At 40.1% G+C, this 66,099-nt stretch overlaps 1 protein-coding gene across 1 annotated transcript; it reads right to left on the minus strand.

Annotated features, from left to right (window-relative positions):
* Positions 1-5,247: 5,247 nt before the first annotated feature.
* Positions 5,248-52,722, minus strand: tll1 (tolloid-like 1). The gene is made up of 21 exons (XM_023409521.2): positions 52,092-52,722; positions 34,253-34,375; positions 33,956-34,036; positions 32,644-32,817; positions 32,427-32,544; positions 29,684-29,862; positions 29,043-29,148; positions 28,010-28,134; positions 26,269-26,384; positions 25,913-26,015; positions 24,673-24,789; positions 24,178-24,323; positions 22,677-22,872; positions 22,427-22,552; positions 20,830-20,990; positions 20,537-20,717; positions 16,117-16,242; positions 12,948-13,075; positions 9,216-9,429; positions 8,654-8,904; positions 5,248-7,278 (listed from the first exon to the last, which is right to left on the minus strand). Exons 1-21 carry the CDS (start codon positions 52,270-52,272, stop codon positions 7,144-7,146), a joined length of 3,087 nt encoding a protein of 1,028 aa, XP_023265289.1. The 5' UTR covers positions 52,273-52,722; the 3' UTR covers positions 5,248-7,143.
* Between the last annotated feature and the right edge of the window lie 13,377 nt (positions 52,723-66,099).

Here is a 66,099-nt window from a genome sequence, read left to right on the forward strand (position 1 = left end):
ACTATGTCGTTTATATGACTTTTTATGCCTTAGTATACTATGTCATTTTTATGACTTTTCATGCCTTATTATACTATGACTTTTTATGCCTTACTATACTATGACGATTTTATGACTTTTTATGCCTTACTATACAATGTCGTTTTTATGACTTTTTATGCCATACTATACTATGACTTTTTATGCCTTACTATACTCTGACTTTTTTGCCTTACTATAGTATGACTTCTTATGCCTTACTATACTATGACGATTTTATGACATTTTATGCCTTACTATACTATGATGTTTTTATGACTTTTTATGCCTTACAATACTATGACTTCTTATGCCTTACTATACTGTGTCGTTTTTATGAATTTTTATGCCTTATTATACTATGACTTTTTATGACTTTTTATGCCTTACTATACTATGACTTTTTTGCCTTAATATAGTATGACTTTTTATGCCTTACTATACTATGTCATCTATATGACTTTTTATGCCTTAGTATACTTTGTCATTTTTATGACTTTTCATGCCTTATTATACTATGACATTTTATGCCTTACTATACTATGACGATTTTATGACTTCTTATGCCTTAATATACTATGACGATTTTATGACATTTTATGCCTTACTATACTATGACGTTTTTATGACTTTTTATGCCTTACTATACTATGACTTCTTATGCCTTACTATACTATGACGTTTTTATGACTTTTCATGCCTTACTATACTATGACTTTATATGCCTTACTATACTATGTCATTTTTATGACTTTTTATGCCTTACTATACTATGACTTTTTCATGACTTTTTATGCTTTAATATACTTTGACTTTTTATGCTTTACTATACTATGTCATTTTCATGACTTTTTATGCCTCACTATTCTATGACGTTTTTGTAAATTTTTATGCCTTGCTATACTATGACCTTTTTATGACTTACTGTACTATGACTTTTTATGCCTTATTATACTATGACTTTTTATGACTTTTTATGCCTTACTATACTATGACTTCTTATGCCTTACTATACTATGACGTTTTTATGACATTTTATGCCTTACTATACTATGACTTTTTATGCCTTACTATAATATGATTTTTTATGCCTTACTATAGTATGACTTTTTATGCCTTACTGTACTATGACTTCTTATGCCTTACTAACTGTGAAGATTTTCTGACATTTTATGCCTTACTATACTATGACGTTTTTATGACCTTTTATGCCTTACTATACTATGACGTTTTTATGCCTTACTATACTATGTCCTTTTTATGACTTTTTATGCCTTACTCTACTATGTTGCTTTCATGACTTTTTATGCCTTACTATACTATGACTTTTTCATGACTTTTTATGCCTTACTATACTATGACTTTTTCATGACTTTTTATGCCTTACTATACTATGACTTCTTATGCCTTACTATACTATGACGATTTTATGACATTTTATGCCTTACTATAATATGACGTTTTATGATTTTTTATGCCTTACTATACTATGACGTTTTTATGCCTTACTATACTATGACTTTTTATGCCTTACTTTAATATGTCGTTTTACGACTTTTTGTGCCTTACTATACTATGACTTCTTATGCCTTAATATACTATGACGATTTTATGACATTTTATGCCTTACTATACTATGTCGTTTTTATGACTTTTTATGCCTTACTATACTATGACTTTTCATGACTTTTTATGCCTTAATATACTATGACTTTTTATGCCATACTATACTATTACTTTTTATGCTTTACTATACTATGTTGTATTTATGACTTTTTATGCCTTACTATACTATGTCGTTTTTATGACTTTTTATGCCTTACTATACTATGACTTTTTATGCCTTACTTTACTATGTTGTTTTCATGACTTTTTATGCCTCACTTTGCTATGAATTTTTATGCTTTAATATACTATGATTTTCTCATGACTTTTAATGCCTTACTATGCTATGACTTTTTATGCCTTGCTATACTATGTCGTTTTTATGCCTTACTATACTTTGACTTTTTATGCTTTACTATACTATGACTTTTTTATGACTTTTCTATACCTTACTATACTATGACTTTTTCATGACTTTTTTGCCTTAATATATTATGACTTTTTCATGACTTTTCATGCCTTAATATACTATGACTTTTCATGCCTTAATATACTATGACTTTTTTATGACTTTTTATGCCTTAATATACTATGACTTTTTTTATGACTTTTTATACCTTACTATACTATGACGTTTTTATGACTTTTAATGCCTTACTATACTATGTTGCTTTCATGACTTTTTATGCCTTACTATACTATGTCGTTTATACAACTTCTTATGCCTTATGACTGTTTATGCCTTACTATACTATGACTTTTTACTCTTTACTATACTATGTCGTTTTTATGACTTTTTATGCCTTACTATACTATGACTTTTTTATGACTTTTTATGCCTTACTTTACTGTCACTTTTATGCCTTATTATTCTATGACTTTTTATGCCTTACTACATTGACTTTTGCCTTACTATACCATGACTTTTTTATACCTTGCTATAATATGACATTTTTATGCCTCAATGAACTTGTACTTTTTATAAATTGCTATACAATTACTTTTTGTGCCTTTCTATACCATGAATAGCAGCAAGGCATAAAAGGTCTTAGTTCAGAGAGGCATAAAAGTCATAGTATAGTAAGGCACAAAAATGTCACAGTATAATAAGGCATAAATAGTCATAGCACAGTAAGTCATAAAGTCATAGTATAGTAAGCCATTAAATGTTACATTGTAGCAAGACCTAAAAAAGTAATATTATAGTACGTCATTAAGTCATATTATAATACGGGATAAAATGTCATCATATAGTATGGCATAAAAACTCATTGTATAGTAAGTCATAAAGTCATAGTATAGTAAGGCGTAAAAAGTTATATTATAGGAAGGCATAAAAACATCACAGTATAATAAGGCATAAAACATCTTAGTACAGTAAGTCATAAAGTCCTAGTATAGTAAGCCATTAAATGTTACATTGTAGTAAGACCTAAAAAAGTAATATTATAGTACGTCATTAAGTCATAGAATAATCCGGGATAAAATGTCATCATATAGTACGGCATAAAAACTCATGGTATAGTAAGTCATAAAGTTATTGTATAGTAAGGCATAAAAAGTTTTATTATAGTAAGGCATAAATACATCACAGTATTATAAGGCATAAAAAGTCATCATACAGTAAGTCATAAAGTCATAGTATAGTAAGCCGTTAAATGTTACATTGTAGTAAGACCTAAAAAAGTAATATTATAGTACGTCATTAAGTCATATCATAATACGGGATAAAATGTCATCGTACAGTACGGCATAAAAACTCATGGTATAGTAAGTCATAAAGTTATTGTATAGTAAGGCATAAAAAGTCATACTATAGTAAGTAATAAAGTCATATTATAGTAAGGCATAAAAATGTCATATTATAGTAAGGCATAAAATAGTCAGATATACTGTTGAGGGTAAATTGTTCCATTTCAGAGTACTGAACATCGAAAAGCTTAGACCCCCTCTGCTGGATAACTGGTAGTATGACCGTATCTTCTGACAGCTGGGTGTGTTAGTTGCACCAAATGTGTGACAACTGAAGCTCATCAAACTGATCCTATAAAGGTAAGTGGCTTATCCTTATGTACTAACAAGCTGTGGTGTTTAAAATGGGTCAAAATATGTTCACAGAAAAGATGAAGGCCAACAACGCAAGAAAAAAGTATTTAAATTATACATTAAAAGTAACATTATTGTTGTTACTTGCCCAAAAAAGTAATTTCATGCATTTCAATATTTTTAAATTAAGATTAATCTACCTGAACTGAACACTTTATTGAACACTTTCAGTGTTCCAATCCAGGTCATAACAGTGTTATAACAGTCTTATTGAATTTATCATAAGAAACTCAGTCAAGACCCACGGTACAATAGTGTGACAGTAGTGTCTGGTGTATGGACATTGTAATGAACTAACAGAATTATACTTTAAATTATCTTGTAAATTGAATAATTAAATTTGCATATTAAATGATGACATGGCAGCAACAGCCGTTCGTATGGTGGTCAGACCTGTGGTGTTGGCAGGAGTCGTATGTGGAGTCAGAACTGGTCAGTCAGAGCTCTTGTTGCAGCCCTATGGGTTGGTTAACATTATGGTGGCACACTGCTTGGATGCCCTCAAATTACAAAGAGCTGTATTCACATTAAATTCAAGTTGTTGCATTATGTTTAATTAGCAAACTTGAAAATCTAAATCTCATTATCTTTGGTGACACCTATGGCGATACATGGCAATTGCAGGTTTGCTTGTGAACCACACATGAGTGTTCCATCCAATTGTGAGTTCTGGCAGAACTCCTGGGTGATGAAACACACGTGTGTTGGTGACTCATGTTCCTCGTGATTTTGCGTGTGAGCAACAACAAGTTACAAATCTATTCTAATCTAATAAAATTACGTTTGAATTAAGAATACTTTGTGGGACATACTCTTTCCAAAGGTGAAGAGTTAATTCACATGCTCAAATAAATAAATAGTAAATACATATAAATATAACATATATGGTAAAAAATCTTAAAACAAAAAAATTTAAAACATTGAAATGTATTTTTCAATTCCATTTTTCAATTATATTATGAATTCATCATTTAAACATGAACTATGAAAACAGAATTATCATTTGGAACAATTCATCTTTTTATTATTTCTTTTGAGTTTTTAATGCATCATTTAAATGTTAAATTTATAACAGCTATTAGTTTATTAATTAATTATAATTTAACAATGCCTAAATTTATTCAGATGGCACTCTCAAGACTCCATAGACTCAAAGAACACACAATAATTGTAGAAATAAAGTAATCAAGTCATAGAAACAACTGTAGACAGCAAAATAAAAGTCTAACAAAACACTCAGACGAGCTTTACACTTTTTTAGAGTAGCTTCTTTTACTTTGCTAAACAACTGGGAAAATGAGTGACTTTCATTTAATTTGAGCCATCGTTGTCCAGGTTTCATCATCAGGTAGACAACAATTTGCTTTCACATGATAATTATCACAAAAGGAAATGCCAGGATTTGATTTATGGATCAATAGTTGGCACTTGTAGTACTTGTTGTCTCATCTAAACAGGCTGAAAAAACGGGACCTATACACAACACAAAATATAACAATAATATATGAAACACGCGTGTCATTTTTACCTGTGTGTATTTTAATGACTGATGCAGAGGATGTCTTGTCAGTGTCTCTGAACTACAGACACAATGATGAAACAAAAGGTGGAATGATGAAACAAAAACTAAGGTGGATCAGGGTCACCTAGAGCTTGGCACGTACAGCAGTGAATGATTCAACTTAAAAACATGCAGCTTACAGTCACACACACATTATTTCTCTATAATTTCCTATAACACACACTTACACATAATGCATTTAACACAGAAACGATGCAGCCTGTATGCACCTGGTACAACACTTTGCTCTCCACACTCCAAATTTACAGAGGGGAAGTGTGTGTTCAGATATTGGTTGGAAAAAGCACAAAAATGAGGTGTGGTTTTTTTTGTGTGTATTTGTGGATGTGTAAGCATGTGTGTATGTATCTCTGAGAGCAGCTACAAAAATGACACAAACACACATGCACCGTAGACACTATCTCACACACAGACTACATTTCCCATGTTTTTTTTCACAATAAAACCATTCAAGATCTTCAAACAAATGAAATACGCTGCCAAAAAACCTTTAAAACTCTCCGCTGACACAAGACACCTGTGCAAGAGCATAGGAGCGACCTCCAATAGCATACATTTGGTTCTAAGGCAAAATTGTAGTTCCACAGGACTAGTGCTGTTGATGCAGTGTGCTGTTTGCACGCTGACTGTGTCTCCATTTGAAAACCTTCACTCAGTCATTCAGTGTATTTTTATTTTAGCACCATGGGAATCTCTCCTTCAATCAGAATCGTGTCACTCCGAGAGACAGCTGTGAAAAATATTCCCTTCCGATATCCACTGAAAAAAAAATCTCATGATTATTGTGGTTGAAGAGGAAACTGGAAATATCCATGAAAGTTGCTTGGTTTGTTACAAGATGGTGAAAATCAAAAACAGCATGGACACACACAACATAATGCAAGGCTTAACATTAACATCACAGATCATTTGGAAATTCACCATTTGCATTTTTTCTTTTCTTTTTTTTTGTTTTCCATTCCTCAATGGTCGTATGCATAAGCTTTAAGCAAAAAGGGCAAAGGACGGACTTCAGCCTTTTGTTTGTTCTTTTCTCTGTACACACACATACACACACACACACACACACACACACACACACACACACACACACACAAACACACACATACAGTAAACACAATGGGTTTTACAATAAGACATGAAATAAAACCATCTGCAGCCATTCTGAGCTGGGTTGAAGTGACCAGTTCCCAGGCATCAAAGGCAATAAAAATGTCTGTTTAGTGTTTCCTTTCAGTTACTGTGGGTTATGAGCAGCCGTCTGATCACAGTAAGTCGCACAGGTCAAGGATTAAGGAGCCAGAAAAGACTCCTGGATGCATTTTCTTGTAGCTCTTTAGTTCCTTTAGCATCCATAGTTTATAATTCTGAATATGAATCTAGTGTGTGTGTGTGTGTGTGTGTGTGTGTGTTGGTCGTCTTTTGTTTGCACTTGTGCAACCGTTAGTATCTCAGTAAACTAATTTGGATCTTCTGCGACCCTCTGTCCACACTGAACAAGGGAATCTTGATGTGCAGTAATGAAAACCATGCCCTCCACAAAAACGGCTCACTCAGTCGTCAGCACATTTCCCCACGTTTGTTGAAACTCGTATTGATATCTCGTTGTTTTTCCTGTCTCATCTCAGGGTGCGATGACCTGTGTGGAGCCACAGAGGGAGACGAATGTTCACCAAAGTGTTGTCTTCCTCCCGTGGCTGGCCAACGTCCACAAACGTCCACATCTGTCCAAGAAGAGGGGACAGGCTGTACTTTTCTCGTTGCCATGGCGAAGGTCAGGGTAACAGTGGCGGGGCTGCACAGAGGTCAGAGGTCACGGGCTACGTGTGAGGTCATTTCCTGGTGTGAAGGCTCTCCTGGAACTTGGTGCTCGTATAGCGGATGTGGAAGCCCTTCTTGCTGATTGTGTCATCGCTATGGAAACGAATCAGCATGGCGTCTCCGGGCGAGTAAATCCCCTCCCGAGGCTGAGCAAGGAGGAGACATGAGAAGGAGTTTCTCAGACATTTAAAGGTTCATATCTGAGCTTTTGCTTACAAATTAAATAGAAGCAGGTCTTTGCAAACCATGCTGTTGTGTTCTAGATTTCTGAATATATTTTTCTACCTTCCTTATTTCTGTTCATTCATGCATAATATGAAAATTAATTTGCAAACTTTTAAAAGTTGCTTGAGTTGTGTAACTCGTCACAATCCATCACACTTTTCTGCCAATAGCTTCACACCATTCCACTGATCTACAAGGGGCAGTAATGTGTCAAGGAAATTAGCATTGTGCCAAAGGGAAGAAGAAGACTGCTTGCAAGTAAACATGGATGTAAACAATCCAAGTTTAAAAATCACAAAAAGAGAACTTAATTTTGCAAATGCTTTATGAAAAGGAAAATTAATTCAATGTTTGTCAGGCTTCAGTGATACACAATGTGTAACTCAGTGTCAAGACAAACTTGTTGAAAAGAAAGCTCCACATGCCACTTTTGAACTGCATTACCACACTACCCATAATGCAACTTTGAAAAAGTTGAGTAATTAATCAAACTTGATGTTAAATGACACTCAGAAAATTATCAACCACACAAACTCGAGCAACTTTCGGGACTTTTGGGATTTTTCATCCCAAATAGAAATGAATTGAAACCAACAGCTTCCTGGAATGGTAGGAAAATACAAAATCTAAAACTACACCATGCATTCAAAAGAAAAATATACATGATTTGTAGTTGAAGGATATGTCTGGTGTTATTCAACATTTTCCTTATCGTGGACAAAACTCACGAAAAGACCAGAATCAACAATACATTAGTAGATGTCTCGATACCTTCCCGACCATGTGTGTGGCCCTCAGCAACGGAGCCATTGGTCATAAACACATTGTATCATTTAAAGAAATTATTTTCTAAAACAGCACATGGGATTGAGTCAAAATGATCTACAGTTGCCACGTTCATGGTAATGAAGGAACATATGAACCAGTGTGGCTTATGCATTTTCTTTCAATAGTGTTTGGATGACAAAGGAGATCTATCGCACAGAGAAATAAGAGATATCAGGTCTTTTCAGGAAATGTGTTGTTAATAAAAAATATATCGAATAATACTAGCCTAATCAGAAAAGTAAGAAACTGATATTTAGGATCAAATGGAAATGAATGGAAGGTGAAAGCTGCCTGGAACAGCTGAAGAAATACATCAAAAAAGCTAAAAGTAAACCTTTGGCATGGATTTGACAATAGTCGTAAAAAAAAAAAGTATATATCATTTGTAGTTAAAGAGCTCAAACATGTAACAAACTCTGTCATGGTTCTTTAATAACTAATAACCTTTGAGAAATCATGAAGCCTTACCCCTGAACCGCAGAAGCGGCCGAGTCGATGTGAGTTAGCGTCGTACCCGTTGTACAGCTCGATGTAGTCATAACCACAGTCAGCTTCCTCCTCTACCTCAAATGTGATGAAGCTCAGCTCGATGCCGTAACCCTGTTCAGCTGTCAGCAGCCACTCACAGTCAGTGTGACCTGGGTAATTGTTGTCTCCAAACTGGGAGTGAGAGTAGAGGTTCTTCTGACGAGCTTCTGCTTTCAGACGCCCTCCACACTCTGAGGAGAGACAGATGGAGGGAAAGGTATTGTCATACAAAGTTTTGACCTGAAAAATGTGGCATTTGTTAGATTTTGTGTTGATCCAGACATTCTTAAAACTTAAGTCAGGTTTCATGAATAATTTCCATCATGTATGTGCTCTTAAGAACCACTAGAGGGGGATATTGCCCTTAAAAAATGAGTAAAACTTGAGAAATTGGGGACCGTGAGTGATGCTCTTTCTGCAAACACAAAAACTCACAAACAAAAAGCCATTTTAACGTCAGTAACAGACATGAACTCAAACACATTTCCACACAGACACACACCTGTGGAGTGTGTAGCTTGGAAGCCCTTCCTTTGTACTGAAGCGTCAGAGATGAAACGGAGGTACATCTTGTTTCCGGTGGAGACCAGAGGCTCTGGGATTTTACTGCCACACAGTCGACCCAAGATGGCTGCTGTGTCACTGTCCCCATCGAAGGCCTCCAGATGGTCATACGCACACTCCTGATGCTGCTCGATCTCAAACTCGTTGAAGGTCTGGAGAGGTGGAGGCAGAAAGATCGACAGAGAGAAATGGATGAGTGAGATATGCGTGAGTGTTGAAACAAGACCTGTTGACCTCGCTGTTAACCGTCTTCATAGGAACAGTTTCTTTGGTAGAAAGTAGTTCCAATGAAAACTGAAATCTAATTTAAATACTGTGAGCACCAAAAATTAAACTGTATTCATTTCCATTACTGGGATGATTTTATTTTGTAATTTGGGTGAAATTACCCTTTAAAACTACAATGGTACACACGTGTTGCATTTATGTGATTATAAATTTGTACCTGGTAAGGAACTACAAAATATTTAACTTTCTATTTTGCAGAAGTAGTATAGTCTGTTTTTAAAAATAAATAAAGATGACATCCTCATCCCTGGTCTCTCTAAATACAATCAGTTAGAAAATGACAAAGAATGAAATCCAAAAGTTGTTTAAGGCACTTTTCCGCACAAACTGTCTTTGACGTCTTCAAAAAAATGCTCCTGAGGGAAACTGACACGTTAGCTTTACCTGCTCTTCCTGTTTCGTGCAGTTTAAATTTGTACATGTAGTAATAACAGAGAGATACAGAAAATATAATATTCAGTGGTGTTTAGAGGCCTGTAGAGTCTGTTTATGGAAAGAAAATCAGAGACTCCATGACAGGACTCAAAGCACAGCAGCCTGACGGAAAGGCAGCGTGAGAAAGAGAAGAAAACTAATGAGAGCGTAGCCTTTGTAAAAGCTGTCACTATATTGTCTTCATTAAAAGCCATTTTCTTCATAGTGTCTCTCTGACTTGGCAACTAATTATTTGATAGAAAAAGTATTACTGCACAAACAAGCTTGGCTGTAAATTAACCAAAAGAAACTTAAAGCTCTCACACCACTAACTCAGCGGACTGTGAAAAGAAAAGACTAGTTTTTGAAAGAGATCCTCAGAATACTGCACATATTTTTTTTTGTCTTTGACTGATGCAGACAGTCATCTGTCTCTCCAAACATCACTAGCAGAGGGTCATTTTCAATAAGATATAGGTGTCCTAAAATTTCAATCTGTGCTAATGTGGTTAAAATGATTTAATCTGTGTTTTATGTTTGTTTTTTTTGGATGCGATATATTTCTTTACGGTGTGATTTAGTTAGATGCGATGAGAAGAACTTTTTTGTCTTATATTCTTTGTTAGAGAGCTGTTTTCATAAAAAATGAATGTGTTTGCTTATTTAATACATTACAGAAGAAACCCCCTGCCTCCCTCCGTCTTTGCCTACACATTGCTTACACGCTGACATGCATGTACACAGAGTCACGATTCATAATCTAATCAAGTCACTGTGAGCTGACTCATAACACCTTGCAGGCCTCTCTCCCACGCACAGTCACACACCCCTCTGATTGTCTCCTGAGCCGTGCTCCATCACGCCACCACAAACCACCACACTGCGCTGGTTTTTACAAACCAGACGGGAGGAGAAGGGAGAGCGAAGGTGGGCTGATGTGAGGATGTTGTTACTGAGAGGGCAAGTGTTTGTTTCGGAGGATGGTGATGGCTTCCAGATGTTTCTAACTGTAGCTCGGATGAGACACTGGTTTCTGGATCTGTTTACTGTTCCCATGTGAATTGTGTGTGTGTTGTGTGTGTGTGTGTGTGTGTGTGAGAGAGAGAGAGAGACAGACAGAGGAAAGAAGCAATAACAGAGTGACCTTCATGGCTATGTGCAGATTTCTGGTATTAAATTTATCCCGCTGTGATGTCATTACTGTGGATATAGAGAGCACCCCTGCTAATCTCAACACACACACACACACACACACACACACACACACACATGCGCACGCGCACACACACATGCATGCATTACTGAGTATGGGTAACAGAAAGCGACCCTCAAAGTACACGTGTCAAATCTGTGTATAGATCACATGTAGTCACACACTCCAAAGGTGTGATTACACGGTGCAAAGAACCGTCAATGTGTCATCGTAGCTGATGATGTAATATGTTTTTGGTTGCGTAAGCGATCATAAGAGATTATCAAAACTAAATGACAGCTGATGGCAATTTTGATAACATGTGAGGAGCAAAGTCCTTATATTCTGCAGGACTACAGACTGCGGACTGTGTGTGTGTGTGTGTGTGTGTGTGTGTGTGTGTGTGTGTGTGTGTGTGTTTGTGTTTGTGTTTGAGTGTCTAGACCAGTGTGTACATTTAATAAAGACTGCACTGTGTTTGTGTGTGTGACACTACTTGCATTTGGGAACATGAGTAGATTTTAGGAGGATTATCTGAAGCACGCTTTGTGAATGTGAGCATGTGTGTGACTGTCCGCTCCTGCATTTGCTTCTTTGTGAGGACCAAGTTGAGTTTTACGTTTGTGATATACACGCTTTTTAGCGCTGAAATGAGTAGTTGATTAATCTATTGTCAACTTACAGAAAATGGATTGGCAGCTACAGCGTTTTGACAACCAATAAATCATGTAAGTTATTTCTCAACCTTAAGTTTAGCTGCTTTCTTTGCCTTCAACCATAGTGAACTGGATATCTTTAAGTTTTAGACTGTTGGTCGGATGAAACAAGCAAGTCAGTTGTCAACTTTCTGTTTTATTAATGGATTCTGTTCTTTTCTCATTTCTGTTTTACTGAACTGTTAACAATGTGTTGCCATAAGTAAGCATGTATGCAAAGCCTACGTACATAACCTGTATAAAAAGGTTAAATGTGGTTGCGATGGTTAGCGATTGTATAATGCCACTTAGGGTCCTCACAGGTACAGAAGTGTGTGTGTGTATGTGTGTGTATGTATGTGTATGTGTCTAGACCACTCCATCACCTCGGCAAATTGAGTGTGCAAACGGCGCTAAGCATCTTCTGTGAATGTACCTGAGACGGGAGATTCTCCATTCACACTAACACTGTTAGTCAAACACCATCTGTCTGAGCTAATGTGCTGTCACAGAAGTTTAGATTATCTCCTCTCTCTCTGTCTCTCTCTCTTCTTATGACAAATGACCATGCAAATCTGAGTTAGAACTTTTCAACCTCAATTATCCATAATACGCATGGACCTCAATCAGAACTGTGTTTCTGATTCAGTTTATTAATAAATTACTACTTACTTAGAAAACTATCTGTGTCGACACATAAATTCTTACACACTCAAACGTATGCATGTGTGCACACATGCAGCTTGCACACACACACAAACACACACACACACAGAAAGACACAAAGACACAGATGGCCACTGCCCAAGGCCTCTTTCTAACGCATGAGCACACGCTTGCAGTTTGCCCGATTATAAAAACATGCGCTTTCTCCCCCGTTCACATTTGGGTTTCATATGTGGAACATACAAAAGAGAGACCATCGTGTAAGAAGGAGGAGCGGGGGGGAGCCTGAGGCTTTTACATAACCTACAGACAGAATAATGTATTGTTATGAGGGAAAGAGGCATCCCAGTAATGCTCAAGAACATGGTCTATGTGGAGTGAGAGAGAGAAGCTGCTTCATTTGATGCACACTTACAATCTTGACTCGGTGCCCTGGTGTGGCTGTGATGTCCCAGGTGCACTCCTTACGGCTGGGATACTTGTCTGGCCAGTTAGGGCTGCTCAGGGTCCCACTGGGGCTGTGGATCTTATGCTCACACTCAGCTGGACACACACACACACACACACAGAAACACGCAAGCACACACATGGAGAGGAAGTTAAAATCGTGGCTGCACAGGAAAAGGTCAGAGGAAATGGAAAGAGAACAGGAAGGAGAGAAACGAGAGAACCAAACTAGAGAGAAAAGATCTCAAAGAAACACATCCTGGTGACAAGTTCAGTGTGAATTCCATATGCACGCACGCTTCTCACAAAGACTGTGCTGCATTAGGGCTTTACGTAGTTCCTGCACTGTGGCAACCTTGTGCACAGACAAAGAACTAAAAGAATAAAAAGAATTTCTTGGATTAACAACACCTTAACCTATAAACAATGATAAAATGTAACAATTAGCAGTAGCACCAGAATGAATGTTAAATTTTATATTCATGTATAAGTCAGCCATAACCTACATACAGTATTTAAAGGGAAGTTTGTTTCATTTTTTAGTATCTTACGTGAACCTTGAATACTACTATTTATAGAAGCAACAATCCAATATATTCATCTATTATAGACTAACAAAATATGTTTGTTTGTTTTTTAACTGTTCCTACATTTATTGCAAACACTGCAATCTGAGGGGCTAAGCCTTAGTGAGTGAATGTTTGGGAGTGTTGTGGATTCATTCTGGATATGTTCAGTGACTCTGTTGCAGGGTTTTGTTCCTGACTGCAAGGACAAAGAGTCTGAGCTCTGATTTGCACCTTCGGCTCTTCCCTGATGAAAACTTTCTTCATTTCTATATCACATTATGGAAACAATTACTCTGTTATTGCCACTGGTTGCTTTTAAGGATTTATCTCAGAAAACAGTTTTCGGGCTTCTCAATATCATGGTGCCATGGTGCACAACTGTAGCCTCCTCAGCGCAGACCGATGGCAACAGATTCCCATGATAAAGCCAAAAAAGACAAGTACTGTGAAATTTACTGTAACATAGCAGCTTGGTTTCAGTCGTCACTATTGGGTAAGTGACTAACTGTAGCTGTAATACTCTACTTCATGATAAAACATCAGCTGCGGGCCAATATTTTAGCATGCTAACCACTGTGATGCAACTGTTTCTGGTTAAAAGCTGCTTTCATCCTGGAGAGTTTGCACAAACAACTGCACCAAAAAGCTATCCAGAGCAGCTTTCAGAGACAGACATGAAAAAGGAATACAGTATGTGTGTGTGTGTGTTTGTGTTTGTGTGTATGGCGTAGGTTAGATGAGCGGAGTGGCACAATGAAGGTGATGGGAGGCAGGAGGCATTTACGAGACAACGAGATGTATTCCAGACAGTTTTTATTTAGAGTCAGATAAACTGAACCCATGTACAGAATGAGACGGACGGATTTACAAGAACAATGTAAAAATGTAAAGGAGAGTTTTCCAACATGCGATGTAATGAATACAGATGTCATATCCCACACAAACTATTGCCACACTTTATAGACCTTCATACTGTCAGCAGTTAAAAAAACAAACTACTTTCATGATGTAGATTTTAGCTCCGACATTGAATTGTGCCATAATTATCTTGTCTGACACAGCATCAAAAGTAAATCTTTTCACATTATCAGGTTGGTGCATCACAATATTAACAGTAATTAGGTAAAAAATTGATCATTTTCCAGTTTAACAGATGTTTTCATTTCATGAAAAGGAAGAAACTAAATCTCTGAGACTATAAAGAATACTGATTTTAAGTTTTCTTGTCTTTGTTTCTTTTCTGCTGCAGGTGTCTCATAGTCTTACACACCTCTGGCAGGTGAGCAACATCACTTACATCACTCCAACATGTTAACAGCACATGTCAGGCTATCCAAATGTCTCTCCACACGTTGGAACTATCACACACACATACAGTATGTATGTATATATGTGTGTATGTATGTATGTACATAACCAAACGAATACAAGCTGTGTGATAGGAATATGTCTGTGTGTGTGTGTGTGTGTACATGACTCTGCAAGCTTACTGGGTCAAGCTGGTCTAATGCATACATAACACACACACACACACACACACACACACACACACACACACACACCAATACACACACATTCACACTCACACAGGAAGGCAGCGCTACATGCAAAGCTTTCAAGCTCCCAGATGTTTGAAACATGAGTCTTTTTATGAGCAGTGCAGGGAGCCTTTGGTGAGGTGTGTATGTGAGTATTGATGTGGTGTGTACGTGCACACGTTCAAAAGTTCAACTTCAAAGAGCTGAGTATAATATGTCAATTCAACAGTTGTGTATATGCATGTGAGTGCACATGGGAAAGTGCCGGGGACGTTTAATAAATAATGTTTTCTGTCAAACTGAAACCTTGCCCGCCCCTGTGTGTCTGTTTCTCACACATAAACACACATCACAGTAAACACAGCTTTGGTGACTTGCAGGCAGAGCTGTTTGTAGTTCAAGTCAAATCCCAAGTCATGTCAGACAAGTTCAGGTTAAGTTTAAAGTCTAAAGAAGAGTAGTGGTTCACAACCCTACAGCTGCAGACCAGTACTGACCAGCATGGACCAGCCACAAATCATTTTCTAAAGGGCTGTGAGGAACAATATGATTGAGGAAGAAATCTGTATAATAATATATCTTCATAAGCTATTTTTGCAGCGGTAACCATGAACTTGTGCAGTCATTTTGTGCTGCATACATTTTACGTTGCAAAGCCTGTCTGACCCCTTCACTTTCTGGATTTAAATAAGTCAAACCTTGAGACTTGAATGTTTTTCAGGTATCAGCAATCAAGTCTGACTTGAGACTGACTCCTGCCTGAGTCCAAAGCCTCAAGTCTGCAGCTCTGCTTGCAGTGTGGAAACGTGTGTGTGTAAAAAAAAAAAAAAACAAACTTTCCCTCAAATAGAGAGGGTCAGTCTGTTGTCATGCGGACTCTGATGTGGGTAGACAGAGTAGGGATTGTATGATGGACGATGACTGTTTTTATGAATGAGCACATGCTTGTGTGGATGTGTAAGGGCGTGCATGTGCGCACCAATGTTTTTATGCCAGTGTGTGTGTGGATGTGAATGTACGTGAAACCCACCTTCCTTACAGTCATGTTTGTTCTCATGCAGTACAAAGCCATGGCGACACTGACAAACGTAAGAGCCCACTGTGTTGATGCACTCGTGCTGGCAGCCGCCGTTGTCCTTGCTGCACTCATCTTTGTCTGTGAGAGATACACATGCAACACATCACTCATGTGGAAACAGCAAAGAGACGGGGTGGAGAGAAGCAAGAGGTCAAGCGGGGGAGAGGAGTGGAAGGATGAGACCTTAAGGACAGGGTGGGGGGGGTGGGGAGTGTTGAGAAAGAAAAGATTATAAGTAAAGGACAGCAGGGGAAAGGCAGAAAGAGAAAGAGAAGGAAGTCAAATCAAACTTGGAAGGTGAGGTCGGTGAAGAAAAAAGGTGCAGTACAAATTAGTGAAAGTGACCGAAATGGATGAACAAAAACTAAGAGTAGTAGCTGACATGTTCGCCCAGAATGTCGTTCAACTGCCAAGTTTAACTTTTTTAAGAAAAGGCTGACAGTTTAAACCCAACAGGACGGCCAAAAAAGCAGGACCATCACAGCTTTAAACACCGTCTTCAGCCCAAATTGTTCCAATGCTAACATCTAAAGATTTGTTAAAGAAAGGTTAGAGGAAACAGAGGTCTAATAATAGAAAGTAGTGACAAACATTAGCATTAATAGGAAGTGAGAAAAACCACCTCAAAAGACAAAAGACACCTACAATGAGTTAAGTTCATTAGTGTGTGTCGGGTTCAGTTGGCCTGTAAAACTGTCTTTGTGCTACTCTTCAGAGTAATGGCTACAGCTGTTCTGCGGTCAAACGTCTCTTGACCTTAAAAAAGCTGTTTTCAGATCAGCTGTGCTCTCTTCGGGGCCAGACCACCACTGCTATATCAGTCTGATGTGTTCACCCCGCCAACTGAGGAGAAGCTGACGGGAGCTTCAGCCCGTCTTCACATCTGAATCCCAGAAGCCTTAAAATATGAATCTGGAAAGATACTCGAGACCTACTTCTGTGTCATTTCTATGTCCCAACATCACAGTACATGGTAGGATATGTGGGACATTAAGTTGCCATGGTGACTCCTAAATGTAGACCACATATTCTCCCTATAAATAAACTAATTAGATTTTGAAGAACTTTGCTCCATAAATTTGCATACTAACAAGGAGAACTGATTTTACAATAACGCCTTACTACTCTATATAAAATGATTGCAATTCTTTTTTTTCTTTTTGGTAATTAATAGCTGCTTATAATGTATTTTATGATGTTGGTACAGCAAGGCAGGTAAAGTGCTTAAGGATTTAAATTATGTATGTATGTATATAAATTAAATATGTTATGTGTATAATATACATTCTGTGAGGAGATGGTCTTGAGATCTAAGCTAGAGAGAGACCTTCAAAGAATAGTTTTGGGGAACGTTTTTTAAGTTAGCTAAGACTGTTGATACCACTCTCATGTCCGTCTGGTATGGTGTGAAGTTACAGTCAGCAGCGCTTAGCTTAGCTTAGCTTAGCATAAAGACTGGGACCAGGGGGAAACTGCTAGCCTGGCTTTCTGAAGGTGGCCTAGCAGCACCTCTATACTCAAACCCAAGACTCATGATTTTATACATATTTCCCCAAAAATTCAGACTGACATATTTATTACCTTTAAAAACATTGGGACCTCGACTTAAATTTTGTGGATTTGAACAATGTATGAATATAAAACAGATGACTTATTGATATATTAGGACTTCAAAAAAAGGGGCAAACACAACTAAGGTGTTATCTCGCTCCTCGTGTATTTTCTCTCCCTCATCTAATTTGTGTCCTTTTCTAACCACATGGCTCCTCCACCAGGGTGGCTGGGTGATTACAAAGCCCTATAGTGAGGCTGAACACTGGGGGAACGAAGTGGATCAATGAGTGGAGGTGGAAGGAGCTCAGTGTGGGGCTGCCACATTGACAACGGCAAGTGTCAGAGGCAGAAAGAGAGAGCTGGAGACGGACAGATGACCGCACAGGAAGACTGAAGAGCGTAGAAGACAGAGCAGTGTGTGTGTGGTGTGTTAGTGAGTGTGAGTAAGGGATAGATTCCTATAAAGAGATGTGAGATTAGACACAGACGCCGAGTCTCACCTCACCTCAAGAGCTTGTGAATCAAACTAGATCTGCTTTTAATGAAACCACTAAATCCTTTTCTCTCTCTCCCTCTCCTACTCCTTGTGTGTGTGTGTGTGTGTGTGTGTGTGTGTGTGTGTGTGTGTGTGTGTCTGTGTCTGATGTGGTATTACGGTGCTATTGTGGGCTCAGTCTCACCCTATCACAAGGTAAGAAGCTTTGCAGTTGATGCTACACAGTGTTCATTGTAGCTTTCTTCAGGTCAAGCACACAATGTCCACATGCACACACACATGCACGCACACACAAACGCACACACAAACACACACACACACAGACACACACTCACATGGATTAGTAGTGTGTGGGAGGTTGAAGGGACCTCCCTAAAGCTGCTGGCTTGTCGCCAACCAAAAGCTATCCCTGGAAGTTTCTGACAATAGTTGAGCCACTCACACAACAACTTTTAACACATACACACAAACACATCATCTGTGTCCGAGTAAGTCATTCCTCCACAACCACACTCCACTGAGCAGTTCAACTTTGTGTTCCAGGTGTTCTGCAGGTAGCTGAATGTACTTCCTCTGAAGCAGGAGGAAGTCACTACATGTTAAAATGAAGCTGCCCTTTGAAGCAGAGAGAAACCACCTTCCTAAAGCTGTTATTATCTGATGTCAGCATCCAACAAATTCAGCCCTGCTACAGCGAGTAGGGGACATTTGTTGTGTTTTTACTGCAACATCACAACTGTGTCCAAATTCCATACTATGTACTAATACTGGATGTATTTTCAGTATATAGTGTGTTCACGCTTGGAAAGTAAAAAAATTTAATTAAATAATATGCATACCATGTTCAGTTGATTTTTTTAAGGTGGTGCTAATTGATACTGTTGTCCCATAATGCAATGCACAAGAGAAGAGCTTCTCAAGGCAGCAAATCATTTAAACAAATTGTGGACAGTGGGGACATTCCTGAAACATCTCAGACAATAAAAAAGTAAGAAATCTTTCCATTTGGGGAATTTCCTACACCTGAAAATCCATTGGTGCACAGCATGTATGATTATACTCACTGCAAAATAACATACTATTACAGTAATACAGATATGTAAGTTTTTCTTATATAAATGTACTCTATAGTACGTTATGGAGAAGAATGCACATGAAATCATTAAGCTGATGTTCAAACTGTTCCACTCTTATATATTACATTAGACCATTAGAGAGGAGAAATTTGAAGATCAATAAAATAATACTGCAATAATCTATTCTCACAATAATACTCTGTTGCAAATCAATAAATATGAACATTATAATTTATTCCCGCCCAGCCCTTGTTGATGCAGAGTTTAATAGTAGCCAGTATGGAATTGAGACACAGCACATGTTTCCCTCTGGAGGAGAATGGATTAAACAATGATCCACACCATCAAAACAGGATCCATCCATTCCCTCAAATCACATAGTAGACCTGAGCCAATCAGAGATGCCGATTGTGAGGTCATGTTACCTCTGACCTTTGATGAGGCTGCCAGCTTGTTGTTGATACGGCCACGAGTGGGAGAGCGGCCGTGCTTTATGTCCTGGCATGACTCAAACACAAACATACGCTCCTGACACAGAGCCAGCTTGTCTGGAGGAGGGAGGGCAGAGCGCAGGGTGGGTGCAGGAGGCCAGAGAGCCGGTGGAGGCTCAGGAGGTACAGCATGACAGACAGACACAGCACATGAAGACAAGCAGACAAACTGATACTGTATGGACACAGGCGTATACACGTACATATATATATATGGACACTTCCACAAATGCAAGCAAACATACACAATCACAATGGCACAAAGCAGAAGTGGGCAGACATGAAATTTAATATAGGAATCCCTATGTTTGGCTGATGAATTCTCCCAGAGCCAGTTGAAGGCAAATGAAACTTAAATAATCAGCCTAGCATCCTAGAAGCTCTGCTCATGTTGTATAAGTCTGCACGACACAATTGAGTAACTACAAAAATAATTTTCCACCTGTTACAAACACCTCACATTAGTCATACTCCACCCAAAATGTTTTACACTCTCCTGGGTTTAAAAAGGGTTTGTAGTGCGGGTGGCAGCAGCTGCGATCAGCGTGTAATTATGTCACTTAAAATGGATTCCAGCTGTGAAATATCAGTCCACAGAAACTTCTCATACAGCTCCTTTTCAGGTGTCCGTACGCATGTTCACAATGCTCCAAACGTTCAACATTTTTGCACAGATATTGCACAGATTTCACCCACCCATGAGGAAGACATATACACCCACACACGTACTGGACACACTCACACACGTGTCCTACCTGAGAAGAAGTGAGCCTTGAAGCCTTTCTTGGAGACGGTGTTGTCAGACTTGAACTCAATTCTCATGTTGTTGTATTGAGAGGTGATGACCTCAGGGACCTCGGTGCCACAGTATTTCCCATGTAGCTTAGAGTCAGATGAAAGGCCACTCCGCACCTCCACGTAGTCGTATTTACAGACCTAAACACACAAATAAGGCTTCTGTAACACACACAAGGCTGTGGCTGCTATGGTCAGGATCTTCCTTTTACTCTGATTAACATAATACAGGCAAACACACAGACACACTCACCTCGTTCCCCTCCAGCTCAAAGGCCTCAAACTGCATGGAGATGCGATACTGAGTGGGAGCGACCACCTGCCACACACAGTTCTTGTTTGGTGGATACTCTTTAGGCCAACCCGGAGTGCTGATAGTCCCATTCAGCTTAGAGAGAAGACCACCACATGCCGCTGCAAACACACAGATACAAACCATTCAGAAACTGACCCAGTTAGGAAGAACGTGGAACGGAGACCTGAGTGCTGTTTAAGCTTTTATGGTCCTTAGGTTTTCCAGCTTTATTGGTTATATTCCTCTTTGTTTTTTGCATATTTTACAAATAGTAAACGTGGGGAGAGACGGGTGGTATGACATTAAACATACAGTAGGTCCCCATAGGTCACCTCTCTCCCCTCATTTCCTGTCGCCTCTACAGTATCAACTGTCTTATAAAAGGCAAATTGAAAATCCTATAATACAGGAAATATTATGTTTTATCAGCTAGAAGGACAGAATGTAGTTGTTGTATCATTGTAAAATACTCCTTCAAAAGTTGACTTCATATTAAGGAACAGGACTCCCCAACTGATGCTGCAGCCCACAGTGCAGTAGTAGGGAGCTGTTTTCGTTTTTATCCAGTTTTGGTTTCAGATTCACTAGTTTTCATAATTGCAAACTATTGCATTTGTGGTTGCACAAAATCCAGCCTGTCATGTCCATAATTTTTCTAACACAGCTGTGAGCCATCATGGTTGAGCAGTTGGCTTTGTGCACTGGGGTTGGGATTTTACTGCCACAGCTGTGTGTAGCGTTAATTTTGGTCAGGAGAGTGATATTTCTGATATAGTTAAGGCTGGAATGTGGAAAGCCTCTGCTTCTACCAATCCCAGTGGGAATATTTTTTCCCAGAGCCCCCAGAGTCAGCTAAAAGGAAATGTGCTTGGAAAGTCATCGCTGCTAATGTTTGTTAATTTCAAGGGAAGTGGGCAACGTTACTCACAAAGCACCTGTCTGCTTCACCACAGGTTCACCTCACACCACAACACATTTCCTGACTTGGCCCAGTTATTTCTCCTGACCCTGTTCTCACCACCAGGCTGAGCGTTAGACAGCTAAAGGGTATGAGAATATATTTTCAAACTCATAGGTTTTTCGTTTGTTTGTTTGTTTGTTTGTTTGTTTGTTTGTTTGTTTGTTTTTTGGAAAATCCACTTGCTATAACATTTTCCCACACTTTAATTTACTGGGGATGCCAATGTAACTACTGCTCCTCGAAGAAATGCAGCAAAAACCACAATTTGGATATTCCACTAGCAGAGCTTTTTCTCTCTGCCTCAGAAGTGGTTTGTTCAGTTGTTTCAGTATGTGGGTCATTACGGGTAGTTAATCTATTTCGTGGGATTAAAGGACGTTCACAGCATTTGTGGCACTGGAACAACGAGGCATGTGGCTTTGTGTCAGAAAGATGTTTTTTCCTGTTGATGAAGGCTGGTTGGATGTTTTTTTTTCTGATGAGTTAGACTCATATCCTACAGTAACACACAAAAGAATGCACATGCAATCATGAGTTTAGCATACCGCGCACACACGCGCGCGCACACACACACACACAGACACACACAGTTACCTTCACAGCTCTTCTTGTCAGGAGCTAGTTCATAGCCAGGGTCACAGGCACACTTGAAGCTGCCGAGAGTGTTTACACATCTCTGTTCACATCCACCATTGTCTGGTTTGGCACACTCATCCTCCTCTGAAAAACACACACGTCAGAGCACATTTTCACACACTTTAAGAATGCTTTGGTCCACAAACCATATGAGAAAACACAACCAACCGACACGCACACAACCATACAATTGTACACACACACACACCTTTGAAAAAGTTTGCAGCAAAGCCGGCCTTGTTCACCGTCCCGTCTGAGACAAACTTCATCCAGAGGGTGTGTGACGTGGAGCGCACATCCTCAGGTTTGTCGTAGCCACAGAAGCGACCAATCAGGGGACTTGTCTCCAGAGGGCCATCCCGAACCTCCAGATAGTCGTACGCACAGCTGTCGTGCCTCTCGATCTACGAAAGCATTCGTGTAGGTACGCACAAACACACAGATACAAAACACTGCTGTGAGTATCAGACACATCACTGTCAGTCTCAAGTATCTCTGCGACAGTAACATGTTCAGTGTTAAATGCAGCACAAAGTTTCTTCCTCCTTGAGACATTTAAAGATTGTTATTGTTAAATTATCAAGGCAACTGCAAAACCTTTTAAAGGATATTCTATCTTTTCCCAAGCTGGGTTTTGATTGTGTAGTTTTGTCCATCATTCATATTGGTTATAACATTTTAATCAGCAAGTTAATTGCTGATTATGGGATTTGGTAATGCAGCTTTTCTCAATTGAGTCTTAAAGCGTAAAGTATGAAGCATCTGATCACACAGGATGTAAATAAGAGCAGGATGTAATGAGGTTTAAATGTAGGCATCTACAGAAACTGGTCAATGGGAACTACATATGGTCACAGTTAAACAAAGAAGACAGCCCAGATCTAATCTAACACACATTTAAATGGATAGATTGGGTAAGTATGTATGTATGTGTATGCATATGTAGATCTCAGGAGTGAAATTGACGAGGAAAAGAAAATTGTTGCCAGAACAACAAGAATAAAACCGGGTAGCAAGACAAAATGGATCTTTCCTTCACCACATTAGTGAACCTGCAGCAGCTGACACCAACACTGACTGAGATATACTCAATCTGAGTTCATCAGTAAACCCAAAGGAAGCACTAAACTTTGTACAAAGTGACACTGTTTCAGTTTCAAGAGGGGAGAGTCGTCCCACAACACTTAAATATTATTATGAATGTACATTTTCAATTTATGTCCAAGAATGAGCACATATTGTTGGCACAGCTGCAACTGAATCATAAAAAACTTGCAATATATCATAGAATAGAACAGAACAGAATACAATCGAAGAGTAGAATAGAATAGAATAGAATAGAAAGTGTCTAAAACTGGTGCAGTTATTATGGTTGATCTTAGCTGCAGTAAGAAGGTGAACTTTGACTTTTCATGCGAGGGTACATATTGAGTCATTTAGCATGCTGACATTTTTACAGCGTAACAACTACAAAACTACTCCTCAACTGTCTCTGCATCTCTATACACACTCTCTGTCTCTCTCACACACACACACACACACACACACACACACACACACACACACCACCTATATTAACTTCCTAGCAGTTATACGAGCGTGAAATTTGACCCAGACATTCCTAAGCGCACACACACACACACACACACACACACACACACACACACACACACACACACACACACACACACACAAAAACAGTTAGTCACCTCAAAGGCCTGGAAGCTGAGCCCGACGTTGTAGCCTTCGGACACCGTGATCCTCCACACACACTCTTTGGAGGGTCTGTAGTCATCAGGGTAGTTTGGAGACTGAATCTGTCCTGAGTCCTTGGTGATCTCCCCACCACAGATTGCTGCATAGGAGAGACAGACAGACAGAGAGACAGAGACAGAAAGACACAGAGAGACAGACAGAAAGAGACAGACAGACAGAGAGAGAGAGACAAAGAGACAGAGAGATACAGAGAGAAATTGAGAGGATGTGTTACCCTTCTCTGCACTGACCCAAAACACCTGAAACACATTCTGTGCTCACTCTGAATAATGAAAGCCCCGAGAAAACGTCACACAAATGTCACAAAGTCACAAGTTGAGCCTTTGCTCGTTTCTTCATATGCAGTAGATTTGCAGCCTGTCACATACTAAATATTTATGTATTTACTTCTTCATTAATTTATTTGTTTAATTGATTAAAGGAGTTACCTTCATAAATGGCAGCAAAGCCCTTCCCCACCCAGTTGCTGCTGCTGCGGAACTCAATCCACATTCTGCTATCAGTGGAAATCAAGACGTCAGGAACTTTATCTCCACAAAACCTGCCTGTAACACACACACACACACACACACACACACACACACACACCACATTAACCGTGTGAGGACCATACTGTAGATTGCGTGTCCAATGAAAATTTGGGCAAAACATTATTAAGGATCAAAAGTAAATCTTCCTTTAGGCCACGTTCAGACTCACAAGACCGATGTGTCAAAAAACATGGCCATCTCATTTGCTTCAATTAGATTAATGCACAACTGAGGAGCTGGGCTTTGGTAAAAAGAGTTAAACCTGGCTCAACAACATGTAGCAACACATTGCAATGGCTAATAACACACAAATGCACTTGTGTCAGGTAGAATAACTTCTAGCATGTGCAATGTAGCATTCTGCTAACTCTGCCATTAACTTGATGAAATTGCATTAACTTTCAAGAATTGTAAAATCCTGCCTAAAAAGCACATAAACAGATGTGGAGCATCTGGGCATCTAATCAGCCAACAATTACAGTATTTAATTAAAGAAAGATTTTAATTAAGAAATGTAGAAATGTTCTTGTGTCTCCAGCAAAATATCTGATATAATATCTAAAAAATGCAACGTCACAATGCCAAAAACAGGTGACATTTGGGAGACAAGACATCAGTTTAATGGAGGTATAATCCAATAAGAAAAAGTGGAGGAGCAAGAACAGTTTGTTTTTTTTTAAATGATAGGTTCACAATTTCAAGTCTGTCTTAACAATTAGTCCGATATGTGCAATTAAACTTTTTCTTCCTGTGATCAGTGGTTCGGTTCTTACTGGCCTACATGTGTTGAAAAGTTCATCTGCAGTTAATATGAGGATTCAGCAGTCTGAGTTAGTCAGTTGAGAAGAGCTGATCAATGCACAATGAAAGAAATTCATACTAAGACTGCAGCATATTCATATCTTCACAAAACAAAAGCTGAACATTTCATCTCTAACCACTTGACACTGAAAGTGCATTAAAAAGGGACATTTGAATTAGAGCAAGAAAAAGCTGTTTCATTGTTAATATGAGCACTCAAATTTTTTTTTTTTTTTAAGACAGATTTGAAAAATTGTGAGCCTTTCCTTTAAGGGTGCTAGTGCCCATCTGGCCCCCTCGTTCAGCTCACCCTTGACTGACTGTCTCTTGATCTTACCGAGCAGCGGAGCTTTCCTCCAGTATCCATCCCGAACCTCAATGTAGTCATACCAGCACAGACTGCTCTTATACAGATCCATGGTGGTGAAGTTGAGAACAATCTGAAGGAGTAAAAGAAAAAAAAAAAAACATACACACATTTAATGCATTTAATCCAAGTTTATGCACATCAGAGACCGGATGAGGGGAATCAGACCAGAGGAAGAGGGTGGTACCTGTAGTGTTAGGACTTAATCAATATACAGTCATTCTGTCAGCAGTCTCTTATTGTTACTGGCTATGCATGCACATTCACTGCACTGCAGGGTGCTACTGTGTGTTTGTGTGTGTGTGTGTGTGTGTGTGTGTGTGTACCTTCTCTCCGGGTGTAACAGATATTCTCCAGACACAGTGTGTGTATGACGGGTATCCGTTGGGGTAACCAGGAGACGAAAAGTTGCCCGTTGACTCTTGGAGCGTCTCTCCACATGCTGCAACACACACACACACACACACACACACACACACACACACACACACACACACACACAAACACAAACACACACACAAACACACAGATGGAGTTACATTTTTGTGGTAAGTCCTGCTGTTGAGCATAATCCTTTCAACCGTGTACTGATGACTTAAGATTGATATGTTACTAGAGAACACATGGCTCCAACATTTATTATTATTGTCAATCTGCACAAAATTATTATTTTCTTAATGCCAATTTACCAAAATAAATACACTTCAGACTATTTTATCAAAACAACAGCCTCACGCACTCTTTTGTGCCAATGTTTATGTCTACATTATCCCATCTGTCCATATGGAACCTGTTAGAAATGCATTTCTGAGTCAGAAAACAGTAAAGGAATTGCCCTCCCAAACAAACTCATGTTTCATGTTGTCTTTGGCTTCTCTCAGTTTTGCATGTAGGAGGCTACAATATGCGTGCTTGTATTCCTGAGTGTATCAGTGTACTTGTGAGGTCCAACCACAGTCATTAAGCCTCGTCACCATTTAGCGCCATTAAACATATCCCAGTAGAGTCATTTACTGTAAGTGAACAAGAGCAATGTACTTTTAATTCACCACAATGAAGATAAAAAAAAAAAAGCGGATACAGCTGGATGGGTTTTGGTGGAAGAATATCAGACCTTATTGCTCTCTTTATGCTTCATTCTGAGTTTAACGCTGTCGCTCCCTCTCAAAAGGAGGTTAGCCAAATGTGCCCCTCCTATCCCATCATGCATGCTGTTTTCCCCCACAATGCCCTGGGGCTCTGTTCATCTGTCAGTGAATATGGTATCACTCAAATATGACCTTATAAGGTTGAAGTTGTTTCTATTTCCAGCTGGGACACACTAACACAGTCTTGTTCTCTTTCTAGTATCAAAATGGATTTAGTAGAATCATATGTAATGTATATTGTAAAGTGATTGTGTTTGTATGTGTAGGTTTATATATATCATGGTTTAATTTTTTATTTTTGCATATTTCCAGATAAATCATATTTTAACAGAACAAAATTAGCCAGTATGAATGAATACAAACAAAAAAAACCAGTAAGAAACAGAGACCTGTGAATTTAAGTGGACCAGAATGTTATTTAATCTGTTTGCCTCAAATACAGTACATGTTACAAACACCATGACCTAACGTCTGAACTGAGGATGTAACTGTATGTGTGTGGGCCAAAGGCGGGATGGCAGCCTTAGCGATCATAAAACCTTTGCGACATTAACTGCACAGCTCGGTGTGAGAGCAGATCCAGATCACGTCAGAGAGATTCGCTAGGGACCAGAGGGACGCCAGCACAGCAGGGGTATGCGCAAGAACTGATGGGAAGTGAGAGTGTGTGTGTGTGTGTGTGTGTGTGTGAGTAGGATGTGTATGAGACTCGAAAACAGAAAGGGAAACATCACATGGAAAAACAAATTACTCAACTTCACCTCTGTGCCTTGGAGAGTAAAGGGGCGGTCCAATTTTACACCAAAGATATGAGCAGATAAACAGGGGTCATCTTTTGTGTCCTAGCTATGATGACAGCACACACATGCAGCAACACATCCACATACACACTGTGGTCTCATAGTAAATATATCAGTACCTGGACATCTATACAGCTTCCTTGCCTGTGCAATGTCTCCTTTACTGAGCCTGGTCCGCTGGCCAATAGCAGGCCGGACGCCATTTTCATCTCTGGATGGAAGGATGGTGTCGAGAAACATCCCCCTGCAGAGAGCAGAAGAAAGATTTCATAAACACATCCTGCTCTGATTTCAGGGAAATTAAATACGCCATTACAACACATAAATTTAACTTCAAAACAATATCATTTGATACCTTCTAAGAACAAAATGTAATTCTGAAAAACAGTGACCTCCACGCAAATACTGTTTTTCCAACCAATGTTGTATTTTGTGTTTTTCTTCTTATGTGTGAGTTAGGGCTGCGTGGGGAATGGGAGTGGTTCTGAGAGAAGATATGGCAGAAATTAAAAAGCATCCTCAAATGAAAAGCATGTAAAGAGAACCCATGACTGCTCTCACTGCCAAATCAAAACTGGCTTATTTCAGACGGTGGAGATGTCTAAAAAAATTGGAAGGAATTTCAAGATGCTGAAAACTTTCCATCAGTTTTTATAGCTGGAAAAGTCCCTATAAGCACAAGTCTGATTAGAGCTCACATTCGCTAACATGGTGGTTTCTAACCTGAGAGTCGAGACCCCAACAAAGGGGTGCTGGACACATCTAGCTGGTCGTGAGATGATTAAAAAGATGGGAAAGAAGAAGAAGAAGAAACATCTTTTTGCTGCACAAAATTGTGTTTATTTAGCCCTTCCATTCGTTTTGAGAATGTCTCACATCCAGGTTGGTAATTTTCTACAGGTTGCTGAGATAAAGTTAAAAATCAAAAATAAAGCAGAAATAAATACTGCAGGAGAAGTTCTAACGACCAGTTTCACCCCACAACAGTAAACCGCATAAAGAAACGTTCAAAAAAATCATCAGGTTCACTGTTTCCCAAAAAACAAAGCAAACTTAACAGTTGAGAAAAATCTGTTTTGGCAGACCATGCGTCCGATCTGTGTTGTAAGTTCAAAACAAGTGAACAAATCATGAGATTTTGCTGCTGGTTACCGTGAGAAGGTGTTCCTGGCGTAGTGCATGATGCTATCAAAATCATATGGCTCCCCAAGAGAGTTGACCTCCCCTGGCTCCATCTTGAGGAAGTTATACTCCTGGCCTGGGAACCACACAAATGCAGACACACACACAGACACACACACACGCACACACACACACACACACACACACACACACACACACACACACACATGCACAGACAGCAGTATGAGAAAGTTTAGTTTTATCACACATTGAGAGTCTAATCATTTGGTGTGTCACAATAAAAATGATTTACATGGTGATTCTGAACAGATAAGACATTTTAAGGGCATTTCTTAAAATACTTGAAGGTGTAGTTGAGACGTAAGTATCTAAATAAAAACCTGGGTCATGTCTCATTCGCTGCAACATCATTTGGTTTAACACCTGGTAGGTGTTGAATGCCTTGTGGTACAGCAGAGTGAGTGGGAGGAAAAGCGGCCGTCACTCTGGGGGGTCTAGGTGACTTCACAGTCATTAAAAGCCTCATTCACACTCACACAGAGCTGGAAACGGGTGTGAAATTGAAAACATACACACACGTTGTCAGTTTGTGTTCTTGAATGATTCACGCAGAAACCCAGGGGCATCTTGGATAACAGGTAACGCCTCACCTGGTTGGATGTTATCCCGGATGATGGTCACATGATCGTCACGGTCAGGTCGTGTGTGCTCATGCCAGAAGCCAATGACGTGGCCCAGTTCGTGCACCACGATGCCAAACTTGTCACAGTTCTTACCGATGGAGATAGCCTGGGGCCCGTTGCCACGACGACCCACATAGGAACAACACCTAATAAGGATTAGTAGGAAGTTGATAGCAGGGAGATAGGCGGATGACATTTACTACAGATTTTGCAATGGAAAAAGCATCAGCAGTGTTGTATTCAGTTTATAGTGACCACACACACACACACACACACACACACACACACACACACACAGAAAACAAAATCTTTTCAGGATTTCCTGCCACGTACTACATCCACCAGAGGAAAAGCGGCAGGATTTGTTTACATACAACGTTCCAATAACGCTGCAGTTTCATAACCCAAACTGAGTAAGCTGTGAGAATTCACATATCGCCGCTCACAGAACACACAAAGCACACACACACACTCATTCTCTTTTTCTGGTTAGCCGAGACATCCGTGCCAGGCTAACAAATCTGATTAAAGTTATCCAGCGAGCTGATTGCAGGGTAAGGATCAGGAGTCACTGGAGTAGATAGAGTCTTTTCTTGCAGCATTTGCAGTGCCAGTATCAGTACAACTACTTCACACAAACACACACACAAAAATGCACAACAGGAGCCACAAATGTATTGTGCTTGTATTTACACCAGCAGTACTTTGCTTTTCTGTCTCTTTTTCTTTCTCTCTCTGTCACACACACCACAAATCCAAGCTGCAGGGTATTTATATATCAGATTAAAGTGTCTAATCTCCGATGCAGCCAGCCTATCACAGAACACGAGACAACTGGCATCATCAGTTAACACGCAGATCTGTAGCTCATCTACATGCCTGTAGGTATCTACATTTAAAAATCGAATTTTTTTCTCTATTACTCAACAAACTTCTTAGCTGCAACATTATGAAATTATATTGTGTAACTATGTGTTAAACTGAAAGACAGAGGTATGCACATCCAAGGAAACTATTCAACGGGAAACAGGAAGTATAAAGGCAAAAAAAAAACGTCTCTTGCTCCAACAATAATTTTCTAATCACAGTTGCAGCGCGATGTTTTGATTATAGATCTTTGTCAGATATCAAATATTATTGTAAGAGAAAAGACATTATGTGCAGATTATAGGAGACTAGTCTCTGTTTTACTATCATTGTTCAGTCCACAGAAGTCCTGTTACTGTAAATGTTTAGGTCAGTGCATTGCTTGAAAATTTCCAATACTTGTGATGATACCATACAATACCGTTAGATACCAAAATGATATTTTTTGGCATCTTATTTCAGAAATATAAAGATGTTTTTTTTAACAAAGCCCTGTTCTTCATTTAAAAATGTTAAATATTTGTCTTCACACAAGCACCCATACAAGACCTAAACCAGACTGAAATATATTCTAAAGTGGGTTAAAAAAAAACAACAACAACAAGAAAATCTAATCTCTGCCTCGTAAACTAAACTACAAATCTGACTAGACATTCAATGTAGGAACTCAGTACTTCACAGTTTTTGGTACACAGTGCTCTGGACAAATTTAAATCATTACTAATAGTATTGAGTTTCAATGAGGTTTGACCCTTAACTTCTGATCAATAGTGCAACGTTTTCCATCAGATGTGTCAGTCTGAATTAGAGGAAAGTGCGTGCAAACAGACATTTGGCGTAACGGTGCAGGCTTAAGAAAAATGACTGGCTGTATATGAATATTAAGCAAGTGTGACACAGTTTCAACATTAAAACAAGCAAACGATGAATATTTGATCTTGTCAAGTAGTGTGGAAGTTTTAACTTGAACGCGATCCATGAGGAAACTGAGCGGAGACAGAGTAGGATTTTCTTAATATACATGGGGTGCAACAAATTATAATTTTCATTATCAGTTAATCTGTTGTTTTTTTTAATTAATTGTTTAAACATCTACTTTTATTGCCCACCTAAATTTGAACAAATGGAGTTTTTCTGATTGTTAGACACATGTGGTAAATATGGACAAAAAGCTTTTATATACCCGTACCTAGATTATTTTTACATCAGTGTACATGTTAACTACAATAACCAGAGGATGACAGTCTAATCTATCAATACATATATCACATGCTCATATTTATAGAACTTTTCATTGAACTTTCAGTCTGGACATACTCTGCATAGCGTTAGCACTGTTATTGTTAGTGATTTTTGCTTGATAAATATTTATCAAATAAAAATTGCTGTTGCTGAATTTTTGTTTATCAACCAATTACTTGAGATGCTAATAGTGGAAATTCACAGATGTAGTGTAGCTGTCCTCCTGTTTCAGCCATCTGCACAATAATGTCTTAGAGCGATAAACCCAAACGTCCTGATCTCAGCCACTCTGAAACCTTACAACTTACAACCAGTGAAGTGCCACCACTGTACAAACACACTCTGACCCCACCGTGCTGCCACTCAACAGAACAATGCACTTCTGCAGAGTATGAACAAAAAAACTGCACAAACATACAAACACTTAAACCGAGCAGTGTGATTGGTGGGATGGGGAAACAGGAGGAGGACAGGAAGGAAAGCGGAGCCATTGTTGAGTGACCATATCGTCTCTCGCTGTGACAAGGTCATGACTGAACTCTAGGTACACACACAATCACAAACACAATCACACATGTACAAAGAGATCATCCAAGCTCACCCGCAGGGCCTGTAGGTGAACACTATGTAGCTTTCCTCGTCTGTCTTCTCAATGAAAGTTACGCACGTCTGTTTCTCCCAGTGACGCATGGCCTGCTTAAACATGGCCCTCTGACTACCTGGAACACACACATTTTACATCCTACTTTTACACAATCGTGGTCGGTGTGTATTTTACTGCTGAGCAGGATGGGCAACAGTCCAGCGGAGTTGCTTACCAGTGAAGTTTCCTCCTATGACGTAGGGAATGACTCCTCCAGGCCATATCCTCTCAGCTCTGGATGTGGCTGCTCGAGGAATACGGCTCTTTGTGACGCTCCCAGCTCTTCCACCTTTCCCAGTTTGGCTCTTGGTACTGGCAGCTCCCTTGCTGACGTTCTTGGGGAGATAGTCTGACAGAGTGGGGAAAGAGAAATTACAGTCAAAATACACATGTGCAAACAGAATAAATTACTGGGCTATTATTATAAATATCAGTTCATAAATGTGCTTCCATATTATTTGATTATACCCTCTCTTATTATACGTGACCTTTCAGAGTTTGTTCTCAGATCAGGGAGTAATAAAACTCTAACAGAAATAGCTCTGCTAGCTGTTTGACTAAACATTTAATTTAAACAAGGTTATTATCTATACTGCATGAGCTGTGTTGCTTCAGTAGAGTAAAGGGTTCTGGTTCAACTTCATCTACTTGTAAAGTGTATGGAAAATGGAACAAATCTTGAATTGTCCAGCATCACTTGTAGTATTGAGAATAACTGTAGCTTTCATTGGGGCCTGATTCTGCTTCAGATGTGTCTCATTTCGTCCTCATCAATAATCACTGACAAACACAGACTTGGTGATTTAGCTCACCTGACATTCTCCACATTAAGCCTGGGACCAGTGATTCGCGTTATTTAAGCTGTATTCACATTATGATGAACAGACAGGCTCTTACAGTTACTTTCTTTTTAGAGTGCAAGTTTTAGAAAGAGCCAAAATGTCTATTGCCAAGGTCTACATGCCACCATGTTAATGTTGTTGCAGCAACAGTGGTTAGATAGGGACTCAACATTTATGACAACATTTCACTGAACTTGAAAGCTGAAAGCTTGACAAGTAAATGTTTTAAGATGGTTTCAAATGATTTATTACTGTATTTATACAATCAAAAACTTTGTCCCCCATCGTTAATTGCAGCTGAAAAGCACAAAGAGAGAAAAAACTTGCTTCATATATCACAGTGAAAATGTCATCAAGTCTGTCATCAAAGTCTGCAAACAGCTGCAAGCAGCCACTGAGACTCTAGCTGGTAACAGAAGTGTAATTTAAAAATATAAGTTTCTGCAGAAAAGCTGTTTTTTATACTGGACTGAAATGAATGGAAACCACGCATGCCATTCTGGTATGCTTGGGAAACTGGGTTCAGAATGTAAAACATAGTATTTGTGGTTAATTAGCTAAAACATGCAGAACCACTAGCGTGGTCCTTTCAATAGTGGTTTGGTAACACACGTCAAAGCATGTCGTGATATTCAGGGTCCTTACCGAAGCCAAATCTACGTATTCTTTCCAGCAGCAGGTATAATGAGCCTCTCTTCTTCGCAATTTCATGTTCCTCCAGGCCACCTGACACACACACACACACAGTGCCAAGAGTCAAAACACAAACAATGTATAATAATAAATGCTGATATCCTCAGGTGGCCCGCCGTCTACTTCCTTCCTATCCACGTTGCTGTACTCTGCAGCTGATGTTGTAATGAGAGAGTTTCAGAGGAAACACGACAGAGAGAGCATTACGTGATGATTACAGAGTGAGCGTGCGATGTTGCGTCCACTCACCAGATGTGTGCCCCTGCCGGGAGTGTGTGCGCATGTGTGTGTGCTGTGTGAGGTCTATCGTCCTGTCAATCTGGAACATTCGCAGGTCCTCCTCGTCTAAAGCGATGTCGCCCCAGAATACGGCTGGAAGTTAAGAGAAGACATGATAGTTAGCAGAATCACTAATGCCATCATCACTGTCATCATTCATCATCCCTGGAAATGATCACATTATTATAAAACTGTAATATTTCTCTTCATAAGCAGTGTTAGAAGTGTGAAAAATACTACTGTTTATATATAACTTGGTTACATAGAACAGGTTTTCCGCTCAGCAATATAACCAAGTGCAAAGTCTTAGAAGTTAATTGAATTTTAAAATCAATTTTAAAAGCAAGGATAGATTAAACGTGCTGGTCTTTCTCTGTCAAGTTTACAATCCAAGCAACAGAGATTTGAACAAGCTGCAGACATGAGAGGGATCTTTTTGATGAAAGTGAAAGTAAACAGGGCTTTTCATTAGTCAAAACGTGAAGTGATGGATGAAGGTTAGTTTGTGGGTTTTGGTGTGCGCTCTTTATGCTTTAAACCCAAGTCCTCCACCAACCCTACATCAAATCTTGGGTCCCGACTTCATGTTCCACATTTTGTTTCTGTGTCTGAGCAATCACAAAAAAATAGTTTTGATTGAATCCAACAGAAACCATGAAAAGTCTGATATTGTGTTTGTTTATATGGTTTGTTTAATTATGTGTATTACTATTAAGAGTGTTGATCTCAGTAAACTGATATTTCCTATTAAGTTGAGGTGTCTAGAGATGATCAGGCGTCTACACAACTGCAGCAAGGTTTGAGTCAGACATGGCTTCAAAAACAAAAACTCCACAAGGAAGTGAAAATAAATTGTAAGCTGTGCCTTAGTAAACAAAGTGTTTACTGTGGTAAAATGGGGGCATTAAAACCACTGGACCCTAACAAAATCGGATGTAATTAACAGGGATCTTTTTCAGGGAAGGGGCGATGTCCTGTTTTTTCAAGGCTGTTAAGGTTTGGATTTATTTTTTCTTAAGTTCAGTTCAAGTACAAACTCTTTAACCCGCTAAGACCTCCAGTGCAGAACTATGAGAACTGGAGGTAAGTACAATGTGTACTTGTACACTGGGTAGAGGAGTACTGCAGATGTCACACAAGTGCAGTCATGGTGCAGGTCACATACCAGGAAGACCACAGGTGTTTTTCTTTATCTTTAGCGCTGAAGTTGTCACGTTAACTGAATTATCTGGTTATTGATTCTACGAGTTCTAACATTACCGTCATACCACAGCACAGACTCACTGTTGTTTCATTCACTCCAATCATGCATCCACAACTACACCCAAAGATGTAGAAACCTACTGCTAGAAACAGCTTTGTCTCCCTCCCTCTCCCTCTCTCTGTCTCTCTGACACACACACACACACACACACACACACACACACACACACACACACACAGAGTCACCAGCGCCCGGTGGTCTTACAATGGTTCGATATCAAGCTACGTATAAGCCTTCTGGCAAGTGACACTCCCCTTCCCCCTCATCCTCCCATCCTTCCTCTTTCCATGCAATCTGGCTTAAGGTTTCCACACACTGTCCACAACCATTAATGTACACACTGAAGCGCTATCAGAGCTACAGTGCCGTTGCACTCTGACACGCTGGGTTGCACTGGGTTGCATAGTAGAACTCACCCCCATCTCTAAAACTGGGGACAATGATCCGTCTTATCCTGGTATGGTTGTCTGGGCAGAGATTCTCTGTTGCATGTATTGTGATTTAGCCCAGGGCTAAGAATTGGTTGGTATAAGTTTGTTTTTTTTTTACATTACTTTCTCCTATTGTGCCTGTAAGGTAAAAAACTGAAAGTGTTTTTAGACTGGGCTGTTTCTGAGCCCAGCAGCAACCAGACATTAAAAATGGGCCTTTCTTTAAATGTTACTTTTAATTTCAAGAAGTTAAAAGTAGAAAAAAAATGAAAGAGTAATTGTGACGTGCAAACATTTGGGCACCCTACTACTGTAAGTCACTACTTGGCAATTATAAAAAAAAAATCGGTCACTCGGAGATAAGATTTGTTTCCTTCAGCATTGAAGCCTAGAGCCGAAACACTTCTGTGTCTTTCCGCTGCGCTGCATTAGCCTATTAAAAGCATTATAAACCTTTTAGTTTTTGCAATATTTTTAGGCTGTCCTGCACACACAGCATGTTGAAGATCGACCAACGGAGTTTCAGGAGACTCGAAGGGTCGTTCCAAAAGTTTCAGCTTGTGTTTGTTAAAGTAAATCATGGTGGATTTCGAGGTTTGCTTTGGATCATTGTCCTGTTGTAGAAACCAGCCTCGTTTCAGTTTTACTTTCTTTACGGACTCTGACCTGATGTTTCCTGTGTCACCAGCTGCCACACAACCTCAAAGCAGAGTATTTCCACTTCGTCCACAAGAACATATGGACCAGTTCAAAAGGTGTGCACTGCTCATAACAAGCCCTCTTTCAATCTACCTCTGTGTCTTCATCATCTTCCTCATAACACTTCCTTTCCTCCTGCCTCAACCTCATCCTTTTTTGACTCACAAAAATGCATGCATCAACACTAACACTAGTATGTGGCAGTGTTTCCATCACACACCTTTCAGCATCAGACAAAGCACATCTTGGATCCCTTGTTTTTCGGTTTCTTTTCCTCCCCCTCTCCCTCCATATCTTCAGTATCTCTCACAGCCACAACAATGAACGACTGAGCGATAATCATCACTAAATGATTAGCTGAGCAGAGTTATTGCCCTCCACAGGGACTCAAGACACAGATACATTAACAATGGCATGGGAGAAGCTTGTCACTTAGCTAATTAGGATTGCCACTAAAGGAAATGGGGGGTCAGGGTGCCATTGTGCTCAACTCTGTGCTATTGTTGGAGAGAGGAGCAAAACCACAATGACCACAGATGGTTTACAAATCAGGATATCAGATATAGACTAGGAGTGTGTGTTGTTGAATGGTGGTGTATGAGATTTTGATTAGATAGATATGAGGCTAATGTCTGATCTAGAGGGTGGAGCTGCTGTAATTTATTTATTATGATGTATAATGTATCTATTATGTAGACAATACTATGTAATACTGAAGGGTGCACTTTAAAGTGTGTTTGCTCATGCCTAAAAAAATTACTAAAAAACACAATATATTTCAAATAAAATGGTGGTTTCTAAATGCTTTTAGTGTGAACGTTTAAGATGTATAATTACTTAAAAGTTGAATCTTTTATTACAGCAAAAGTTTGATATTTTGGTGAATATGCTTATTGGCTTTCTTGCAGAGAGTTGGACGAAAAGATCAATACCACTATCATATCTGACACAACAGCCAGCAACTGACTAGCTTATCTTAGCATAAAGACTGGAAACAGGGGGAAACAGCCAGCCTGGATCCATCCAAAGGTTGACATTTGGAGATCATTCCTTGCTAACCTGACCTAATCAGCATCAAACTGAAAAGCAGTATCAAACTTGACGTATATAAAATATGTTTATTTGATTCTGAAGTGGTTTATGTGGGTGTGCCTTTGCCATATAAAGCAACAAAAATAGCACTTGCACTAAGATGTGGTATGAACAGGCTCAAAATTGCACTGTGGGTAACACAGTTTCTACAGATACTCCCCTCTACTGCACCCTCTGCATAAGTAGTGTCAAAGTGAGCCACAAAAAACGACCAAATGGATGCAAAAAATCCACTTTACGCCTTAGGTTAAAGTTGAACTGCCACTTCAAACACAGACAATATCACATAACACCTGCATTTGAAATGATATTCCCTCAGCTTTTGTCTCTGGTTATGGGACAGTGCACCAACTTTAAACTTCTAGTAGTTCTGGATATTTCAGGACAACAAGGCAAAACACAAGGACTAAAAGTTTTCCAGAAAAAAAGGAGCTGACACAAGCAGAGATACAAAGCGAAAAGAGGAGGAAGAGTACAGTAATAGTAAGTTTCGCCCATTGATTGTTGGGGTCTTGTTAATCCATAGAGATACCATAAATAGCCCAAAGTCAAGCCAGTGGGTGAGGAGGGGTGAGGACAGTGAGGCAGGGAGATGCAGGAGGAAAAGTATTGATCCAAAAACCCCAGGACGTCCCAGGAGACCTACATCATGCTGACCAGGGCCTTACTGCATGCCCTTCAGCAGGGGCACTGCAGCAAACACACACACACACACACACACACACACACACACACACACACACACACACACACACACACACACACTAATACACACACACACACACAGGAGTAATGCACCAAACACAAACTGAGAGGAAAACTTCCTCCACACGCATCCAGCACCTCCCACCATGCTGGCTGTTTGGAGTGGCAGCAGACCAGCAGACCAGTTTGAGTCATATTGATCAAGTTTTCTAGGCAGACAGCGCTAATGTCGGATTTCTGCAAGTTCACTCTGCGGCCTGGTAACAAATGTCAAACATTCACACAGCAGTGGCTCTGTGTGACTGTGAGGGCTGGAAAATGAAAACGTGCATATGTGACCATGCTCGTCGTCATGTAACACAATTAGCACCTGAGCAATACAAGAGTTTATTGCTGTTACCTGTTTAAACCTACGGGCGCATATGAGTCTGACATATGAGTCACTAATTTAATGAGGGTTTCTACAGCTGAACCGGTCACAGTTGGAAGGAGCAAAGACTGATACATGATGTTTTTTGCCATGTACACGTTTACATGTATCTACAAAATAGAGGAACAAAATCTTAAACATAAACAATATTGTTTACCATTTCCCTCTGGAAGCTTTGTTTGTTTTTTACTGTAGATTTAATGGCTTCTTACTTTTCCTTTTGACATTTTATAGACACCACAGTACAGTACAATAGAGAATTATGCACTGCTGAGTTCAAGCTGTAGTCAGTGGGGTGTACTATGACACACACACACACACACACACACACACATATATACACACACCTCACTAAGCTCCTCATTAAGCAAATATAAGGTCACACTGTAGGTGGGCTAAGATGAGTGTGTGTGTGTGTGTGTGTGTGTGTGTGTGTGTGTGTGTATGAGCTGATCTACTTGTGCAATATTATTATAGTGAATATAACTGTGACTGTGAACGTACTGTGATATTAAAAAGAGATTATCTCAGCCCTGTTGGAAGATTTTCTCCAAAACTAATCATTGTGCAGGCTGTTTGATCCATATTAACACTTTGTGAACAGGTGCTGTGGTTCAAGCTCAAACTACACAGACATCGCTGAAAACAGCCAAAACCAAAAACGCAGGCTCAAAAACTGTACAACACATCGATACACACAGCATACACTAATTCCTCTAAGATGAGGTGGTTTCAAAAGACTGTCATTTATAATGACAATAATACTTTTTATTTATAAGCGTCTTTAAAGACACCCAAGGACACTTAACAAATCGAATAAGACGTTCATGACATAAACCGAGAAAAAGATTTAAATATATAAAATAAAACAACAAATACACAGTGTATGTTTCATGAATCCCCAGGAAAAGCCAGCAACAACAAGTGAGTTTTCAGTTGAGACTTAAAAGAGGCAACAGATGTGCACTGCTGCAGACCCTGAGGGAGAGCATTCCAGAGGTTAGGACCAGCTACACTAAAGGCTGGAGGGGGGGTGGGGGGGTGAAGGGAGTAGATGGGCATCAGAGGAACGCAGTGATCGAGCAGGTTTATAGGGATGGAGAAGATTGGGTGGACAGGGAGGCACCAAGCCATGGAGAGATTTGTGAACAGGAAAAAAAGTTCTTTAAAATAAATGCGGCATTAAACTTGGAGCCAGTGCAATTGGTGGAGGGTAGGGGTGGACCGCGTGCGACAGAGAACTCTATTTAACCCCCACGTGGGTACACCAAGGAGAAGGGCATTACAATAATCGAGATAATAAAGGCGTGGATGAGAGTCTGCAACAGATCATAATCTAGTTATCAAACAGAGGCTTTGTTCACCTTGAATTCACAGCTTTTCCAGTGGATTCTCTCAGAAACAATGAGGACTTTATGCTCCAAACAGGCATATGTTTCCCATAATATAGATTATTATACCACTGCTGTCTCAGTCCTTAACGCACAACCTTGTGAAGCTTGTGAGTCGTCTCGTCATCACACCCTCTTCCACTGGTCAGAACTACTCTGTCCCAGCTTACACTTTTGGTCAGCATTATGAACCTACTAATCTTTTGTTTGTCTTATTTCCTGTTCCAGTTTATTTATTGGCTCCCGGACACATCACTCAAATATTTACTTATTCTGTAAACAAAACCTTAGAAGGTATTACTGTACCACCTGGCCTAAAATTCCTTTACTTCCTTTTGTATTCAATAAATGCACGAGGGTGAACTCATATCAGATTTCTACTTGGCCATGTTTTGTTTTGTTTACTAGGATTTGAAGCATCAGGCCAATGAGCCAGTGAGTGAGTTTGGATGCAGCGGCTCTGGCCAGTGGAAGAGCAGGATCTCTCTAATGCTTCATTCATGAATGTTGGTGGAATGGGAAGAACAGGAAAAACACTGCTTACTGCAACTTGGGAGTGCTGAAGCATTATTCCAAGAAGGTTAGCCTTAGTGCTAACTTCGCAGTCGCACCAGATGAACTAAATCAGCTACTTTTGTTGTGTTTGTAGCAGTTTATTACCAAGTGAAACCAAGTACAAATAGCGAATGGCTGCTATAAAATTTGCTCAATGGATCGTATTATATTTTCATAACCACCAGCGGTGGTGCATTTGCAGCCATACTGCCATCAGTATATTGACATCAGTGAGAGAGATATCATATCTCCAAATAGGAGGCTGACGTGGGCGGCAGTAATGACGGTTTAAGCTATATGATGTGAGCGTGGCAGAACATACATGAACCAATACACACAAGACCAACGGGACTGTTGGTCAGGTAGGATGGAAGACGTTTACTGTCATCTTTCTTCAAAGTTATACCTGTCTGAAACATATTGAGCATTCAGGTAGGCAGTGCAGAAAAGGATAATACAACCCTTTCACCAGGAAAGAACAGTGATATCTAGCAACTCTGTGGATTCCTCGATTATGATAATGACATTGTTTTTTTATGACCAATGCCAACTTTTTTTTCCAATCATCACTTTTCCCAACATGTGCACATGGAAACTGCAGTGTGGTTAAAGTTAGGGAAAGGTCAGGGTTACAGTTAAAGGTGAACGCTGATTGCAGATCTGTTACCTCATGCGCTGAACACTGCTCTAACACCCCTAATCTCCATGAAGAGAGCACTACTCTCTGCTTTGGCACGTTGGAACTGGACGTACAAAGTCACGGTTACCAAATCGTGGGGATACTGAGCCGAATGATGCCACATGAGTGGTTTCTATGAATGTTTTATCGCTCCTGGAATCCAAAATAACTGCTGTGAAACCAAGCTGTCCACAGCCTCTATTGTCCATTGTGGAGGAAACTATCACTTTAAACTGAGATTACAGTTTATATTTTGCTTTGTGACGATGGAATAATGATGTGCTACGACGCTTTGTAAGGTGTTGGAATGTGAAGAGATGCTGGAGTCGGTAGTGTCACTGGTCAGAAATGTGCTTTGAGAGAAAAAACTCAAAAATGTAGAAGCTTAGTCCAAGTTCAAAAAGTTCACACCCCCACCCTCCTGCAAGTATGAGTGTGATAGAGAGACAGAAAGAAAGAGATCATCTCAATGTCTGTGACATAAGATGAAATAATCATGAACAAAAGAGAGTGAGCATGAAAGACTGAAGACGGCAAATTAACTGAAACCACAATAATAACAAACTTAACAAATCACTAGTAACATGGACAAGCTTGACTTTTATCACCATTTTTCTTTAGCAGATGTTCAGAGTGCATCTGAGGAGTTAAGGATAGTGTGTCTGTGATGTCACGAGTCCAGAAACCCTGAAACAAACACTAATCATATGTTTTTTACTGGCTTAAACACAGTTCCAGACACTGCCAAAGACCCAATTACACACCTTACACTGACACATCCCTGTGTTTACCTCCAGGTGTGTGTGTGTGTGTGTGTGTGTGTGTGTGTGTGTGTGTGTGTGTGTGTGTGTGTGTGTGTGTTTGTCTGCAGACTAGGGTAGGCAAAGTTTGTTCATGCATGAACACAGATAAAAACAGATGGTAGAGCAGTCAGGCGAACAACTGGACATCTCAAACGACCCGGAAATAAAGCCCAGACTGATCATAAACAAATCCAATAACAGGAATATATTGTCATCAGACTATTCATCTTTTTAAGTATAAATTAATAAAACTGCTCTCGACCAAAAACATCAGAGGCAAAGTAGGCTATAGTGTGCCTAGTGGGTTATTTTGCGAAAAAAAAACCAAAAAACAGTCTCTGTGTTGTACTGTAACTGAAATAAAATGTAGATAATTATAATATTCAGGCCAAAGTAAAAAGAACATCTGCGACTTCAAAAGAACTACACATTTAAACAGTGCTCCGCCACGTAAACTGAAGGGGATAACAGGCAAAGAAATGTTCGGTATGAGACAAAATAACATAATATCATATGACACACACACACACACACACACACACACACACACACACACACACACACAGCACTGGTGTAACCTCCTAATCACATTACTGTGACACTGAGATTCTTCTCCAGCAGGTCATGGGTTTGGCCAGACATTGTGACGGGACACGATCATGTCTCGATTTACCATCAGGGTGCCCTGGGTGTGCACCTAGCGGCACAGCTCGTCAACAAGCTCTAACAGGTACGAAGATCAAATTAAACTTATGTAAGGGAGTTATTTTTGTGAAGATGGAAGACAGTTCTGCTCTGTAAGTCATCCAATTGGTGCATCAGGTGTGACTGCGTGTCTTCACTCATTGTGAGGAGTGAGTTTCAGATTACAGAGAATAAACCAAGTTAGGAGATGAAATGTGACACATCTGTGTGACACTTAACCAGATTCAAACTGTTGGCGAAAGGTTTGCTTCAACAAGAAGATTCTTTCAGTCTACACAGATATCATTCAGTGACATTGGATTTGGATATTTTTCTTACAGCTGGTCAGGAAGTTCTTTCACTCACAACAGACCTTTTTCACAGCAGACAAGCACAGGTGTTACTGAATAACATTAATGATAGCTTCGTTCTGTTCAAGTGACCTAAGTGTCAACACCTAAATCGAATGTGAAATGCAAAAATGTCTTTGGTGAAAAAGGCTTTCATCGCCGGCTGTATGATACGACATAAGGCAGGGCGCCAGTGGTTGCGTGTGCTGCGGACTACGACATTTCATTTGACAGTATGAATTGCTGAATTGTTATACCGAAGATTGTCAGACAAAATAGACATTTTCTGTGGTAATAAGATGGCACTAATCATAAATGGTTAATCACGATGTTATGGTTAAGAAACCTTGTTAAGCGGCCACATGCTTGTATTTGTTTTAGAGTTGTGCGTTCTTCAATCAAAAGCACAACATAAGCCGCACGCACATACATAATGTTACCTCAATACAGAGGAAAATGTTCTCTTTCTCTTGGCTCTGCTTTGTTTCTCTTTATCTTTGAGTCTGTATCAAAATTCATCTAGTGATACATTGTTTACATTCAGACGCAATGCTCTTTCTGTGCTATACTGTCTGCAAACTTTGCATGCTTGCACATTAAATGTAAAGAACAGGTGTAACCCACAGGTGTAACACACCACTGTCAAGATCCAACAGTTGGAAACTTGTTGACTTGTTAAGCTGCAGTCGTTTCTTGCCAGGTGTTTTTCTGTAATTATGTACATAGATAAAGCAATTTCAAAAGGAAAACTTAAAAAATATTTAAAATATTATGGCCAGCAGCCGTTGTTTGGTTGATGTGCGTCAACTGTACATACATCTTTTTGCACATTTTTACCTCACACTCAATTAAGGCTTGTTCCTACACAAACGTTAGCTTCTATATGAGTTAAATGACGTGGAGGACCTAGCTAAAAGTGTGTAGCTCTGCGTCACAGCTGAGCTCCAACAATACTTGGAATAGCTTAAAAAATAGTTTGACTGTAAGGAGACAGTGGCTTTTCCTCAGCCAATAATGGTTGTTTGCGAATGAGTTTTGCTGCTATAAATACCATCAGGAAAAGCTAGGTGACATAAAAGCACCCAGACATTTAATAATTGAGCAATGCGAGGCAGGTGGGCGGAGTGACGGCGGTGCTGACTCATGGCTTCTGCAGCTCCGGAACAATGACGCTCCAAAACAAACAGTCGGCTCTCAGCACGGCCGCAGAGTTTGTGCTGAGGCGGGAATCCTGAGGAAGACTTCGGAAGCTCAGTGGCAGGAGCACTCTGCTCGGGAAAATCCTGTTTAATATAATATGAGTGAGACCGCTCGCTCTCTCACTAACACACACACAGAACGCAGCCACAGTGTCAAACACACATACATACACACATTGCTCTAGTTTCCTTCCTACCGAGGAATGGGGGAAGGGGTGAACAGTAGCTGCAGCTCACTGTCACGACATGGTGGGCTTCAGTCTCTGACTGAAAAGCCCAAAGCGCACATAAAGTGTAGATGGGCACAGGCACACACACACATACACCTGTTTAAGATGCACTTAGTTAAACTATCGAAACAACTGGAAGACCACCTGACGGTTACTAAAGTCACACCTGAATCCAGAAAACAGCTAAATCTGGTTGTGTGTTTGTGTTTGTTTGAAGATTTCCTTGACTTCATTTTCTGTTTTCAAACATAGTGAAGCTCATAGATAAAACATCCCACAGTCTACATCCTACTTTAGTGACCCAACATCAGATCTCACTCACAATATCAAAAAAAAACCTCTGGATACAGTTCACATAGTGTTATCACAAACATGTTTATATTTTAACCCATCATTTATGAGGCATACTGTACAGTCTAGAATCTAAATGTACTTTCTCACTTTTCATTTACTTTTTGAACTTATGAAGGAAAGTTCAGCCTGAATGCAAAGTAAATTTTGTGGTGCACATGTGTAAAGTAAACAAAGACGCGTTCACATGAACATGTGCAGATTCGCTCTACGGCACAAACTGAGGCAACGATGCGTGAGTTTGAAATCTTTCAACTTGAGCTAAAAATGTGTGTTCATCACAGCACTGCATGACTCCACGTAATCATTAAGTACAGACTAGAGAAAGAAGAGGAGAATACCTGAGCTGTGACACCAACACCTCTGTTGCCAACTCTGTGGAAAGTAAACACGGACTGCAAAAACACTCATGTGGTGGAATTAGAGCAAATAACTCAAGGCAAAAATGTTTGTTTTGTGTTAAATCTGCACCTTTAAACAGTTTGTACACAGACAATGTGGCGTCTGATGAAGATTCATGGTGTTTTTATCATTCAAACAACCATAGGTATAAATTTATCCATCAGACTGCGAAGAAACAAACACCACAGTCTTGCCTGCTCAAAAGCTATAGACTTTAAAACGGTTCCTTAAATCTGATGTTTTAACTAACTACCTGGGCACATATATTGAGTCACTGATTGAGACATGGAGCCTCCGTCATGAAGCTGTAACAATGTCTTTAAGAATAAACAGCTGAATTTTATCTGCACATCTCATCAGAATGAGCTTCAGCTGACGTGAACCACTTCATGTAGGCAGCAGGGCGGAGGTCGTCCCTTAAGTGGAAGGTCCTGCTTCAAGCTTCACAAGGAAACTGTGATATAATGTTACTTAAGTGCTCATGAACTTCATATTAAATTACTATTAACTCTTTCCCTGACTCTCCAACCCCGGTGTGGAAACCCCAGAGTTTGGGTAAAATGTATTGCAGTCATGTCACATCATTACTGTTGCCTCTGAATCAAAACTCCAAGGCAGTGGACAATGAACAGCACAAACCACCACCCACCAACCCAACCACCCACCCATCCACCCATCCATCCATCCATCCATCCATCCATCCATCCGGTATACCCACTGATCCTTGAGGGTCACAGGGAGGCTGGAGCCTATTCCAACTGATGCTGAGCTACAGGCAATTTAGAGTCACAACTTAACCTAACAAAACATTGGCCACCATTTTTAAATTTTCTTTGAAATCATTATAGCTCACATGCAAATTTCTTATCCAATTGTTGCCAAAATTGCAAAAACTCCTCCCCTGTTGCAGTGTCAACTACTGGGCTGGGCTAAGTACTGGGCTGTAACATCTGGGCTCAGAGATGCGAGTCCATGACAAAATGTACATTATGTGTTTTAAATACTGTTACTATACATTCCTATGATACACCACGATTGTATTTGAAGAAGAGAACAAGTAGTTGGTCTCTCGGGTCATTCCCGAAGAGCCGGCCCCCCCCCGGCTTCATTCGAACACCGAGGTTTGTTTAGCTTTCGCTCTGTGTGTGTGAGCATTTTATGAGAACAGTGATTTGGAAGGAAGCATGAATGACTCTTGAGTGAGCGTAGGAACCCGTGCACATCTGTATGACTGTGTGCGTGTGTGTGTATGTGCGCACGCGTGTGTGTCATCTCCAGCTGAGTAGCAGGATGCAGACAACCAGGAAGAGATAAGCGCGGGTGAATGGAGGGAGCTCTGCGTGTGTGTGTGCATCAAGTGTGTGCGTATGTGTGCCTGTGTGTGTTCGCATAGGGAAATCACTTCACAAAGGCCTGGAAGTGTGTGTTCTCCTGTCTACCAGCGCGGGACTCGGAGGAGATAAGCAGCCAGCCAAATATTCCCCTTGTGTTTTCCCAGCAAAAACAGGAGGCGGAATACCAACTACTCAGACTGATGCCACAGGGTCAGGCCTGGAATGAGCCGCGCTTCCACTTCTTACAAGCGACACAGACACACACAAAGACACAGCCACCAAATCTTTATACACTGGCACATGTATGGGTTGATGATAAGGATGGAACTAATTATTACTTCCACTACTGGTTAATCTGTTCAGAAAATAGTGAAAATACTTTTGGATGTAAATCCACAGACATCTATAAATTTACAAATCCATAAGTGTGCATGTACAGACTCTGCTTGATGCATTTGTGCATGCATATCTTAAATGCTGGAAGTTTGTGTCTGTGTATGTGCATGTAGATGTGACATATACGTACCTAAAAGATAGATGATAAAAAATAGGCACCTTATGTTTACTTTTGTTATATCTTCCCTTTTGTGTAGGGGTGGTCGGACAAGGTTGTGTAGATGTGGCATGCATGTAAGATGGTATATGAGAGCGATGCAGTGATGATCAGGTGAGCTGTTGTGTATCTATATGTAAATTGAGAACATATTCATGGAAAAATGAAAAAAAAATATTCAAAACAACCATTACAAGTCCCCAGAGCCCAATTTAATTTGCAATTTGTTTTCATTTTTCAAAATAGATGAATAAGCACATCCTCACACGTGAGACGCTGTTATCAGGAAATATTTGCCTAATATGGTGGAGCAAATTAAGCGATTACTCCACTATCAAACTGACTGCTGATTTCTTAAATATTTCCAATATCAAGAAAGGAGCTGAATGTGTCTTAACTTTTAAGTCGACATGAGACGTCATGGAAATGGAATCATGGAAAGTTTCCATCTCTACAGTTCCATGGAAATTGAGCAAACTCAAGCAGCAGATAAGGACCCTGTGATCGGACCAAAAACTCCATAACATCGACTAAATTCACCTCATTCAGAAGCTTGTCAAGAAGAAAATGTGAGGAGAAGACAAAAGTGATTAAGGTGAATGAAAATGAAATGAATATTAGGTAAATTCTGAAAGCCCATTTGTCTGCTGGGGAATTTAGACTGAGCACAAGATGAAAATTAGAGATGCCACAAATGCATAAGAACTTAATGTAAAGATGCAAACAGGTAGATTTGATCCAGGTGGTGTGAACTGCCATGAAGACTAAAGAGACACATCAGTTACTATCCTGATGTGTACGACTCCACTAATGTACAGCAACAGCAGCAAAACTAAAAGTGTTAGAATAAAAGTTTTGAAATGTGTCTCGCACACAGATGTGCATGTTGTTCGGTACAGTAGCTACAGCAAATGTCCATACAGTCGATCAGGGAACATGTCCCTCGGTTGTTGCTGTAAAAGCACAGACTGCGCTCAAACATTCCAACTGGCATGAATAAATGGAGGCAGTCGTTTGATTTGCATTTAATCTGAACAAAACATTCGTACCATGTAACACTGATGTTCCCCGTTCAAGTCCAGACAGGGACCTTTGCCGCATGTTGTTGTTCCCCCCCCCACCCCTCTCCTTCTCGTTCTCTGAGTTATTGGTTGTATAAATATCCAGAAAAGGCAAAACAAGGCCTGAAAAAAAGTAAAGGGTTCCATTAAACATGCACACATGATTTTACTAAAAAATAAAAACTCAGAAAAAGGTGTCAATTATGGAGATCTCTTTAAAATGGGATTCTCATGTGTGGTCATTTGCTGCGAGAAATCTAAGCATGTCAGCATTCAGTATGTGAACTCCTTGGAATTGCCAGGTTTCCTGCATTAATTGGCCATAAACTGTGATCTGATCTCAATCTAACCAATAACCTAAAACAAGTGCTTACAGTAGTTGCTGATCAGACCAGCACAATGTTTAAGAGGAATTTTCTTCCTTATAGAGCTGCTTCAGCTCAGGATGTCTGGTGTGAACATTTCTCTTCAGGTCATTCCACAGCATCTCTGCTAAGTCAAGGTCTGGGCTCTGACTCCACCAGGTGGATTTTTTTCTCAGTTTTTGAGTCAGTCTGTATTAGATTAATTTGGATATTGCGGGTCATGTTTCTGCTGCATCACCGAGCTTCTCCTGAGCTTCAACGGGTAGACAAGCACCCTGTCCAGCTGTCCAGGCCCAGAGGCAGCAAAGCAGCCCCAAATCATGATGCTTCCTTCCACTGCACTTCACCTTTGGGATGATGTTTTAATGATGGTGTGATGTTCCCTTTGTACGCCATTCATAGTGCAGTCCACAAAACATTTTCCCAGTAGCATTGTGGAATTACAAGGTGCTCTGCAATTACACCGTCAAAAATCTATTTGGCTTTGGGGTTTATGCCACTGTGTGTGTGTACTTCAAACAATGGCAATTGAAACATCATGTTGGAGTTGAAGCTAGTAATGTTGAACAACAGTTACTTTTACTGAAAATACTGCAATGCAGAAAATAGAGAGCACGTCGAAGTAAATGTAATGTATGGTATACTGATTGAGGCAGGGGGAGGATGTGCTTTCTGTGCTTGTCTGGCCACTGAGATACATGGACAAGACATGCGACCAAGCTGACCAATCACAGTTGCTGCAGTCTGCGTCGGCACGACATGCAGTTACATATCTAGGGAGGTGCACATCAGGCTACGGCGGTGGGTATGCCACACCTTTTACCGTACCTACGGCATCAATTCAACGCAGAAGTATGAATTGGCCTTTAGGCTGGGCGATTTATTTTTGCCGAGGCATGTTTCACAACAGAAGCTGTGTGTTTTGTTGTGAACAGAAAACTCAAAATGTTGAGTGTTTTTGTAAAAGTCAAAGTAGCTCCAGCCAAGACGTCCAATCAGGTTCCACTGGTTCATCTCCAGGTTTGATAACTCCTGTCTCCAATTATTTTCTGTTGACGTAATTAGCCGAGGGGTTCACTTACTTTTTCCAGCCTACACTGTGAATGTTTGAATGATGTTTTCAATATGGACAAAGAACAACACAAACATTTTGCAATAGGTTGTGTATGTTCATAATTATAACGTAGACGAAGACCTGACCCCATTTTAAAACAAATTTATATAAAAATGCAGGTGATTCTAATTCAGGTAATTCCAATTCACTTACTTTTTCTTGCCACTGTAAATGCATTCCTTATGTCCACTGATATTTCCAGCAAATAAAAACACTGTGTGTGTTTTCTCACTTCGTTTTTTTAACCTACAAGAGTCGCTCAGTTACTCAAATATATGTAGACTGACTGTCTCCCTGTAACCTGCCAGGCTCCCATCCAAACATATACACACTCTCACACACACACACACACACACACACACACACACACACACACACACACACACACACACACGGTAAGTTCTTAGCATAACTAAAAGCCACAGAGTCATGGGACTGCAGTATCAACATAAAAATCACCCACACAGAGATCACTGTAACATACACATGAGCAAACACACACACACACACACACACACACACACACACTGGCCAGTGTCCAGGGTTGTCAGGTTTGTGTATTTGGTATGTAAGGAATGCGTGTTGGTCAGTGTGTGGACACGCAGTGCTCTGGGTGGAGTTCTTATCAGTCCAACGTGTCATCACAGACAACATTAAGTCCCATTAAAACACCCATGAATGTACGTGTACGCAATCACATATGCACATGGACACGCCAAGTCAAAACGGGTGTAACCAAAACAAGAACCCAGACTTAAGAAGATGCTTACTGGTCTTACAACACAGCAATATTTCCCTTGCAACTCTCTTGCACACAGGAGAGGAGAGGAGAGGAGAGGATTCCTCTACCTAACATGTGATGTAACATGTCCAGTATCAAAAGTTGACATTGAATGTTTGTTCAAATTTTTGGTCTTGTTTATTTATTTGGGCTGATATTTCCTGATCTAAATCATGACACATTGTCGCAAAATGCTTGTATAGCTGAGCACGCTGAGACAAAACACAGTGATGCACTGGGAAGTTTCACAGATTTCATTAAATTCAAAAAGGATTCTTAAATCGTTATGGTAATAAAGTACTGATTTAAGATATTGGAAAAACTATTGTTCTGGTGCCATTACAGAAACTCAGGTATTGTATCACACCTTTGTAAAACATTTCAGATTTACCCAGCCCTAGGCAGACTAAGTTAAATAACACCAAACCATCCAATCGGGACATACAGTGTCTGCTAAAGATGTAAAGAAAGGTCACTTTAATTCAAGGACTGTGTAAAATCTTGAGTGAATCTCCAGGCTTTGTGTTGAAAGTATGAGTTCATTTGGGTGGAGTGTACAAAGACACTGCGCATGACACACACCTATAAAATCTATAATATACTGAGGAAAAAAACTACATTTTTTAGTTATTTGAAGCACTTTAAAACAGTGTGGGCAGTTTCTCACACAATGGACATATTATAATGTAACTGCAAGGATGTTGCTTCACACATGTATACACAAAGACACGCAGGCACACACACATTTACTGTATGTCTTATGACACCAAACAGCTGCCAGCTTGCCATTAAATGTCCTGAAAAGATTTTATCACAATGTGTGTGTGTGTGTGTGTGTGTGTGTGTGTGTGTGGGAGAGAGAGAGAGAGCATCAGCGCATGTTTTGGTACAGTTAAGTCCAGCTGTTTCTCATCTTTGTTGATGGTTGATTTAACATCTGGATACAAGCAAACACACAGACACACACTTACACGCGCATGCATAGCCTGTCCATTTACATTCTGCCACTATCAGAACCAAAATTTTGCTTACAAGTGTCGCACGCGCTGAATGTGCGTGCATGCAGTGAAAAGTGTGGACTGCCACCGGGCTGCACGTGGCATCCACCCACAGGATCACCACAGACACTGACTTATTGGTTATGAAGGTTGGGGATAGAGGGACATCTGGACCGGTGCACACACACACATGGGCGCGCGCTGTCATCTCTCTCACACTCATACACGTGCCATCTCAGGGCCACTGCGCTCGGTAAGAGGGATCAGTGACCGGGCGCGCAAAAATACCAATTTTTTCAAATAACTAAAAATGAAAAAAGAGTAAATACGGGACTCACCGGCTTTGCATGGGTCTTTGTAGTCAATGGTCTCCGCTCTCTCCTCTTCATAATAGTCATAGTCTGGCTCATCGTAGTCGAAACAGTTAGAAATAGTCACTTTGCCCCAGAAAGTCAAGCCGGCAAGCATCAGCGTGATCCAGCGCATCTTAGCGGCCAGTGCCGAGGGCACTCGGTCCATCTGAAGACTGAAATAAACGAATAAAGGCCTCTGCTCGTCTCCTCTGCTGTTAGGAGATGGTCAATCCACTCTCTAAAGAAAGCATCGGCAGCAGGAATTTAACGGGTCATTGTGAAGATCGGTGTCCTCTCTGACAGTCTGGCTGTGGATACTGTAGGCTGCTGGAAGTTACTCTGCCGGGCTCTCCTCCATGGTAAAAGTACACTGAGGTATCTGTCTGCCCGCCCGGTGCCTCTCGGTCAGCAAAGTGTCCGCTGAGGAGTTCCGCTGTCCTCCGCTGTGGCTTTGCAGGTGAGGCTGCTGTGGGACAAACAAGAGAGAGAAACGGTGAGGGGATCAGGACTGGATGATCTCCGAGCGTAAAGACGCACCACGGTGTGTCTGCTGCTCACACAAGAATCATCCGCCTCGCATACTTCCAACCAGCACTGTTGTATCGCATGGTGTAATCTCTCTCTCTCTCTCTCTCTCTCTCTCTCTCTCTCTCTCTCTCTCCCCCTCTCACTCGTGTCCGGTAGTGGTACTGTCTCTCTCAACCCGAGTTAGCGCACCGCCTACAAACACATACACAAACTCTCTCTCTCTCTCTCTCTCTCTCTCTCTCTCTCTCTCACCCCTCTTTCTGTCTCCCTCTCTCTCCCCCCCTCTCACTCGTGTCCGGTAGTGGTACTGTCTCTCTCAACCCGAGTTAGCGCACCGCCTACAAACACATACACAAACTCTCTCTCTCTCTCTCTCTCTCACACACACACACACACACACACACACACACACACACACACACACACACACACACACACACACACACACACACACACACACACACACACACACACACACACACACATACGCACAGCTACCTGCACTGTTCGACCCAAGTGGCGCAGAATCGAAACTTTAATTGTCTTCTTTTGTTCCTTTTCACTGAGTATCTGCATCTAATGTTGAAAGACTCTTTATCTCTCTCGCCACCCCCATTGCTCTCTCTCTCTTTCTCACACACACACACACACACACACACACACACACACACACACACACACTCACAGCGAGAGAGAGAGGGAAGACACATACAGTTGGATAACCTAACAACGAGCGTAAACTTCAGAGGAAGCGCGCACTGATCATTGCAGGTTATTGGACCTCAACTCGCACGGATTCGTTAAGTAAAGTGAACTTACAGTAAAAACCGGTAGCGGTAAAAGTAACACGGCGGTTACACACTTGCCTGTGAGTTTTAGTATCCACCAGCCCTTACAGACCCGGTGCATAGTGGGTGTTTCCAGGTTATTTAGAGGCAGGTGCCAAGTAGGTGACAGCCAAACCATAAATGCCCAGAGGTACTACTATAGAGGGAGCCTTTATGGCCATGACGTGACAACTCAGTCCTTATACTGTCCCTCTTCTCTCCTTATTTTCTGTACTAGAAAGAGAGAGATGGGAAAAATACTTAGGGTTATATTAGTTGCAATTCAAAGCAATTAAGATTAATTGGGCTTTGTGCGTAAAAAAGAGGCGCGCCTCAGGCCTCAGCACGTTAACACCATGACTTTAGAGATCATGATTCAGGCGGGTATATTACCTTTCCTGTGCAGGAGCCTGACTGTACAGTGTATGATGGTAGAGAAATAGAGCCAAAAATTAACTATGACAAATAGCGAGCGAGTGTTCGGGAAATGCAGAAAATAATCACTGATCAATTACTTTAAAGAAGTTGTTTTGTTTAACCGATATAATTTGTTTATATTTTCTGTTAATTTAACGGTTTAATTTGGAAAATATTTCTTCCCCATTATGCCTTTCATAGATAGATAGATAGATAGATAGATAGATAGATAGATAGATAGATAGATAGATAGATTCACCTATGATGTCTTCTCTAATCTGTCATAAATACCCTTGCCGGCAGTAGGTCAGTCAACAACAGCTGAGTGAATTGAGTTCATGTGGGTTCATCCTCCACTGCATCACTGACACCCACAATACGGTGGAGAAACTTCTACTTTTGTGTGCGTGTTTGTTTGTGTGTGCGTGTGTTTGTTTGTTTGTGTGTGCGTGTGTGCGTGCGCGTGTGACATTAAGTGTATAAATCCAAAAACGTTTAAATGTATAGAAAATAGTTTACTACTAATTTTGCACGGACTGCAAAGTTGTCAACAGCCACCCATAATCTCCCAAGTGCAACCTACACGCACTCACACGGCAGGCACAGACAGTAAAAATAAAACAGCAGCAGTTGTTGACAGACAAGCAGTGCAGCCTGTGAACACCTTGCAAAGGTAAATCCTCCTGAGACGAGTTCACCCTGCGTCTCCGCAGCTTACCTGCTGCGTTTACCTGCCCGGGGCGCGTTGGTTTGCTGCGGCGTCATGAAGCGACCCATCATGCTTCAAATGCAGGGATCTTCTCAGGAGTCTCAGAGGGCCTCCGGTATCAGTCGGTACTGGCAGTTCCGAACGTGCGCGTCTCCCACCATATATTACCGGGAGATTACCGGAGCGCTGTCTCTGCTGCTCCCGACTAATCCTGCCCTCGGGGAGAGGTAGCGGCGCGCTGACGTCACTCTATCAATCCAGCAGCAAGCTGTCCACTATACACGCCCCGGGCCATGGACACAAATCCCCTGGAGGCAGTGCGCGCACACACACACACACACACACACACACACACACACACACACACACACACACGCACACGCACACGCACACACGCACACACGCACCATCACTTTGTCACCTATTTTTGGAGCAAAATCAGCAGTGTGTGGACCTACACTGAACAACGTGAACCTTCATTTTATGAGAAGGAGGTACTGACAAAAGGAAAGGAGCATCACCAGATCTCATCAAAGATCAGAAAGTTGACATTGTTTCCATATACAAATATGTGTAAGTTTATATTGATTTTTTAGCAGGTATACTATAATGTTTACCATATGCACTATCTTAGTTTAGGATGGTAGCATACTAACATTTGCTTATTGGCACTAATCACAAAGAACAGCTTAGGCTGATAAGAACACTATTAGTCCCGCAGGTATTTACTCATGATCCTAAGTATTGGACAAAATAAAAACATGACCTGATGGTGGTGCTGGAAAAGTCAAGAGATCACCAAAGTTATTCATATTCATCCTGAGGGGGATATTCTTATCCTCAACAAATGTCACTACAATCTATCCAATAGTTTGTGTCCAATAGTTCACTCAAAACCACAAATGTGAACATCAAGTTGGCGTTATAGAGGAAAAGTCAGGGTAACGCTTAAGTACCAAGATACAGTGCATGTGCCAATCCGACAAACAGATGTTACAGGATAAGTGAGAACATTAACCTGCTGGTGGCACCAGAGGAAAAATTGGGATCTGCAAAGTCATTGACATCCGTCCTTTGGGCACCATGAATATTTGTACTAGTGTCATAGCAATTAATCAAACAGCTGTTCACTAAAAGCATCAGATTTCTACTGGTGGTGCCAACCAAAAAGTCAGGGGATCATTGAAGCCGGTAGAATTCATCCTCTGGGAACGATGAACATCTGTACAAAACTTCATGGCAATCCATCCAATCCATATTTCAGTCTGGAACAAAGAGCTGGACAAACGGACATTGCCATATATGCCATGTAAGATTAACACATTTATTAAAAAGGCTAGATCTAAGATTGACTTGACTTATGATTATAAAAGGTTTCGGAGGAAAAAACGAGGAGTTCAAACCATATTTCATTTTGAAGGACATTCCCTGATTCGTGATTTTATTAGTCTGTTGAGTCACTGTTTACAGATGCTATGATCCACTTCAGAAAGATTTAGAAAGTTGCTTCAAAGATATTGGTTTCCTTTGTTTGATTTTGTTTGTATTGTTTTCACAAATGTTCATTTCCAAGGTTTCATTTCATATTCATTAATTGTTTAATTGGTTCTGTTCTCAGGTGCACCTCTTATCATCTGCCTTTTATTTATCAGTTAATCAAATAAATACACAATGATTAAATACACTGTATGTTATTTGTGACTAGGTGGGTTCCTAAGCAACACTAATGTCCTCTTGGAATATATGTTATTTGAGTGTTAGTGTTACTACTGTTATGGCAGCATTTCTTGTGTCTAGTTTGTTATTTGTCAGTGTGTGCACAGGCATCCAGAACTAGTGTACAATCTGAGGATTAAACTAAATAAACCAAAACTCGGGCCACTGTGTCGAAAAAACCTTAATACCACATTGTGTGTGTGTCTCAGTGTGTATCTGTGTGTTTGTGGTCTGGATTTCCCTCCTGAGCACTTGCTAATTAACGCTGGGGAAGGCATTGAGTGGCGTTTGGGCCTCTCCAACCACTTACTGTAGCTGCATGTGGTTGCCATCCAGCCAATCTATTCAGCAAAATGCTTCCTTCTTAAATAGGATCCAGCTATTGAGATTAATGCTGTGTGCAGGTATTTGTGTCCCTATTTAAAGCATTTATCGATCAGTGCGTCTCTGAAACTCTGTGAAAGTACCTCGCCAGCATTCTGACCCAGCACACTGACCACCTCCCTGAGACCGCACACACACTCACACCTCCACACACAAACCAGGAGGAACCCTCAATGTGAGCAGCAGCCCCTCGAGACTCCGCCAAGTGCTGTGGTCTGCAGGTACTGGAGCACTATTATTAGCTTTGTTTTCCTCAAACACACTTTCCCATCAATTCTATATGCAGTATAGCTAAACTCCACAAGGTTTGTACTGCACTTGTTTAACTTAAAAAGGTATACGCTGTCCAAAATCAGTTTTTTGAGTTATTGAAAAGTGGTTATCAAAGTTTGTAACTTTCTCACACTGCTGTACCTGTACAGTGAGTTCACTCAGTAGCAACATATCCCTACAATGGCCAATTTTTACTCCAGATAAACATCTACAGTAAAATTCACTTCTCTGCCGTTCATCCATATGCTCACTATGTTCTTAAAATACTAATTTTACTAATTTTTCAGTGTACTTGTTTCCAAATACAAAACATAATTTTGCCAAAATACAGCTAATTACCAGAAATGTGGACTTGAGACTTGACTCGACTCAAGATTTAAAGCTGCGCTAAGTAATGTTTTAAGTAATGCGCAAGGGATGATTCATAGTGACAAACCCACAGAATTGTCACCCAGCTTTGGTCACTGCTCATGAGCATTTTCAGAGCATCGTCTTTCAGCTTATTGCTTGGATTTTTATGGCTCGCCACTTCACTGTTTTGGTTCAGTCTCACCACCCTCATCAAACTTCCAGATGCAGCAGCTGTTTTAGCAAAAAGCTGCGATAAATCCAGCACTCGTACAGCATCAGACGCCTGACGGACAAAGTTAGCCACTAACCGGTGACCACAGTAAAGTGTATTTCAGATGGTAAATTGTTGGAGTTGACAAAGCTGAGAGGAAAGTGAATATTTAGGTTACACTTGTCAGGGCACCAGAAACATGAAATGAATGGTTATGATGCTCCGTATCTGCTGAATGGGAAGCGGGAAGATGACTTGCTTGCCAACAAGTCTGCCACATCAACTCCATAAGGTAATATGTATGTACGTAGGCTGCAGTCGGGTCCAAAAGTTTGTGACATGTATGTGTGTGTAAGTCAATGTTGTGTTTATAGCTTGTTTTGCTGCCCCCAGGTGGCCAATAATAAATAAATAAATAAATAATGTGGCTGCAAAAAACGAGTTTAAATTAAAGACCAGCTTAACAGCAGAATCAAATCTTCTGTTTGCTGACCTTTGTCTTGCGTTAGTTATGTAGAAGCGCACTCAAGGGTGTGGAAATAAATGTGATATCAGTGGGAGTGTGGCTACAGGAGCAACAGAGGAGACTTCAGACCACACCCACTCACACCCATCATTGATACAGGATGTGGTCAGCAGTGAAACAGAAGTGAAACTGTGAGCCAGAGTGGGCAGTGACACAGTGCTTTTCAGTCTGATATTACTTGGACTCGGACATCTCAGAGATTTGATTTACTTGAGGCTTGATTCACTAAAAGATCCAACTTCAATGAGAGCAGTTTTTACTACAATAATAAAAAATAAATGGATGTGACGGTAGCATTGAAAAACACCCTGAATGTTTAATTATTAGGCCGATTCACTGAGTTGATCTTTGCTGTTACCACAAAGGTCAATGATGTGTAATTGTAATGGTCTGCATTCACGGACCTGAAAAAATTAGAATTGAAGATGAAGACTTGTGACTGGATTCAGACTTGCCCTCAAGGACCTTACTCTTGAAATACAACTTGCTTGGACAAGACTTGACATTTGACTTGGATCTCACAAAATTTAATTAACTGCTCAGTTAAATACTCAACCTCTGTGTTGTGCTATTGCAGCCCTGAAACCTTTGTAGCCTACAGCTATTTAGAATAATCTTGGCAATTTGTGCAGCTTACTTCTCCAACCACTGTAATCACTCATGCGCAGCAACACCATCTCGCAAAAGGAAATGAAACGTGGATGGATGGATGGATGGATGGATGCGAGTGTGGCTACAGGTGCAAAAGAGCACACTTTCGACCACACTAGCACGCTGGTGAATTTAACTCCATTGACACAATTACAACAACGTCCTTGCATATAGCAGAAATTATTATTGACGGGTGACTAAGATAAAAAAAAACCTAGTTGTGTTGGGTTCTTTGGTTTCTCCACCAACTCCGCTGAGCCTTAAGTGTAAGATGCGGACCTATGCTAGAACATGAGTTCCTTACAGTCAATGGTCACTGACTGTGCCCTCCCAACCTTTCTTACAGGACATGCTGTACAAGATAATCAGTAAAAAGAGAAAAAAAAGCCTTTGACAGCTGATAAAAGATTGGGACAGAGGAGTCAGAGCAGGCAAAGGAGGGAAAATGAAGACAAAGCTAAAATGATAAGAATACCTGAGGTAAGAAAAAAAGGAAATATTATGTTTTCTCTCAGGCCTGCTGACTATGATAGTGTCTTAAGTGTTTTATGAAATTCCCCCAGAGGGAGCAAAGAGGTGGCCAGAGACATCCATCACCTTTTGGCTAAAATGCCACAGGAAGACAGTCTGCTGACACCACAGTGGAGCACAACAGAGGATGATAAGACTTGGATATTACTTAGGGGCTCCAAAATTGTCTGTGCAGTTTAATTTCTTCGTCACTGTTATTTCTTAGATTTGATTTGTGCCGAATAAATAAAAAACTATGAGAAGGTATTTACTTTGGAGCAATTTGAGGGAAAGTTTGGCAATATTATAAAAGCTTTTTTTAAGCAAGTCACTGAGCCAGACCTGCAGTAAATCCATGAAGGTCCAGTGTGAAACTTTATCTTTTGATTTTTATGTTTCACTATATTATAAATGATGGCTGTTACTAGGGAAAACACACACACATATGCACAAACACACTCTCGGATACTCAAACAAGCAATGTGAAGTAGTCTCTCCTTATGTAAACAGAAAGAGCCGAGGGAAGACGAGGTACTGAGAGGAAATCCTCTGTTTAAATGCCAAGCTGTGCTTGCCATTCTCTCTCTCCTGTTCTTATTTCCTCTTTTTTTTGCATCTCTGAAGGCTCAGATTCTCCACCTTCATCTCTCCTCCACTGCCTGTTGTGTGTTTGTGCATGTGGGCGTGACTGCGTGGGTGTGCACGTGCCAGCTCGGGGCACACATTCATGATCCCGGTCGTGTGTTGAGAAAGATGACACGGACCAGTTTTGTTTTCATGCCACCAGAATTTACCGACAGGGGAGAAGAAGAATGAACACAGGATGCATGCTGGCGTGCAAAGACGGCAGCAGCTGCAACAAGAAAGAGATGGAAAAACATAGAGAGAAATAATGGAAAAGGAGACAGGGAAAATGGGATGGATATTGTCTCTGTGACAACAATATATAATGTTCTTTTGATAAATGCCTGAGTGTAAAATCGCTGTGCTCAGAGAAGCAGTTGAATTAGACCGTTGACCTTTTATACCCCTATACAACTCTTCTTCTTCTATATTCTTCACTAGTACAGATACAGCTACAGTATACAACAAAATAGGATAGACTACATTCAAAATACAGGCCTCAAAGTGCAACTTCAGCATAACAAAAGTCAATTTACCTGCGATCACTACAACAAATTTAATTACACCTGTGATTTCAACTTCCACTGACTACATGAACCAGGTTTTGGTTTGGATTACGTCTACGGCCACTGAGCATAGGATGAAACACGGATGCAGCACGGTGGTACAGGAAGAGCTATACTACCAATATCATAAGGAGGAGCGGTGGTCGCTCTTGAAAAATGACGCCACACACACTTCACTATCGATACAATTTGCCATTGAAAACCAGACAGGTTAGTGATTCTGACTTGGTTACCTGTGGAAATTGGTGTTGTTTGGTGACTGATCAGACAGCGCAAAGGACATTGAATAAAGTCAGTCTCTAAGGACAGCATCCAAAAAGAAAACTGTTCTTCACAAAACTGCATCAAACTGTAAGTTTAAACTTTGTCAAAGAAGATCAAAAGAAGTCTGAGGAACACTGGCAGCACCTTCTCTGGTGAGATGAAACAAAAACCATCAGATGGGGTCCAGCATGGTTGGTGTGGTTTAGTCTTTCTTCTGAATAATTTCTCAAATGTGATGATTTGTTACTTTTCTTTATCATTTTTGATTGTAAACTGAATATTTTTAGATGTTGGACTCTTAGTCAAATAAAATGGGAAATGACATTGGGCACATTTCAGTGTTTATGCGTGATTATTAGAAAAAAATAATCTGTACATTATTTCATTCAAAATCATCATTAGTTGCAGACTTAGTATCAGTACTTGCACTAATATTACTTCATGTTACTTCATATCAAAACTAAATGTTTTCCCCCTAATTTTCCCCATGTCTCGACAGTTAAAAAAAAAAAAAAAACATATTCTCCACTCAGTTTAACAGCACCACATATATTTCCTGTACTTGATCATTTAAGTGCTTTATTTAAGCTAAGCTACATCACATTTACAGTGTGTAAAATATTCAAATCCCAGATGCCTTTTTTGTCTTCGACAGTACATCAAATGGAAAATTGTAGGTGTCTCATGCTACATGTAACAGACATCACCCTATGCTTCACGTGACATATTTAGCATCTCTGGAAATCTTAAATAAACTTCAGATAAGTGTTGCAGTACAATTGTGTGCTTGAACACACAGCATGAGTCGGAAATATCAAGAGAGATGTTGCAAATAATTTTAATTCAAATATTGTGGCTTTATTTGGTGAAAAGAAAGAAGGGATTATAGATGTATATTAATTCTAATGAGAATCTCTAGTGTTGCCTTGATGCTTATTTCAGGGTATTGTAAAGTGAAATTTCACTTGCCTGACATGTATATATCTAACCCCGCACATTTACAGATTTTGCAGTTAAAGGCATAAAAGAGTTGAAGACTAGACACTATTAGACTGAATTATTTGTTGATCTGGTCATTTTTTCATTGCTGCAAAAGGAGGGTAACAGTTGGACAAAAGACCAAAGATGCTGAGTTAGATTTATGTGAATCTAAAGTCCATAACAGACCAAGTCCTCCTGTTCGCACCACTTCGCCCCTCTGAAAGCCGAAGATGCTGTGTGTGTGTGTGTGTGTGTGTGTGTGTGTGTGTGTGTGTGTGTGTGTAAATGTAAACAGTAGCCCCTTGCTGACATAGCACTTCTTCAGGAACTTGGGATTGTGTGTGTGCCCTGGCCTCTGCTCCCTGCAGATATGCTTCCTTTCAGAGAGACTGTAGAAATAAGCAGCGAAGACCTTAGACTCTGCGTGTGCGTGTGTGTGTGTGTGTGTGTGTGTGTGTGTGTGTGTGTGTGTGTATGTGTGTGTGAAAATTGATGTCTTCCTCCAGTTCATGAAAAAGATTGGTATGACTGAATCAGCTTAACAGCATTTTTTTAATGCAAAGTACCTCTCCGCTTGTAAATCACTCGCAGACTCACTCGGTCACGTTTAGCAGATTCTTCACAGGAGGACAGCTGTTCTACACCTGTTAACCTGCACCACCTACAAAAAAGAAGGTATCATCAGTGACAGTTCAGACCATTGCAGTGCATTTACACATACACTTAGAAAGAGGCACACCAGTGGGCTTGTTTGTTCACAGAGTTTATAGACTCAAGTTCCCACACAGCACATGACAGAGCAAAGAAGTTAATTTCCTGAGCAACGTATGTTAAGCATGTTTTTTCTATTCAAGCGCTAGTAGTTATAAGGTAATTTATCATAGAGAACACTGACCATGATGAACTAGTCTGAAGTAATTTTATGTAGCAGAGTCAAGTAGAACAGAACTATGGGATTTAAGATTTAAAAAAGTAATTGTCTCAAGGTCATTAAACCCGTTTAACAAAATATTTCCACAAAGTTTTAACCTTTCTCAATATATCCAGTTCAGTCTTTGAGTAGTGGTGGGAACATGATGATAGAGTTTTATTCCTGTTAATCAGAAAGACTAATGATTACCAAGGGAAGTTTTATGAGGTTTGGTCTCATTTTTAATGTATATAAAGACAGAAATTTAATTTAATTATTGTATTGGTGTTTTACATTACTTTACTAACTATCTTTTTTGTCTGGACCACAAAAGTGGGCCAACTTTGGTGCTACATTAATCGACTTTTCAGGCTGTTTTTCAAAGAAAAACCTTTTATCAGCAATCTAACGCCTTTTTGGACAAACGTAAGCTACTTTCCATAGAAGAGAGTTGCCAGTATGCTGACTTTTTAAATTCATATTTTCACACCATGGGTCTGACACCATGTGAGTCAATTTAAACTTGGGCATGTGTAAGGGTGTGTGAGTGGGCGTGCACATATGTGTGCATTTGTTAGCACACTGTTGCCTCTGTGGTTTTCTGTTTATGCTGTGATATCAAATTTGGTATCAACAATCTTGGAGTTGTATTGGTATTGGTACTGACTACCAAATTGCTGGTATTGTGACATCCCTATTCATTACAGATCATTAACTTAAAAATCACCTACACTAAATAAACAAAGCATTCAAAAAATATGAACACTGCTCCTATTTGAGTGTAGGGAAAGTAAACCAAAACTATTTACCAAATAATCATAAGTAGATCGCAGCGATTAAAATGTTTGTTCACTTTTAACTTTTCACCCTTTGCTTTGATTAGTAAGTGCCTTTGTGATGCATAGTCTCATTGTTTGTTGGCAGTCTGCTCCACTGATCCTTGGCCTTACTTAATTCTTAACTGAAAGTACAGAGGAGAGGATGTGCTGTTTTGTGTTCTCAACAGTTGTTGATGTTCTCATGGCCAGCGACTCTGCTTCATACATCTTTTTTTACATATCAGATGAAAAAGATTACATGCGCTTTCTTGCACAAATAAGTACAATTTTCCAGCTATATGAGGTTGTGGCCTGCAGCCACTTTGAACTTGTGGGAGTTGGTGGGCTCTGAAGAGGAAACCACTCTCTAATGAGGAACAGTCCACAAACTCCACAACTAACAACAGCCACTTCCTATGATGCAAGAGCTCAAATCCACATACAAACAATGATCCATGACCAGGCGGTCGATCCGTCCAGTTCATCCATCCAGATGAACTGCAGACACTGTACTGAAACATGTCTCAGTGATTGTCAGGTCATCAGCACACTACTGTCATCTGCAGGATTAAGGATGAAATGACAGTTTCAACTAGGAGCCATGAACAAGAGCACTTCTCTGATGTATTAAAAGCCAAATTTCTGATGTTTTACAGTTTTTCTTGTCTGCAGTCATCTGTGTTGTGCTGTGCAATTTTTTCCAAATAATACCTCATAAAATATCTTGTAATTTCATTTAATCATTTCTTTTATTTGATTCATGTTTTGAATTTTTCCACTCCTTCTCATTGACTTTACTTATCGTGTACTTTATTTTAATTATTATTCTCTTTTAAACCTTTTTTTATTGCTTTTTTTATTGCTCATGTGCATTCATATCAAATAGTTTTACTGTTTACATTTGAACTCTCTTATTATTAGCTTGTCAGAATAACACCAACCTGTGTGAAAGGTGCTACATAAATAAAGTTTAATAAAATTTAATCTGCAGATCCTCCTCTCTGATGAATCCTTACCTTTATAAAAATGTTGGGAAACTGTGAAAAACACTCATCACAATTTCCCAATGCAAATATGACTTTTTAGATATCTTGTTTTGTCCGTCCAACAGTCCAAAACTCAAACACATTTGATGAACAGTGATATAAAACAAAGAGAAAAACAGAAAGTCAACTTATCAATTCACTTACTAATCGATTATGACAACCTGTTTTCATTACATTTCATAAATTTAAAAAGAAAATACTTTAACACTAACATTACATGATGAAGACTTGTTATGTGTCATTCTGTAAAGCTTCACCTCATGTTGTCTACAATCAGATTTGACTGATGTTGACTGTCTGATCAGATTAATGTCCTATTCTCTCTCTGTGCACCCCACTCCTGAAGCCAGAGCAGCTTGATCAATGGTATTGATGAGGAGATGCTAATAGCAGATGCTAATAGGGCCGGTATGACTAATAGACCGAGAGGGCCATTGATCTGCAGAGTTAGCATCTAATGCTAAAACAGCTGATTCAACCGCATAGTTGGACTAAAAGTTCCACCGTTGCTCGGTGTGTGTGTGTGTGTGTGTGTGTGTGTGTGTGTGTGTGTGTGTACACTGGGGAGTGAATAGTTGGGTAACAATGCATTTCTGCTTTAGGCCAGAGGATACAGATATTCACATGTATGTAGAAGTTGTATTCAGAGATAGACTCAGTCACTCAGATATGTCTATGTTTGACAGTAACACTCTAGACTTGCACGATCCTTGCACTTGTTCATAGGAGTAGTATATTACTAATGACATTAACAATAGCTCTGTACTATTAAAATGTTTCTATAAATCATGACAATGCCACTGTAACCCAGCATGCACAATACCAGGACCCTGAAACCGAAGCAGCTAAATGGAATTCAGGCTTCATTCATTTTATTGTTTACACCTGTGCTTTTCCCACATAAAAGTGTCTTCCGTGAAAAAGGCCTATTGTGCACAGTAATGGTGTTAATTGACATTAAAAACATGTATGAGGTACGTGCAGCCAAGGTGAACAGTAGTATCACATAGGAAAACATGCTCACACACTGACAAAAAGCTTCCTGACAAAATGCACTGCCCTTATATTCATCCTGCCCGTGTTTCTTATTTGATGTCCTTGCAGGCTCTGCGACCACACATGACTCGCACTTAACTTAATGAGTCAATGGAAAACACCTTTTCCCTCTTACCACCTTGTTCCTCATTGGTCATCGCTGTTTGTCTGCAAGTCTGTTTAAAGGCCCTGCATATATACACACACACACGCGCGCGCACACAGAGACAGGTGTTTTCACTTATTCTGCCTGATTGGAGGTATGCTGGGAATGATGTGGGGTGACTGGGCTATACACTAATGAAAATGATAAAGGTGTAATATTTTCTGCGTGAGAAAGCAAACGGATGTCAATCAAACCATGCCCACACAAGAGGTCTAATCAGCTAAAATATGTGAAATCACCTGTGTAAATAACCCATAGGTGTGCAGAGCCTTTAGGTTTCTGGCCAAGCATGTCTTCTCTTTAACTTTCACTGACACACTATTTCATATTTCACTGACTTCATTAGACACCAACACTGTGCACACATTGGTAAAGATATTGTAATGTAATTTCAAAATGAGAAAAAACTTCGACTTGCTAATACTCAAGGGCTGTACACACAAATTACATGCATTCAAAATACAAGCTTGAGGAAGACCA

The sequence above is a fragment of the Seriola lalandi genome, unplaced genomic scaffold, assembly GCF_002814215.2.
Source record: "Seriola lalandi dorsalis isolate HSWRI2012SDOR001 ecotype SW California unplaced genomic scaffold, Sedor1 jcf7180002054394, whole genome shotgun sequence".
Lineage (NCBI taxonomy): Eukaryota > Metazoa > Chordata > Actinopteri > Carangiformes > Carangidae > Seriola > Seriola lalandi.

Coding starts and splice junctions, on each gene's coding strand:
- tll1 (XM_023409521.2), bottom strand. CDS start 52,272: ATGGACCGAGTGCCCTCGGCACTGGCCGCTAAGATGCGCTGGATCACG. Junction 34,037..34,252: donor CCGGCAGGGGCACACATCTG/GTGAGTGGACGC, acceptor TGTGTGTGTCAG/GTGGCCTGGAGGAACATGAA. Junction 20,718..20,829: donor TTGAGCTGGAGGGGAACGAG/GTGAGTGTGTCT, acceptor TTGTGTGTTTAG/GTCTGTAAATACGACTACGT.